This window comes from Triticum aestivum, chromosome 7A (genome assembly GCF_018294505.1).
Source record: "Triticum aestivum cultivar Chinese Spring chromosome 7A, IWGSC CS RefSeq v2.1, whole genome shotgun sequence".
In the NCBI taxonomy this organism is placed as follows: Eukaryota; Viridiplantae; Streptophyta; class Magnoliopsida; order Poales; family Poaceae; genus Triticum; species Triticum aestivum.
In genome coordinates, this window is record NC_057812.1 from 289,854,950 (window position 1) to 289,927,038 (window position 72,089).

At 45.2% G+C, this 72,089-nt stretch overlaps 2 protein-coding genes across 2 annotated transcripts; both read left to right on the plus strand.

Annotated features, from left to right (window-relative positions):
• The first annotated feature begins 27,385 nt into the window (after positions 1–27,385).
• LOC123151469 (F-box protein At5g49610) lies at positions 27,386–29,354 on the plus strand. Its single transcript, XM_044571172.1, has 2 exons — positions 27,386–28,900; positions 28,996–29,354. Exons 1-2 carry the CDS (start codon positions 27,834–27,836, stop codon positions 29,111–29,113), a joined length of 1,185 nt encoding a protein of 394 aa, XP_044427107.1. The 5' UTR covers positions 27,386–27,833; the 3' UTR covers positions 29,114–29,354.
• Positions 29,355–32,760: 3,406 nt separating this feature from the next.
• Positions 32,761–37,198, plus strand: LOC123152511 (proteasome subunit alpha type-7-A). Its single transcript, XM_044572039.1, has 3 exons — positions 32,761–33,064; positions 33,174–33,588; positions 36,823–37,198. The coding sequence occupies exons 1-3, from the start codon at positions 32,892–32,894 to the stop codon at positions 36,982–36,984; spliced, it is 750 nt and encodes a 249-aa protein (XP_044427974.1). The 5' UTR covers positions 32,761–32,891; the 3' UTR covers positions 36,985–37,198.
• Positions 37,199–72,089: the final 34,891 nt, after the last annotated feature.

The following is a 72,089-nucleotide window of genomic DNA, read 5'->3' on the forward strand; positions in this document are numbered from 1 at the left end:
AATTTGCCCTTGATCCAGAATAGTACATGAAGCTTGTTTCTTTTGTCGTTTGACTTTCGTTGTTTCGTTTGATTTGATTCTTTTTGCAAACCGGAGTTCTTAAGTTGAACCTTCTGGTTAGATATCTTATTTGAGTTTTACCCGTGCATTAGATGAATACTTATTGTATGCTTGTTTGTTTGTCTGCAATGGAATACCCGGAGTGCGCCGCGTGTTACTTCGAATCTCTAGGTTTCGCGGATCATCAGCAAGGCAAGTAACACTTTGATCATACCTCCTACTACCCAGTTTTATTGCATTAGACCAATCCTCAAACATTGCATGATTAGGATCTAATAAAATTGTGGGATGGGAAGTAGTTGAGGTAGTACCTATTACCTGTTATATTATCAAACCTTTGAGAGTTACTTCTACGTTTGCCTATTATGCCATGCTATGCTAGTAGACGTGGATTGGGTGAGTGATATCTGTAACGCCCTCGATGCGGCTATAGCTCCCACGTGTCGAGGCACGACTTAGAGGCATAACCGCATTGAAAGCAATGTCGCAAGTTAGGCAATCTTCGCAACATCCCATGTAATATAGATAATAAAAGGGGAGATACATAGTTGGCTTACACTCGCCACGTCAAACAAAGTACATAAATAGCATTACATCAACCAAACACTCATGGCCCGACTACGGCGCCAAAATGAAAGATAAACCCAACATGCGACACGGTGTCGATCACCCCAACTGGGCACCACTACTGATCATCAGGGAAAGACACGTAATATCGGCATGAGTCCTCGTCGAACTGCCACTTGAGCCCAAGTGTGTCATCTGGAATGGAATCATCAGGCCATGCATCTGGTTTGGAAGTAATCTGTGAGCCACAGGGACTCAGCAATCTCGCACCCTCGCGATCAAGACTATATAAGCTTATAGGTACAGGCAAGGTAATATATGTGGAGCTGCAGCAAGCGACTAGCATATATGGTGGCTAACCTGTTCGCAAAAGAGAGCGACAAAAGGAGGCAAAGCGCGAACGAGAAACTAGAGAGCAACCTGCGGCAAGCATTACTCCAACACCGTGTTCACTTCCCGGACTCCGCCGAGAAGAGACCATCACGGTAACTCACACAGTTGATTCATTTTAATTAAGTTAAGGTTCAAGTTATCTACAACCAGACATTAACAAATTCCCATCTGCCCATAACCGCGGGCACAGCTTTCGAAAGTTCGAATCTCTGCAGGGGAGTCCCAACTTAGCCCATGATAAGCTCTCACGGTCAACGAAGGAATAGACCTCCTCCCGAGACATTCCGATCAGACTCGGTATCCCGGTTCTACAAGACACTTCGACAAGTTAAAACCAATGCAGCAACACCGCCCGAATGTGCCGACAAATCCCGATAGGAGCTGCACATATCTCGTTCTCAGGGCACACTCAGATTGTCTAAAGTTCCGGTAGGCCAGCCCAGAGTTGCCCCTGGTGGCCACCGGCGGCTGACGAGATGGACCAACACTCAGAGGAGCACTGGCCCGGGGGGGTTAAAATAAGATGACCCTCGGGCTCCGGAAACCCAAGGGAAAAAGAGGCTAGGTGGCAAATGGTAAAACCAAGGTTGGGCATTGCTGGAAAAGCTTTAATCAAGGCGAACTATCAAGGGGTTCCCATTATCACCCAACCGCGTAAGGAACGCAAAAATCCGGGAACATAACACCGATATGATGGAAACTAGGGCGGCAAGAGTGGAACAAAACACTAGGCGAGAGGCCGAGCCTTCCACCCTTTACCAAGTATATAGATGTGTTAAGATAACAAGGCAATATAATGATATCCCAACAAGTAAATAATGTCCCAACAAGGAACGGTCTCCAATCTTCACCTGCAACTAGCAACGCTATAAGAAGGGCTGAGCAAAGCGGTAACATAGCCAATCAATGGTTTGCTAGGACATGGTGGGTTAGAGGTTTGACATGGCAATTTGGGAGGCATGATAAGCAAGTGGTAGGCATCGTAGCATAGGCATAGCAAAAGAGCGAGCATCTAGCAAAGCAAAGATAGTAGTGATTTCGAGGGTATGATCATCTTGCCTGCAAAGTTGTCAGAGTTGACTGGATCCTCGAAAGCAAACTCAACGGGCTCCTCGTTAGCGAACTCGTCTCCTGGCTCTACCCAAACAAGACAAACAAGCAACAAGGGCACAATCAACCACGTGCAAACTCAAACAACATGATGCAAACATGGTATGCTATGCGGGATGCAATATGGGATGCATATGCAAGATTTGACAAGGAATGAAAGAACCTGGCCTCAACTTGGAAAACCAAGTGTGCCACTGGAAATATGAGATGAAATCGCTAGAAAACGATATAAAGATCACCGGAATCGGAGTTACGGTTTGGAAATGGCAAGCGATTCAAATATGACCACGTTCTGCGATTTACAGCAAGTAGCCAACTAGATGCAACAAGATGAACATGCTACAGCACCCAAACATGGCATCAAAATAAATGGCAGAGATCCATTCATGATGCTTAACAAAAGAGGAACACTGAGGTACGGCCAATTCATCCATTAACAGGTTCAAACAAGCATGGCAAAAATGCATTTGGCAAACAGATTTCAGACTTACTGAAATTAACACTTGTCTGGAATTTCAGAACAGATAGCACACTTTGGAGCATGAAAACCATATGCTACAAGAGCTGAACATGGCAAAGTAAAGCATGGCATGGAGCTACTCAAAGAGCTTAACAAAAGTCCCTTAGTGACCTTGAGCCAAAAGGGATCAGAAAATACAATTGCAAGCATGTGAACATGGCAAAAACATAAACAGTTCTCCGACTTAGTGAAAACTGGAGCATGCAAAATCAGATATCAAGTAGGCATGTTTACGAGCTCGATGCACTCACTACAGAGCAAGTCATGACAATCTAAGCATACACCCATCAAGAATACACAAAATACAAGCTAGACATGGCAAGAACAATAACATAGCATGCACGGATCAACTAAAACATCCTCGGCAAAATCGCTAACAAGTAGACAATCTGCCCAGATTCACGAAATAGCAAAAGTAGAGCTCGATTAACTCAAGCTAGGGTGCTCCATAATTGCAACAAAGACATGGATGGATAGAGCACTACAAGATTAACAAAACATCCTTACTGATCATCCTCAAAAGAGGCACGGATCACTAGGAAACAACATGAACATATGGCATATTGAGATAAACAGCTCAAGGACTTAGTGGAAATGCTAAGTCCCTGAAATCAGCATTAACGAATGCTCCACTTTGCAAGCTTGTGCTAGTCACCACATAAATCACAAAAATACATGTGTTGCACCTCTGAATAGATGGAAAAACATATGATAAAACACATGTAGAGCTCAGGGCATATCATGCACACAATAATCATGGCAAAAATGACAAATATCTAATTGGAGCAGCAGATCTGACAATTATCTCAAATAGCACTCTTTCAACAGCATTTCGGGCATCAAGATGAACTCAAATGAAAATGATGCAATGGGATGAAATTATGTGCTCTATGAGACGAACACTTTGATATGCTATATGCCCAAAACGGAGCTACGGGTGCAAAGTTACGATGCGATGAACAAGGGCATATGGATCTGGGAATCGGGGACTTAGAAGAAAATTCCACCTCACGGATTAGGGTTGACCCGGGCACGCAAAACGAGGCGGTGGTGGATCTCGCCGGAGATGACGATGATGGCGGCCGGCGAGGTAGGGCTCGCCGGATCCGGCCCTCCCGCGGCCGGATCTAGCCGGAGGCGAGGCGCGGGCGCTGGGAGGAGGCGGCGGCCGACGAGGACTGTGGCGGCGGGCGGCGGAGCAGGCCGGCGGAGGAGGAGCCACCGAGCGGCGCGGGCGACGGGCTCGCGGGGGCCCGACTCGGGCCTCCCGGGCCGGAGCGGTGGCGGCGGGGGCGTGCCACGTGTCACGCGCCGATTGGCGCGGGCGCGGCGGCGGGATTTGTCCGGCGCGGACCGGACGTGTCCGGCGCGTGGATGGAGCGGGGCTAGGGTTTGGGGGAGAGTGGAACCGCGAATTTTTTGGAGGGGTCTATATATAGACATAGAGGGAGCTAGGAGTGTCCAAATGAGGTGCGGTTTTCGGCCACGTGATCGTGATCGAACGCTCTAGATGATGGAGAGGGTTTTGGTGGGTTTTGGGCCAAAATGGAAGGGTGTTGGGCTGCAACACACACGAGGCCTTCTCGGTCCCTCGGTTAACCGTTGGAGCATCAAACGAAGTCCAAATGGTACGAAACTTGATAGGCGGTCTACCGGTAGTAAACCAAGGCCGCTTGGCAAGTCTCGGTCCAGTCCGGAAATGTTTAAACCCCACACACGAAAGAAAGGCAGAAATGACCATCGGAGGAGAACGGAGCGCCAGAATGCAAAACGGACAACGGGGAAAATGCTTGAATGCATGAGACGAACACGAATGCAAATGCAATGCACATGATGACATGATATGAGATGCATGACAACGACAACAACACACAAAGACAAGAACCTGAACCCGAGAAAATAAAATAACTTAAGGCCGGAAATGGCAAGAGTTGGAGTACATATTGGGTAAATCATATCCGGGGTGTTACAACATTCCACCACTACGAAAGGATCTCGTCCCGAGATCTAGGACTGAAAGAACGCCGGGTACTCAGAACGGAGGTGATCCTCGCGTTCCCAGGTAGCTTCACGGTCGGAATGGTGTGACCACTTGACTTTGAGGAATTTGATTGACTTGTTGCGAGTCTTGCATTCAGTCTCTTCAAGAATAGCAACAGGGTTCTCACGATAAGAGAGATCTTCTTGGAGCTCAATGTCCTCGAAGTTGACGGTGCGGTCAGGAGTCTTGAAGCACTTTCGGAGCTGAGAGACATGGAACACGTCATGCACATTTGCAAAGTTTGAAGGAAGCTCGAGTTGGTAGGTGAGATCGCCTCTCTTGCTGACGATCTTGAAAGGTCCCACGTATCTAGGGGCAAGCTTCCCTTTGATACCGAAGCAACGAGTACCTTTCATTGGAGAGACGCGGAGGTAAACATAATCTCCGATCTCGAAAGCCAAATCACGGTGCTTACTATCATAGTAGCTCTTCTGGCGCGATTGGGCTACTTTGAGGTTATCTCGAATGACTTTGCACATTTCCTCTGCCTCTGTGATTAAGTCATTTCCCAGAAGTTGACGTTCACCGGTTTCAGACCAGTTGAGAGGGGTACGGCACTTCCTGCCATACAGAATTTTAAATGGGGCCTTGCCCGAACTTGCTTGAAAACTGTTGTTGTAGGAGAATTCAGCATAAGGAAGACAATCCTCCCACTTCATGCCGAAGGAGATCACACAAGCCCTGAGCATATCTTCAAGAATCTGATTGACACACTCGACTTGACCGCTAGTTTGCGGATGGAAAGTTGTGCTGAAGCGGATGTTGGTGCCCATGGCCTTCTGGAAAGATTCCCAAAACTTGGAGGTAAAGATGCTGCCACGGTCTGAAGAGATCACTTGTGGAATATCGTGCAGAGAGACAATTCGAGAGGTATAGAGCTCCACCAATTGAGTTGCAGTGATTGACTCTTTGATAGGCAGAAAGTGAGCCACTTTAGTGAGTTTGTCAATGACAATGAATATAGCATCATTGCCACGTTTGGACTTTGGAAACCTAGTCACGAAGTCCATCTCAATGTGGTCAAACTTCCATTCTGGAATGGCAAGAGGTTGGAGGAGACCAGCTGGCCTTTGGTATTCTGCCTTCACTCTTCTGCAGACATCACATTCATTCACGAACTGAGCAATCTCGCGCTTCATTCGAGTCCACCAATAAGCCTCCTTGAGGTCCTGGTACATCTTCGTGCTCCCAGGGTGGATGGAGAGGAGAGAATTGTGAGCCTTGTTCATGATCACTTTACGAAGGTCACCTTTGGGCACAACAATATGATCCTTGAAGAAGAGAGTATCCTTGTCATCAAGGCGGTAGCACTTGTACTTGGGTTGACTCTTGGCAATCCCAATCTTCACCTTTTTCACCATAGCATCAAGAAGCTGGGCTTGGCGAATCTGGTCTTCCAAGGTAGGAGAGACTTGAAGGTTGGCGAGGAAACCTTGAGGAACAACTTGCAGATTAAGTTTGCAGAAAGCTTCACAAAGCTCAGGTTGATAAGGCTTGAGAATCAGGCTGTTGCAATAAGCCTTCCTGCTCAATGCGTCAGCAATCACATTGGCCTTTCTTGGAGTATACTCGATACTCGGATTATACTCTTGAATCATTTCGACCCATCGAGTCTGCATGAGGTTGAGATTAGGCTGCGTGAAGATGTACTGGAGACTCTTGTGGTCAGTGAAGATTTCCACTTTTCTTCCCAATAAGAGATGTCTCCAAGTCAAAAGAGCATGCACAACTGCCGCCAACTCGAGATCATGAGTGGGGTAGTTCTTCTCGTTGGGCTTCAACTGGCGGGAGGTATAAGCCACAACTTTCTTCTCTTGCATCAACACTGCGCCAAGACCTTGGAGAGAGGCATCGCAAAAGACCTCGTACGGCTTGGATTCATCAGGCGGAGTCAGAGCTGGAGCGGTGACCAATTTCTCTTTCAAAGTGTTGAAAGCAATGTCACACTCCGGAGACCAAACGTACTTGACGTGCTTCTGGAGAAGATTTGAGAGAGGCTTCATGATCTTAGAAAAGTTTTCAACGAATCTTCGACAGTAGCTTGCGAGACCAAGGAAGCTACGGAGTTGCTTTATGTTCTGATGTGGTTCCCAATTCACAATTGCAGACACCTTCTCAGGATTCACCGCAATGCCCTTGGCAGAGATGATATGACCAAGATAAAGAACCTCATCGAGCCAAAATTCGCACTTGGAGAACTTGGCGTAGAACTTGTGTTCCCTGAGCTTATCGAGTACCAAACGCAAGTGCTTGGCATGATCTTCCTTGTTCTTCGAAAAGACCAGAATGTCATCGAGATAGAACAAAACGAAGTCATTGGTGTAGGCGTTGAAGATGAAGTTCATCATGCGAGAGAAAGTCGGAGGAGCGTTGACGAGGCCAAAAGACATGACAGTGTATTCATATGAACCAAAGCTTGTCCTGAAAGCCGTCTTGGGAATATCTTGCTCGCGAATTCGAATCTGATGATAACCCATACGGAGATCAAGCTTGGAGAATACTTGGGCACCTTTGAGTTGTTCGAATAGCTTGTTGATGTTGGGAAGTGGGTATTTGTTCTTGATGGTCTTCTTGTTCAATGGACGGTAGTCAACACAAAGTCAGTTCGTTCCATCCTTCTTCTTCACAAAAAGAACACCACAACCCCACGGAGAAGAACTAGGTCGGATGAGACCCATTCTCTCTTGAACATCGAGTTGCTTCTTGAGCTCCTTCAACTCTTCAGGTCCGAGCTTGTAAGGACGCTTGCACACAGGTTCCGTGCCAGGCTCAAGATCGATGACGAATCAACTGGCCGGTGCGGAGGCATTCCTGGAAGCTCTTCTGGAAAGACGTCTTGATATTCGCAAACGACTGGAATTTGGGAGATAGCATCCAGTTCACCCTTCTCATTGAGAGAAAACAGACGGATTGTATTATCCCGAGCGGCAAAGACAATTACATCCTCAGACGAATGAGTCAATTGAATCTGCCTGGCTGCACAATCAAGCTGAGCCTTGTGCTTAGAAAGCCAATCCATCCCGAGAATAAGATCAATATCCGAGTTACAAAGGATCATTGGAGAAGCCAGAAACTTGAAATCACCCATCGAGATAGAAATATCCGGAACCTCGTAGTTAGCGAGCAAACAACTACTCGGAGAGACAACTGCTAACGGTTTATGCATAACTTGACAATACCACCCATGTTTAGATGCAAAAGGTCTCGAGATGAAACAATGCGATGCACCAGTGTCAAAAAGAACTTCAGGAACATCGTTAACAGGAAGGTTACCCATGATGACATCTGACGAGTCCTCTGCCTGAGCTGCATTCACCATGTTAACCTTGGCGTACTTGGGGTTATGCTTGACCACAGCTGTACTTGCCGATCTCACAGGAGGAGGAGGAGGGAGACGCCTCTGATTGAAGCATTTGTTGGCATAGTGACCCTTTTGTTGGCACTTGTTGCACATGACCTCTGAAAGCGGACGGTGATACGGAGCACTCGATCTTGGAGCTTGAGACGAAGTCTTGTTCTGAAAGCCAGGGTTGGGTGGGTGGGAAGATCCACTACCACCTTTGCTCTTCTGCTGATACGGCTGACGGAACGGAGGAGGAGGAAGCCAATACTTTTGCTGCTTGGTCACTTGAGTAGAGGAAGAAGGAGTAGCATCTCTGACTCGCTTCTTGGAAGCATCGCACCTCAGTTGAGCGGCATCTTGCGTCAATGCCATGTTGTAGAACTCATCGTACCTCAAGGGCTCAAAGAGAACAAGTGCTAGCTGAATTTCTTCCCTGAGACCACCCCTGAACTGGTATATCATGCTCTTCTCGTTGGGGACGTCCTGCTTAGCAAAGCGGGCGAGCTTCTGAAACAACTTGTTGTAGTCATAGACAGACAAAGAGCCTTGCTTCAGGTTGCGGAATTCCTCACGCTTGCTCTCAACCACGCTCTGAGGAATATGATGAGCTTTGAAGTCTTGACGGAATTCATCCCAGGTAATCACACGGCCTCCTCTGGAATCCTTGTACTGCTGGAACCATTCTGCAGCTTGATCTTTGAGTTGGAAGGAAGCGAACTTGATGAAGTCCTCAGGCCTGACATTACTGCACTCGAAATGCTTGCACAAGTCCACAAGCCAATCATCAGCATCAGTTGCCTCAACACAATTGCTGAAAGTCTTTGGCCCATTAGCAAGGAACTGGTTGAGTGTAGCAAAGTGATTCTGATTGTTGCCTTGGTTGCCTTGGTTCACTTGATTGCGCTCTTGAAGAATTTGCATGATCAACTATGTGTTTGCATTGGTTGCGGCCATCACAGCTTGCCATGCCTCCGGAGGAGGAGGAGGAGGTGGCGGATCCTGATTCTGATTCTGATTGGTGCTCTTAGCGGGAGCCATCCTGAAGAGGGTGACAACCGTTAGCACCTTGACAGATAAAATGAAGCTGAATCAAACGGGTTGAAATTGCAACATAAAGTCTTCACATCCGAACATAAGAACGAATGCATTCCACTTGAAATGGTCATATATCCATAAATTGAGAAGCCACTTAGAATTTAGGTAGAGAAATAAATCAACAAGGTACGGATCAAGAACGAATACTCGGTAAGAAATCCCAATCTCAAACCAATATCCATGGAAGAAGAGCTAGAGCTACAAGAATTCCCACCTATGAAACTCCCGAACCTTTCCGGTTATGCAATCAGATGTTGGGGATACAGGGGAAGCATAATATCTCACCCAAATCTAGCAAATCCTACATCCAGTTGTATCCATCCTTCAACACATAACCGAGAAAAAAACTTCGGAAACCATCTACCTCAACCTTCGAAAAGCATCCGTTATACAAGTTATGGCGATACTCCCGAACTCCCGCCCCAGTACTGGGTGGCGTCGAGGTTATCTCACCAACGAACTGCATAAAAGAGATTTTTGATGTCGGCGTACTAAACTAAGGTATTCCAGAACTGCAACGATAAAATTGTGACGACAACACCTCAGAGCTTAACTCCCCGGGACACTGCCACAACCCCTAAAGACAGGAGGCACCAAGAACAATGTTCTTGTCGCAAAACCATCGGAATGATTCCAAGATACCTGCGTGATCCTAAAAAAATGTTTAGTGAAATTTGAGAAGAGAAGAGTCAAAACTCTACGTCAGGATGCCTTACCAGAGCGATGAGGAGACTGGGAAGTAAAAAAGAATTCCTAAACTCTCCGATATATAATTCCTAAATGACTCAAAACATTTTTCTAGACTCAACTCGGCTGCTAAAAACGATCAAGCAATGGGGCTCCTAAGGTCGGGGAAGGATCTGATACCAACTTGTAACGCCCTCGATGCGGCTATAGCTCCCACATGTCGAGGCACGACTTAGAGGCATAACCGCATTGAAAGTAATGTCGCAAGTTAGGCAATCTTCGCAACATCCCATGTAATATAGATAATAAAAGGGGAGATACATAGTTGGCTTACACTCGCCACGTCAAACAAAGTACATAAATAGCATTACATCAACCAAACACTCATGGCCCGACTACGGCGCCAAAATGAAAGATAAACCCAACATGCGACACGGTCCCGATCACCCCAACTGGGCACCACTACTGATCATCAGGGAAAGACACGTAATATCGGCGTGAGTCCTCGCCGAACTCCCACTTGAGCCCAAGCGCGTCATCTGGAACGGAATCATCAGGTCCTGCATCTGGTTTGGAAGTAATCTGTGAGCCACAGGGACTCGGAAATCTCGCACCCTCGCGATCGAGACTATATAAGCTTATAGGTACAGGCAAGGTAATATATGTGGAGCTGCAGCAAGCGACTAGCATATATGGTGGCTAACCTGTTCGCAAAAGAGAGCGACAAAAGGAGGCAAAGCGCGAACGAGAAGCTAGAGAGCAACCTGCGGCAAGCATTACTCCAACACCGTGTTCACTTCCCGGACTCCGCCGAGAAGAGACCATCACGGTAACTCACACAGTTGATTCATTTTAATTAAGTTAAGGTTCAAGTTATCTACAACCAGACATTAACAAATTCCCATCTGCCCATAACCGCGGGCACAGCTTTCGAAAGTTCAAATCTCTGCAGGGGAGTCCCAACTTAGCCCATGATAAGCTCTCACGGTCAACGAAGGAATAGACCTCCTCCTGAGACATTCCGATCAGACTCGGTATCCCGGTTCTACAAGACACTTCGACAAGTTAAAACCAATCCAGCAACACCGCCCGAATGTGCCGACAAATCCCGATAGGAGCTGCACATATCTCGTTCTCAGGGCACACTCAGATTGTCTAAAGTTCCGGTAGGCCAGCCCAGAGTTGCCCCTGGTGGCCACCGGCGGCTGACGAGATGGACCAACACTCAGAGGAGCACTGGCCCGGGGGGGTTAAAATAAGATGACCCTCGGGCTCCGAAAACCCAAGGGAAAAAGAGGCTAGGTGGCAAATGGTAAAACCAAGGTTGGGCATTGCTGGAAAAGCTTTAATCAAGGCGAACTATCAAGGGGTTCCCATTATCACCCAACCGCGTAAGGAACGCAAAAATCCGGGAACATAACACCGATATGATGGAAACTAGGGCGGCAAGAGTGGAACAAAACACTAGGCGAGAGGCCGAGCCTTCCATCCTTTACCAAGTATATAGATGCATTAAGATAACAAGGCAATATAATGATATCCCAACAAGTAAATAATGTCCCAACAAGGAACGGTCTCCAATCTTCACCTACAACTAGCAACGCTATAAGAGGGGCTGAGCAAAGCGGTAACATAGCCAATCAACGGTTTGCTAGGACATGGTGGGTTAGAGGTTTGACATGGCAATTTGGGAGGCATGATAAGCAAGTGGTACGCATCGTAGCATAGGCATAGCAAAAGAGCGAGCATCTAGCAAAGCAAAGATAGTAGTGATTTCGAGGGTATGATAATCTTGCCTGCAAAGTTGTCAGAGTTGACTGGATCCTCGAAAGCAAACTCAATGGGCTCCTCATTAGCGAACTCATCTCCCGTCTCTACCCAAACAAAACAAACAAGCAACAAGGGCACAATCAACCACGTGCAAACTCAAACAACATGATGCAAAGATGGTATGCTATGCGGGATGCAATATGGGATGCATATGCAAGATTTGACAAGGAATGAAAGAACCTGGCCTCAACTTGGAAAACCAAGTGTGCCACTGGAAATATGAGATGAAATCGCTAGAAAACGATAAAAAGATCACCGGAATCGGAGTTACGGTTTGAAAATGGCAAGCGATTCAAATATGACCACGTTCTGCGATTTACAGCAAGTAGCCAAGTAGATGCAACAAGATGAACATGCTACAGCACCCAAACATGGCATCAAAATACATGGCAGGGATCCATTCATGATGCTTAACAAAAGAGGAACACTGAGCTACGGCCAATTCATCCATTAACACGTTCAAACAAGCATGGCAAAAATGCATTTGGCAAACAGATTTCAGACTTAGTGAAATTAACACTTGTCTGAAATTTTAGAACAGATAGCACACTTTGGAGCATGAAAACTATATGCTACAGGAGCTGAACATGGCAAAGTAAAGCATGGCATGGAGCTGCTCAAAGATCTTAACAAAAGTCCCTTAGTGACCTTGAGCCAAAAGGGATCAGAAAATACAATTGCAAGCATGTGAACATGGCAAAAACATAAACAGTTCTCCGACTTAGTGAAAACTGGAGCATGCAAAATCAGATATCAAGTAGGCATGTTTACGAGCTCGATGCACTCACTACAGAGCAAGTCATGACAATCTAAGCATACACCCATCAAGAATACACAAAATACAAGCTAGACATGGCAAGAACAATAACATAGCATGCACGGATCAACTACAACATCCTCGGCAAAATCGCTAACAAGTAGACAATCTGCCCAGATTCACGAAATAGCAAAAGTAGAGCTCGATTGACTCAAGATAGGGTGCTCCATAATTGCAACAAAGACATGGATGGATAGAGCACTACAAGATTAACAAAACATCCTTACTGATCATCCTCAAAAGAGGCACGGATCACTAGGAAACAACATGAACATATGGCATATTGAGATAAACAGCTCAAGGACTTAGTGGAAATGCTAAGTCCCTGAAATCAGCATTAACAAATGCTCCACTTTGCAAGCTTGTGCTAGTCACCACACACATCACAAAAATACATGTGTTGCACCTTTGAATAGATGGCAAAACATATGACAAAACACATGTAGAGCTCAGGGCATATCATGCACAAAATAATCATGGCAAAAATGACAAATATCTAATTGGAGCACCAGATCTGACAATTATCTCAAATAGCACTCTTCCAACAGCATTTCGGGCATCAAGATGAACTCAAATGAAAATGATGCAATGAGATGAAATGATGTGCTCTCTGAGACGAACATTTTGATATGCTATATGCCCAAAATGGAGCTACGGGTGCAAAGTTACAATGCAATGAACAAGGGCATATGGATCTGGGAATCGGGGACTTAGAAGAAAATTCCACCTCACGGATTAGGGTTGACCCGGGCACGCAAAACGAGGCGGTGGCGGATCTCGCCGGAGATGACGACGACGGCGGCCCGCGAGGTCGGGGCGCCGGATCCGGCCCTCCCACGGCCGGATCTGGCCGGAGGCGAGGCGCGGGCGCCGGGAGGAGGCGGCGGCGGCGAGGACTGTGGCGGCGGGGGGCGGAGCAGGCCGGCGGAGGAGGAGCCACCGGGCGGCGCGGGCGACGGGCTCGTGGGGGCCCGACTCGGGCCTCCCGGGCCAGAGCGGCGGCGGCGGGGGCGTGCCACATGTCACGCAACGATTGGCGCGGGCGCGGCGGCGGGATTTGTCCGGCGCGGACTGGACGTGTCCGGCGCGCGGATGGAGCGGGGCTAGGGTTTGGGGGAGAGTGGAACCGCGAATTTTTTGGAGGGTCTATATATAGACATAGAGGGAGCTAGGAGTGTCCAAATGAGGTGCGGTTTTCGGCCACGCGATCGTGATCGAACGCTCTAGATGATGGAGAGGGTTTTGGTGGGTTTTGGGCCCAAATGGAAGGGTGTTGGGCTGCAACACACACGAGGCCTTCTCGGTCCCTCGGTTAACTGTTGGAGCATCAAACGAAGTCCAAATGGTACGAAACTTGACAGGCGGTCTACCGGTAGGAAACCAAGGCCACTTGGCAAGTCTCGGCCCAGTCCGGAAATGTTTAAACCCCACACACGAAAGAAAGGCAGAAATGACCACCGGAGGAGAACAGAGCGCCGGAATGTAAAACGGACAACGGGAAAAATGCTCGAATGCATGAGACGAACACGAATGCAAATGCAGTGCACATGATGACATGATATGAGATGCATGAAAACGACAACAACACACGGAGACAAGAACCCGAACCCGAGAAAATAAAATAACTTAAGGCCGGAAATGGCAAGAGTTGGAGTACATATTGGGTAAATCATATCCGGGGTGTTACAATATCCATGACAGATGTGAGTTTGTTGATTAAGGGTTTATCTAAGGTGGCAACTTAAACACGCATCTGGGTGGATTGAGGTACCTGGGTATTCCAGGATTGCCTGTTTTTCTTTATGGACCGCCACCCAGGCCCAAAGGGATCATGAGATTTTTCATACTAGATTCTTCCGTGTGCAGCCACAAGCTATTATGGGCTCTAGCATAGTTGATTAAGTCGTGCGAACTCTTACAGGGTAGACTAGCAGATGTAGGAGAAAGTAGGTGTAACGGTCTATCCATCGTAAGGTGCTAGCGCTTCTGAAAGACTATGTCTCGGTCATCCGTCTTCTCAAACACCATTTAGTGCGAGAAACCAAACGGAGACGATCGAGTCTTGTGGGGAAAAGTGCGCAAACCTCTGCAGAGTGTATAAACTAATCATGGTTAGCCGTGTCCCCGGTTATGGACATCTTGAGTATCTAGTACTTGGATTATCATGTGAATCTCAACATGTTACTCTAAATTAATTTTGTTGGGTTTGTTTAATGATCATGCTTAATTGGGATTGAGAATGTTGTCAACCATTCTCAATGTTTAACAACCACCATGATAGTTAAATAAAATTTATTCCTTTGAAGTAGGGAAAAATTGGCTTTACGCAAAATTGTAACCATAGAGCTTTCCACCAGCCAAATATGCATATAGTTTAGCTGTTTCATTCCATTATTCCCTATGTGTTACTTTGCCAGCATATTCCATGTGCTGGCCCATTTCGGGCTGCAACGTTAATGTTGCAGACTTTTCAGACGACGATTAAGGAGTTTTAGGTCGTGGTTCTATACTCAGTGATGCCGTTGGAGTTGATGGACTCACTTATCTTCCAAGCCTTCCACTGTTATCGTTATTAGATGGCCTTAAGCCATATTTATCATAATAAGTTCTCTATGGAGACACGATGTAATAAGTGTGTGAGTGCTACTCTATTATAAATCCTCCAAGTACTGTGTGGTGTCAGCATTACTGATGCAGGGATGACACCTGAGCACAGAGATCAGACTGTTTGAGGTTTGGTCGCTACAAACCCCACCTAAGCACGAGCGGGGTAGGCAACAAGGAGTCAAGCCAATTTTTGGGAAATAGACCGTGAACCAGGTAGATCACTATTTGATCCATGGGTGGGATAGCCGGTCGTGGTCTCAGCAGGACGGTTGCAGTAGTGACATGTGGAATAGCTCGTTGTGATAGGTGAAACAAATAGATTTGTACATACAAATATCCTCGAGGGCAAGGTGAGCCAGTGTAAACTCTAACTTTACATCATCTTACAACAAAAGTATAGCACTAAAAACAACATAACAAACAGAAATACAACATCACTTATGACATACTCCCTCCATTTCTTTTTAGTCTCCATATAAGATTTGGTCAAAGTCAAATTTTGTTAACTTTGACTAAGTTTATAGAAAAAAATATCAAGATTCACATCATGAAATCAATATTGTTTGGTGCATCATGAAATTAACAGGCCCGGGCCTTGCGGCTGCTGGCGATGCTTCCATGTGCGCTGCCGAGGCGTACTATGGACCTGTTGCGGCCTCGTCCACGCCCTGGCCGCTGGATCCTCGTGTTCCTAGCAGCCCTGCATGTGATCAGATCAGGAAGGAGTCACAGGAAATTCACACAATTGCATGGAAGCGGGAGTTTGTAGGCACCATGATTCCTAATCCCTCTTCTAGGGGCACCGACGGGAGGGATGCTTCACAATACAGGAACCATCAGGCGACCGGAGTAACTCATGTTAAACTTTGTGATCCACCAGATTGTGATCCATCACCAGATGGGCGCTCCCTAAAGATGAAGAGACCATCGGCGATGGAGACGCCCAGGATACTAGGGGTATCTACCATGAACCCGGAGCTTGGTGGGGGCGATAACGGGGCTCCCTTTGTGGATGCTGCCCGCCCAAAGCCGGCTGATGGGGAATTCGTGGTCATGGCAGAAACAGAAGGCAAGGAAATCAGTGGGATGGAACAAAGACATTTGGAGGCAACCGGCCCAGGGGCCGCCGGTAACCTGACGGGGCCGAGTGTGGCGCCCCGTTAGGAGCAATGATAGGACTGAGTTGGAACTGTCGAGGCATAGGGGCGCCTCGACAGTTCGTGACCTCACCGCCCTTGTGTAGAGTCATCGTCCGCAATTCGTTTTCTTGTGTGAAACTAGACAATGCTCAGAAAAGTCCACCACCTCTGGCATCGCCTAGGCATGCGTGGTTTTTGCAGCGTGAGTAGTGATGGACAAAGTGGTGGATTATCACTGTTTTGGAATGATCAGTTGTCAGTGGAGATTATAGATAAGAATGAAAGAATTATTGATGCTAATATCCACGCCTCCCTGTCTAACCCTGTGTGGTGTTTAACATGTGTGTATGGGGAACCTCGAACAGAAAATCGCCACCGTATGTGGTCCTTGATGTCAGAGCTGCGAGCTACCAGTGACCTCCCATGGATGCTCATGGGGGGCTTCAACGAAACCCTTTGGAAATGTGAACATATGCCAGCCACCCCTCGCCCAGCTAGTCAGATTGCCGCTTTTCGAGAGGTTGTGCAGGACTGTGAGCTTCATGACCTTGGGTTCTCTGGTGTTCCTTTCACTTATGATAACAAGAGAAGAGGAAGAGCAAACGTGAAGGTCAGATTGGACCGGGCTCTAGCTGATGATAGATGGAGAGATATATTCTCGGACGCGACTGTGGTACACCTTGTGTCCCCTTGCTCGGACCATCTTCCACTCTTAATCCACCTGCAAAAGGAGGATTTCTTGCTAAAATGTAGGCGCACTAGCCAGTATGAAATTTTCTGGGAACGAGCCGGTGAACTTCCAGAATTAATACGGAGGGCATGGGAGGCAACACAGACCACCGACAACCTTGCTTCGGTCACTGTAGGGTTGAGCCAAGTGATGGAAAATCTGCAAGGCTGGAGCAGGCATAAGTTTGGGAATATATTGCGAGAGCTCGACAGCACACGTAAAAAAATTTACCAGTTGCTGCAGACAAATGGAGATCAGCAAGAGATTAGAAGACTCTTTGATTGTATGACGAACTGCTCTATAGAGAAGAGCTCCTATGGCTACAGCGATCACGAATTAATTGGCTCAAAGAGGGTGACCGAAATACGAAGGTCTTCCACAATAACTCTGTATGGCGGGCATGGAAAAACAAGATTAAGAAGCTAAAAATGATGAGGGAGTATGGCAGTCTAACCCATCAGTTATGGAGTTGATGGCGTCCTCTTTCTTCAAGGAGTTGTTCACTAGAGACCCATCATTGAATGCAGATGAAATTATCAGCTTACTGGAGAAGAAAGTAACGGATGAGATGAATGATTCACTTTGTAAAGATTTTTCTGAGCAAGAAATTTCTGATGCGCTGTTTCAAATAGGTCCCCTAAAGGCTCCAGGGCCGGACGGGTGCCCGGCGCAGTTCTATCAAAGGAATTGGGCAGTTTTGAAGGACGCGGTTGTTGCGGCGGTCAGGCTATTCTTTGCTACAGGACATATGCCATCCGAGACTAACTCCACGTCAATTGTGTTAATCCCAAAGTCAGACCAACCAGAGACACTCAGAGAATTTCAGCCTATCAGCTTATGTTCCGTGCTCTACAAAATAGTGGCCAAATGCTTAGTGAACAGACTTCGACCACTTCTTGGTGACATTATATCCCTGAACCAAAGTGCCTTTGTCCCCGGGCGTATGATTACTGATAATGCGTTGGTGGCGTTTGAATGCTTCCATGCAATTGAGCACTGCAAAAAAGAACATGAATCTTTCTGTGCGTATAAGTTGGATCTGTCCAAGGCGTATGATAGGGTTGATTGGGACTTCCTTAGAAGAACGATGCAGAGTTTAGGTTTCGCTCCCCTATGGGTGGAATGGATAATGTCCTGTGTGACCTCGGTGAGCTACTCGGTAAAATTCAATGGAACCCTTCTTGATTCGTTCTCCCGGTCCAGAGGTCTTCACCAAGGTGATCCACTATCTCCTTTTTTGTTCTTATTTGTCGCTGATGGCCTTTCTGCTCTCATGCATCTTGAAGCAATCTAGGGCACTATCACACCACTCAAAGTATGCCGTCGAGCTCCGGGGATCTCCCACCTGTTGTTTGTTGGCGACACCATGATGTTCTCCAAGGCTGGAAGTGAACAGGCAAAAAGGGTAAAACATGTTCTAGAGGTTTATTCTAAAGGGACTGGCCAAGTGATCAACCCTCACAAAGGTTCCATGTTGTTCAGTCCTACTTGTCCAAGAACAGTCCAGCAAAGCATTAAGGGTACACTCCAAGTTACTCAAACGACATTTGAAGCGAAATATCGTGGCCTCCTGACGCCGGAGGGAAGAATGAGTAAAGGGAAACTCAAAAGTTTGCAAGAGAGATTAGCAAAGAGCTTGATGGAGTGGGGCGATAATCATATGTCCATGGGTGGTAAGGAAATAAAAATTAAAGCAGTTGCCCAAGCTCTCCCAGTTTATATCATGAGTGTTTTCAAGGTACCAGCTGGCCTCTATGAAGAACTTACGAGGATGATTCGCCGCTACTGGTGGGGTGCAGAAAAAGGCAAGCAAAAAAACTCATTGGGTAAGTTGGGACAGTATGTTGCGACCCAAGGGAAGAGGGGGGATGGGATTTAAAGATCTAAGGTTGTTCAATCAAGCCTTGCTAGCACGTCAAGCATGGCGTTTAATACAATTCCCGGAGAGCCTGTGTGCACAGGTCCTACGGGCCAAGTACTATTCGTTCGGCTCCATCACGGATACAGTCTTCACAGGTAATGGATCGTGGACGTGGTCTGCCGTTGAATATGGGCTCGAGCTAGTTAAGCAGGGATGTATTTGGCGTGTTGGCAACGGAGCAGAGATACACATCGGGCGCGATCCTTGGATCCCAAGGGGGCCTTCGTTTAGGCTGATCACACCAAAACGTCGATGAATGGGTGGCAGATCTCCTCAATGGTGATGGCTCTTGGAATAGAGCACTTCTCAGGCAACATTTTCTTCCAGCGGATGTCACGGAAATTCTGAAAATTAAGCCCTCTCGCCAGTTGGAAGCGGACTCTATTGCTTAACCAGATAAGCAAGGTCAGTTCTCGGTGCGGTCTGCTTACAATATGGCTCACAATCGGATCATGGCTCAACAAGGAATTGGAGAGTCAAGTGCTAGAACAGATGGATCAAGACCTGCGTGGAAGCTGCTATGGAAATGTGGGGCTCCATCGAAGGTTCGCGTCTTCGCCTGGAAAGCTGCTCGAGAGGCACTGGCTACTAGGGCAAACAAGAAGCGTCGACACATGGAGCTGGATGGTATTTGTACGATCTGCGGGCAAAAGGAAGAAACGGCTCATCATGCTCTAGTCTGATGCCCTCATGCTTAGAACTTGTGGGACGCAATGCGAAGGGTCTGGGATTTACCAGCTGTTGAATCTCTCAGAAATAAATAGCCGGACTGGTTGTTAATGCTGCTACAGGAGCTGAATGCACACAACACATGCTTGTACTCATGTTGCTATGGCGCGTGTGGTATGTACACAATGAGCTTACCCATGAGAAGCCAATGATCCCCGTTGAAGTGTCTAAACGTTTTTTGTGCAGCTATGCGGAATCACTACTCATGATCAGTCAGTATCCGCACACAGATATCATCAAGGGGAAGCTACCAAATATATTGGAAGGGGCAATACTGCATAGCACCAGCAGCGAGTCAAGACGTCCGACCACGGCATCATGGGAACCTCCGCCAGAAAATCATGTCAAGCTAAACTTTGATGGATCGTATGTCGCTGCCGACGGTTCTGCAGGAGCGGGCATGGTCCTGCATGACCATACTGGCTAGGTGATCTATGCCGCTTGTAGATGGCTCCTAAACTGCCATGGGCTGCTCGAGGCTGAGCTCATTGCATGTGAGGAGGGACTCAAGTTGGCGTTACATTAGTCCCAGAAGCCGCTACTAGTGGAGACGGACTGTGCTGAAATTTTGTCTCTGATCAATGCTCGCCCACCTGATCGATCGAGAAACATGTACCAAGTGGCTGAAATCTCGGACCCACTGAAGGAGAGGCAAGCTCAAGGCAAGCTCAAATCAAGAATATTAGTCAGACGCAGAACAAGGTTGCACATGCTATGGCATCCATTGGACGAGCACAAGAACGAACGGCATGTTGGTTAGCAAATGTTCCTTCGGAGATTAGCATTATCATTGTGAATGATTGTAAAAACATTATCAATTAATGGTCACCTCACGGTCAATTGCATGGATAGACAGAAACCTCCTGCGGTCATCCAGTTTGGTCTGGGTCTTCCTGGCTGCTCCTTCTTCGCTTTTGATGGTGACCTGCCTGTTCGGGAGGTGGCTCCTACGCTGTCCAATGCGGCTATTGTCTCTGTCAAAGACCAAAAGATCTCCCCCCAAACTCTGCTGGAAGGGCTTCACATCTGGGATGTGGCTAGTTGGGACTGGCAAGTTGTGCAACTGTCAGAGTTTGACTTCTCTGTGGTGTTCCCCTCCAAAGATTGCCTACGAATGATTGCTTCCTACACCAGCTTCACCTTACCTCTTAATCAACTGGTGGTTTCTGTCAAAGCGGCTGCATCCAACGGTACTGCTGTTGGTCCTTTGTCTCAAGTGTGGGTGTTGATTGAAGATCTACCTGCTAGTCTGCGCTCGTCTGTTTTCCTCATGTCCTTTGGGGTTTTGATTGGGAAACCCATTGAGGTGGATGAGGAGTCTTTGAACAAGGTTGGTCCTGCTCGGTTGAAGGTCTGGTGTGTTGATCCTGATCGGGTGCATGGCTTCATTGATGTCTATCCCTCTCCCAATGGCATCAAGTTGCGGGTGCGGGTGGAGGGGGCGACGGCGGCTGCTCCACCTTCCCCCCTCCTCCTGCTAACCCTTCGGATAAACATGACAAGGAAGGGGATGGTTCTTTTGGTGGCCCCAATCAGAGTTTTGGGTCTAATCTCCGCTTCACTCAATCTGAATGGGATAGCCTGGCAGACTCAGAACGTGAGATGTTTCATTCTCAAGCGCCTGCTAGTGATGCTCCTCGTGAAGATGTAGTGATTCCCCCTTCAGTCCAGATGGCCCCCTTTGCTGCTGCTGATCTGCCTAAAGCTCCGCCCTGCTCGGATACTCCTGTGTCTGCTGCATGCTCCAACCTCCCGGCTCGCCCTATCTCCCCCACTCGTTCGGGTATTGAAGATCTCCCTAGCTCTCCTGCTCGTGATATGATGGAATCACAACACCCCTCGAATAAGAAATCCTCAGTTCGCAAGTACTCGGCTAAGAGCCGGACCTCCTCGGGCTCGAAGCAATCTATGACGGGGATCTGTCGGCGTCTTGATCATGATCTGGGCTCCATGTCCCGCTCGGGCCCCCACGCTGGCTCTCCTGCTGCGCGGTCGCCTGCTATCCGCTCCCTGGTGTCCACGGCCCGCAAAGGTAGGCGGGTTTCACATTCTGGTGGCTCGATTCTGGAAAGGGTGGAGAAGCGGGCTGCGGCGAAGTACCTCCCTCCCCCAGGTACCTCCCCATCCCCATCGGTCGCTGTTTCTCCGGTTCGGGTGGTTTTACCTTCGATGTCTGATGATCATCTTTTAAACATTATGTCGGATGTGGGTTTGGTGGTTGATACTTCTGTTGGCTCTCCCAGTTCGCTCCTTGCTATTATTCGGGCTAATGAATTGGCCCAAGCTACCATTGCGAAAGCCAAAGAGGCTGTTGCCTCACGGGTGGCGGATGCTGGTTGTGTTGTGGAGGAGGCTTCGGGTGCTGGTAGTGGCCAGCCCTCATCCTCATCCTGCCTTGCTAAGAGGGGTACTAATAAACGATCTAAAACCTGTGTGGCCCCCAGCAGGTCGAGCCTCCGTATCAAGAACCTTTCGTATAAATGAGGGCCTTATTCTGGAATATTAGAGGGTTCGGTGCTAGGGGGCGCCGTGACCAACTGAAAGATTTGGTTCGTTCTAACTCTATTGACTTTGTGGGGCTGGTTGAAACGTTTAAGGATTCCTTTACCCCCAGTGAGCTTTCTGCTATCGTGGGTATGGATAGATTTCAGTGGCAATCTTTACCGGCTTCGGGCCACTCTGGTGGGATTCTGATCGGTTCTAATAAGGATATTTTTGACTTTGTTGCTTTTGATCATGGTTTTTATTGGGCTAGTGTTGTTCTCTCGCATAGATCTATGAATGCCCTCTATGAATTTATAGTTGTTTATGGGCCCGCGGATCACTCCTTTTCGCACCTTTTCCTTGATGAACTTTCGATCAAGCTTGAGTCCTGTTCTCTCTCGACGGTGATTGGGGGAGACTTTAATCTTCTGCGATGCCCTCTTGACAAGAATAATGATAATTTTTCCTGGTCTTTAGCCAATGCTTTTAATGACTTTATTAGTGTCAATGCCATTCGGGAGCTTCCTCGGGGGGGAGCCCGCTTTACTTGGTCTAATCATCAGGCGAACCCTATCAGATCCGTGCTTGATCGTGTCTTCCTATGTCCCAGTTGGAATGCCTTGTTTCCTAGGTCCTCTCTTGTAGCTAAATGTATTGTGGGGTCAGACCACACCCCCTTGATTCTGGATGATGGTTCCATTCGCAATAGACCTCCGACTAGATTTCAGTTTGATGCTTCTTGGCTGTCTGTTGATGGCTTTGTTGACATGGTTGCGGCGAAAATCTCCCAATCCCTCTCTCACAACCCCCGCTCTTTTGGCCCTCTGGATGATTGGCAGTCATGTGCCTATGCTTTATGAAAATTTCTTAGAGGTTGGTCGCGTAACCGTGCGGCGGAGGATCGCCGCTCCAAAGCCTTCCTTGAAAATCAGATCCTGGAGCTGGATCATACTGCGGACTCTATTGGGCTCTCGGATGATGGTTGGGCTGTTCGCTATAATCTGGAGGCCGCTCTTCTGCAGCTGCATCATCAGGCTGAGATTTACTAGCGTCAGAGGGGCACCCTCAATTGGACTCTCAAAGGAGACGCTCCTACTGCTTATTTCTTTGCGATTGCAAACGGTAGGCGTAGGCGTTGTGAGATTAATAGCCTATTGATTAATGGTATGCGCTCTACAGACCAATCTGTGATTATGGCTCACGTGGTGGACTTCTTTTCGTCTCTGTTAGGGGCTAAACCTCCATCGGGCCTGTCCATCTCCCCCACCTCTGGAGTTCTGGTCTTAAAATTTCTCCTGAGGAGAATACTTCCTTGATGATTCCGCTCTCCGATCAGGAAATCTGGGATGTGGTTAATTCTGCCAATACTAATGCTGCTTCCGGGCCTGATGGCTTCTCCATCCCTTTCTTTCGGAAATTTTGGCCCTAGTTGAAACAGTTGGTGTGTAACGTTATTCAGGGTTTTTGTCTTGGTACTGTCGACATCTCTCGCCTGAACTATGCTGTTATATCCCTGATCCCTAAGGTTAAGGGTGCTGATGTCATTTCCCAATTCCGGCCTATAGCGTTGATTAACAACTTTGCCAAGTTCCCTTCCAAAGGATTTGCGAACCGGCTGTCTCCGCTAGCTCACAGAGTTATTAGTCCCTTCCAATCTGCTTTTATCAAAGGGCGCTTTATTTTAGATGGCATTCTCTCCCTTCATGAGATAGTTCATGACCTCCATGTGCGGAAATCCAAAGCTATCATTCTCAAACTAGACTTCGAAAAAGCGTATGACTCGGTTAGCTGGTCTTTTCTCAAGCAGATTCTTCTTGCCAAAGGTTTCGACGGTGCCTATGTTCACTGTATCATGCAGTTGGTCTCGGGTGGCCACACTGCAGTTGCCGTAAATGGCGCTATTAGCAACTTCTTTGCGAATGGGAGGGGCCTCCGCCAAGGGGATCCGGCCTCCCCTGTTCTTTTCAACTTTGTGGCTGACGCTTTCTCCTGTATGCTCTCCAAAGCGGCTCGATGTGGACACATTATTCCTGTGGTCTCTCACCTACTTCCGGAAGGGGTCTCTCATTTGCAATATGCGGATGACACAATCATCTTGGTAGAGTTGGACAAAGCCTGTATTGCCAATCTGAAATTTATTCTGTTGTGCTTTGAAGCTGTTTCTGGTCTTAAGATCAATTTCGCCAAGAGTGAGGTTATGGTGACGGGGGTCGACCAGGCGGAGGCCTTGCGGGTGGCCAGACTCCTCAACTGCTCCTTAGGTTCCTTTCCTTTCAAATATTTAGGTCTTCCTATCTCTCCTGGTCTGCTTCACGCGAAAGACTTCGCTCCGGTGGTTGCTAAAGTGGGGAATAGGGTGCTTCCTTGGAGGGGTAGGTATAATACCAATGCTGGCAAAGTGGCTCTAATTAATTCTTGCTTATCCTCTCTCCCGTTGTTCCTTATGGGCTTTTACCGTCTCACGGATGGTGTGCATGCTGGCTTCGACAAACATAGGGGTGGCTTTTATTGGAATTCTGCAGATAACAAAAGGAAGTATAGGTTGGTTAAGTGGCAGCTTATGTGCAAGCCTAAAAACCTTGGGGGGTTAGACATTATTAATACTCGGGTGATGAATATTTGTCTGCTCATTAAGTGGTGGTGGAAAATTATGATGGTTGGGGCCGATGTGCTGTGGTTTTCGATTCTTAAGGCTAAATATTTTCCTAACTCCAACCCTATGTTTGCCCCTGCGCGGCGTGGTTCGCAGTTTTGGAAAGCCCTTGTTAAAGTTCGGCCGATTTTTTTGGAGCACGTTAAGTTTTGTGTGGGTAATGGGTCTGCTGTTCGTTTTTGGTTAGATTGGTGGTCCGGGGATGCTCCCCTGGCTGTTAGCTTTCCGGTTCTGTTCTCTTATTGCCCCAATCCGCAAATCTCCATCGCGGAGGTGGCTGCTAATAATTGGGACTTGGCTTTTCGTCGGGCCCTGTCTCCTGAAGAGTTGGAAGAATGGCAAAGTCTTTCTGCCCTCTTCCATGTGCTCTCGGAGGAGGCTGACTCTGTGGTTTGGCCACTTACGGCCTCTGGGCTATTCTCGGTCAAATCGTTGTATTCTAGACTCATTGGTGGTACTACTTCGGCTCGCTTCTCTTGTATTTGGAAATCTAAGGTCCCTCCTAAGATTAAGATTTTCCTCTGGCAAGCCTTCCGAGGTCGCCTTCCTTCTGCTGATCAGATCAAAAAACGCAATGGGCCGGGCTCAGAATTCTGTAACTTGTGTGGGGCTTTGGAAAACTCTAATCACATCTTTTTCAACTGTGTTCTTGCCAAATTAGTTTGGTCTTGCGTAAGATCATGGCTTCGGGTCTCCTGGGATCCCTCCTCTTTCGCAGACACTAGAACCCTAGCCAAATCTCTGGTAGGGGTCACCAAGAGGGTATTCTGGGTTGGCTTGGGAGCCTTATGTTGGGCTCTTTGGACCATTAGAAACAAATTTACTATTGAACTTACCTTCCCATCTAAGCCTGCTGACGTTCTTTTCAAATCATGTATATTCTTGCAGCAGTGGAGATTATTGACTAAGGAGCCAGATCGGGACGCCCTGGACCTGCTCATCGCCAAAATTCGGGCTTCAGCCTCTCAGATCTCCGGGACGAATCATGGCGTATAAGCCTGGTGCTGTAGTTTGCGGGATTAGGTCTCCTTCTCTCCCCGGCCTGCGTGCCGTGTTTGGCAGCTGCCTGTTTCGTTAGGAATTTGGGCCTATTTAACTTCTCTTTGTGTTTCTGAGACTGTGTGAACCTTGGGTATTCGTGACGCTGCCATGTGGCTTTATTTATAAAGTCGGGCTTTGGCCTTTTCTCTAAAAAAATAATAATAAAATGCTATCCTCGCAAAAAAAACTTTATGAAGTTTGACTTTGATCAAATCTTATATGTAGACTAAAAAGAAATGAAGAGAGTATTATGTTACACTAAAAGTAAAGAGTGCATGATATATCCGGATGAAATTCTCTCACGATCAACCATATCATAAGAACTCCCCTAAATAAATTTCTCTTTGGATAGAAGGCTTCGGGAGATTTCTTGCATTATTGACATTTGGTACACCTTGCCTACGTCTAATGGTTATCCTTAAAGTATCGACATCATTATTTGGACTTGGCGATCAAGTTCTCTTCGAGAAATATGGTCCCATATCTTAGATCAATCAAAGTAAGAGGATAATTAGTTAGAAAGTTAGGACTAAAAAGAACATGCACATGAGAGAGGGGACATGAAGATGTGATTCAAACCATGAATTCAAATTATGATTGTCTCTCGACAGTAGGTGTCTAACGACGCATCTTGGTTGAACGGCGAACAGGGGAGAGATTGCGAGTTTTCTAAAGCCGAACAAGAACGAAGAGAGGTTTGCCGCCGCCGTGTATATCATAGCGATCATACGAAATAACGGATGCCGAAGAGGCAATGTACGGGGCGATTTACTGCTTGTGGGCTTTTAATTGCCTCCTCACTTTGTATTCTAGCTTAGTGGGTTCGGCCATGCTTTTTTATGAGAGTGGATTTTCTATTCTTGGGTGTACTACGACCGAGTTTGCAGAAAATATATGACAAAACATGATCAAACAAATTCCAAAAAATCTAAAAATTTGAGACATCAAACTTTATCAAATGTTGGAGCATCTTGGAAAATTTGAGCCCAAAAATAACATCTGAGCATCTCTCACTAAAAAAACAAAATCAATGTTCAAAGTTTCGTTCAATTTTTGAGCAGTGATTTCGTCTTTTTAGTGAGAGCTTGTCTAATGTTATTTTTGGCTGAAATTTTGCAAGAAGCTCTAACATTTGATAAGTTGATAAGGTTTGATGTCTCAAAATTTCAGGTTTTTTGGATTTTGTTTGATCACATTTAATTTATTTATTTTTGACAAACTCAGATGTAGTACACTCGAGATAGCCACCACATTCCGTTTTTTCATTGGGTACATACCAAAGAAAAACAGTACACAAGTATCATCATTGGGTTCAATTGAAAGCTAACAACTCTACGCTGGTTTCGCCCCTGTGAGGCGGACATTGGAGCTCAAAGGTCTTCGCAGATGGGAGGACGGCGAGGAGGCGCCGGCGCTTCGCCCGTCCACCAATAACCACTTTTGCTAGGTCCGGTTATAGATGCTCTAATCAGCTAGCTTGGCGCATGAGCAGCCAGTGTACAAATCTTGCCGTGGTAGGATAATTCAACGTAAAACAGCTGCCATGGCAGTGTACAAAGTTCTGCCAGGACACCTAAAGTCCTATACTAGACAGCGCAAGTTTTATTCAACAGTTCCGTTGGTCACGTTGCCTTGAATTCGATGGACAGCCTCTTTTCTTAGGCCTGCGCCAAGGTCTACCGCAGTAGCCGTGTGGCTGGCTGCTCCTTTCATACTTGCATTCTTTTGTCTTGGGGATAGATAGATAGACTAGGCCCGGTTGACTGGGCAGCAGCCTTGATCCTCATCCAACGGCCCAACAGTCTTGCCCTCGGCCGCAGCCTTCTGATCGTAGGGTTTCTTCTATTTTCGAGGGAGATCGTTGGGAGGGTTTCTTGGTTCTCAAGTGGTCTTGTACACAAATTTCTTGGTTCTCAAGCTTACCTCCTCCTCCCGCCCTAATCCTCGCAGTTATTTCGCCGTTGTTTAATTGACGCAGCCAATGTAGCCGGTCTCTTCTGGCCTGAACTCAGATTCGTATTGCCCAGCGAGCTCCCGGGTCACGGGGACGGGCCGATCGGACGACCATGTCAAGCGAACCGGAGCAAGGCAATGGTGCTGGCGATGACGAACATAGCGGCGGCCTGCCTGAGGACCAGATGTTCGAGATGCTCACCCGCGTCTCCCTCGACGACCTCTCCGCATGCCGCCAGGTGTCTGCCCAGTGGCGCCGGCTCACGTACGAGCCGGCCTTCTCGGCGCTTCACTGCCGCCGCCGCGCCGACGCCGTCGTCTCGGGATACTTCGTGCAGGGCATGGCGCGCAACCGCTACTCCGCCACCTTCGTCTCCATGCACCCCTCCCAGGCCGACGCTGATCCGTCCGTCTCCCTCGACTTCCTGCCCTCCGCGCACGTCCGCGTTGAGGCTGTCTCCGCGCACCGCGGCCTCGCGTGCTGCGTCGACGCCGACGCCGACGCCGCCGCGCGCATGGGCGGCAAGACGTCGTCGGCGCGATGCTACTACGCGTGCAAGCCCGCCACGAGGCAGTGGAGGGCGCTGCCCAACCCGAGGCTGCGCTTCCCCACGGCGGTCACCGCGATGGTGGCGCGCCCCGCCGGCGCCGGCGCCGCGGCGGACTTCAAGATCCTCCGGCTCTCGGTCCCGACGCTGCGTGACCACCTGCGTTGCGAGATCTTCGACTCGCGAAGGCGCGCGTGGCGGCGCTCGGCCGACGTGATGGTGTGGCCGGAGTCGCTCGTGGCCGCCGGCCCGGCGGTGAGGGCCCACGGCGCCATGCATTGGCTACGGTGGCCGGACAGGGTCAGCGCCGCCGAGGACATCTTCGCGTTCGACATGAAGAGCGAGGCGTGGAGGCTCATTGTTCTCCCGCCGGAGGTGGAAGACAGAACGAACAGGTGGGCGGGCAAGAAGAAGCTGGTGACGGTGGAGGGGAAGCTGTGCCTGGTAGTGACCGTGGATGAGGAGGCGGAGGTGTGGGTGATCGCCGACTACGGCAGGCAGCAGGAGAGATGGGAGAAGAAGATGGCAGTGAACTTGAAGAATCTCGGGATGCAGGAAGGGAGAGCCCTTATACTCAGGGATCTCTGCTCATCCGAGGTCGCATTCTTCAACAGTGTATACAGAGTGATCTGGTGATGAAATCGCTCGCTTAATTCTCCTTCAAATCTTCGTTACAATCTTCATTATTCGCAAGCGAAGTGTTACTAATTTTGCATATGTTTTGCAGGTACGATTTTTGGAGGGGCGAGATAGCAGAAGTCCCCGTGCATCACAAATGCATACAAGAAGTTTTCAAGTATGAGTCCGATTTGGTCCCTTGGGACATCGATGAAAACAAAATCTAGACTGATTGACACTGCAAAATTTGCGTTTTGGAAGACCCGGTCTCTAGAATTGTCAATCTTGCAGTGGCATCTACTCTCCGTATCCTGGTCGAGCCTCTCTTTTTCGTGAGAGAAGGAAACAACAAATCTTGATGATGTGGACAAATTCAATTACCTCCGTCTTTGATTATCACCAATTAGCTCCATCATTTATTAACACCGCTTCAGGCCAATAAATTTTGCTAAATTTTGTTGGAATTCAGATGCAATCTAAGCTTAGAAATATGTACAATGCTTGAAGGGTAGAAGTTTTTAAGAGAAATGGTCTGTTTCGATGGACAGGTATGAGATAAACGAGTTGTTCCGTTCGTTAAAGTCGTGATCATTGAAGCTCGGTTCGATAAGCTCGTTAAAGCTAACACTCATTAAGTTGAGTGCTCACGTGTACCGGTAAAGCTGGAAACAACACAAAAGCATTGTATCACATATTCAAAATTTTAACATGTACTCCTTCTTCCTTCTGTTTCAAAATAAATGACTCAACTTTGTATTAATTTTAGTACAAAGTTATTATAAAATTGGGTCATCTATTTTAAAACGGAGGAAGTAGCGAATAGTTAAACATGTAGCAGAGTACAACTGCAGCAGCCTTTCCCAAAATTGAAACTTTCAAATAAGTAGCACAATAAAAAAAGTTTGAACATGGATGACTAAATGGTTTGAACATCAATGATTAGTCAACCATGTATTTGAACATGGATGACCTCAAGTTAAGTGTATAGAGAGCATTCTTTTTTGCTTTCAGAAAAGCCTAAAGTCATACTTCCTCCATTCCAAAATATAGTGCATATAGGTTTTATCAAAAGTCACACTATGCAAACTTTGATCATATTTTATAAAAATATAGATACATCTAGAATACCAAATACATATCGTACATCATGAGTTATATTTTGGTAATGTACATGTGTGTATTATAGATATAGATAGTTTTCTCTATAAACTTAGTCAAAGTTTGATAAGCTTGAATTTTAAAAAAAAATCTATGTGCACTACATTGTGGAACGAAAGGAGTACATTAACTGTATCACAGTCTTTGCGAACACACCCTTACACAAAAAAATACATCAAATTCCTTGTGTGCCAAAATCTTACTCCTATATCCATTGGTTACGCGCCGTGAGCAAAAGTTCAATGTTGCCTCCTGGCCTCCGCCTCGGCGGAGCAAACATATTTAAACTCAGAAGCTTGTAGAAACAACGTCTGACAAGTCATTGATGTAAACCAGCAGACGCCAAATGCTGCAATCTTCATAGCAAATAGTCGCCCCGGAGAAGAAGACATCGTGAAGATCATGTAGATACTCCACACACCATGAACACCGCCAGACGGATCCACCGGAGACCAAAACTGACCGGATTCAGGAAGTTTCGTCGAAGACACATCTCTGCATGCCACCCACCGGCGCTAACCGCTAGAAAGAACGAGGATAGAACAAGGAGGGCATTATTTCTAAACCAGGGCAACGCCACCGTCTTGTAGCCCCGACCAAGACACAGAGACCCCTCGCCAAATCGATGCATCAGGACACCATCCACAAGTAGGACCTCCCTGCCAAAGCGGCATGGGATTTGCCCAACAACACACTCTGGCGACGGCGAGAGGGGAAGGAAGTGGTTGTAGATGATCTAGGTTTTGTTGGCGGTAGTTCTTGTCCCGCACTTAATGATGGTTTTGATTTAACTAGCAATAATTATATTGGATTGAGCATTCGAGCCTTGATAATTAGTAATGGGCTAGATGGCAGGACCCTTGGGATTAACAACGAGCCAAATGAGTTGCTCGTGAAACATGCAAGCTCGCTCATTAAGCTCGTCTAGAAAATTGATTGTCGACTTGGTTCATGAACTAACGAGCATGATCCTTAACGAGCTGAACTTTTGAGTGCTCGTTAAGCTCACGAGCAACAACCTTTTCATCCCGCTCCATTGCATGTGAAAGGGCATTTATTCCCTTGTTCTTTTTGGTATTTATAAAAACATAATTGATATTTCAACCACATGCTTGAGTTCTATAAACATTGTCGTCACATGGTGGAATGATGCATGCATTGTTAGACACCCTTAATTTGAAAAAAAGGAAAAAGAAGCGTTTGCCGATAATTTTACTTTTATATTGAAGTCCGCCGTCGATGTCTCGAAGATGGAGGCTACTACCCGAAGGTGAGGAAGAAGAAGAGAAAATTGGCGGCAGATTCAGTCGTGGTGGCACTGCCGTCTCTCCTCCCAAAGGGGAGTGAGCTAAGGGCGGATGTGCTAGAAGGACCAGGACCACCATGGATGGGCTGGCAATGAGATGAAGCTCTTCTACTCCTCCATCCGGAGGCATGGCCTATCAGTGGAGCCCGATATTTACGATAAGTCCTTGATGTATTTGTCCTTTGCTTTGTGCTTATGGTAATTGTAGCCCCTGGGACTAAGTGCGGCATCAGCCTGGAATCGGGCTTAGTTCTTCTTTAATGGTGTCCTTCGCCTATTTAGCCACTGATGTTATTAAATATGTCCTCATCTTCTTTGCAGGCGCTGGCATGCCAGAACAACAAGGTGGCCTCTGAGAAATCAGAGTTGCGTGAACAACTTGAGGTCCCACGGCGGGCCAATGGGAATTTGGAGCGTGCGTGTGTATCAAGAAGTATGTGACTTATTTGTGAGACTATGCATTGTATGATCACTGTCATTAATGGTCCCTAGCCGCTTCGGTAATAAGGACGAGACCCTTGAGATGGAGCTCCGGAATCGCAATGAGTTCTACAAGAAGTCTGAGGAGGACGTTGTGTAGCATCAAAACTCGCTGTTCGACACGTCCGCCCAACTCAGACATGCGCAAGAGCACCACGTGCATATGGAGGCTGTCGCGAGACGTACGCATATGCGGGCTTCATTCTTGTATAGTTTGCAGACCTTGTGTGTCCTTATTCTTTTTATTTTTGTCGCAGTTCCTCTCCCGGAGATTGCCATGAAGGAAGTTGAGGACCTGCTTTGGGCGTTGGCGATGCTGGCATAGAAGATGCGGGTTGCCCTTGCACTGCGGCTGGGAACCTTTGGTATAAGGACCCAACGCTTCTTCGGGACCTGGACGGAGTTCTCACGCGCCTTCAGGTTGATTTTAATTTGGGCAGACTAGTAGTTTCAGGTGAGAAGTGTAGTCTTCATCCTCGGGGACTTGAAAGTTGAAACTGAATTAGAGTCCGGACTGGATCATACGAGTTCACATGCTCGGAATCCATATTGTATCCCTTCTTTTAGAACCTCTTTGATTCACATGATTCTCAAAATACAACAAGAAAGTACATATGATTGGAATGCCATTTTCATCTCAATCCTAGATGATTTGGGATTGTTTGGTTGCATCATATAATGGAAAAATAAAGGAGTTCTTTCAAAAAGTTTTGAGTGGATGCTAGAAACCCAATAGGAAGTGGTTAAGGAAAATCTTAAAAAAAAATCCTATATAACTTAGAAAAAATTCCTATATAATTTGATTCAATCATATGAATCAAACACAAACGTAGGATTTTTTTAAAGGATTCTAATCCTCTAAATTTCTATGAAAATAATCAAAGGAGCCCTTGGAGGAATTAGTCTTGCCTATGTAGTTTACCTTCTTCTCTCGCAAGAAAGGACAGAACAGAACAGAGTCTCAGTGGCCGTGCCGGACTGCGAAAGTAAACAAACATATACTCACCGGAACTCCCCAAAGCGAAAGCCTCTGTCACCGGCGACGACGCGCACCAGCACCGATGGCCCGCTACGACCGAGCGATCACCGTCTTCTCCCCCGACGGCCACCTCTTCCAGGTTGAGTACGCCCTCGAGGCCGTCCGCAAGGGCAACGCCGCCGTCGGCGTCCGAGGCGTCGACACCGTCGTCCTCGGTGTCGAGAAGAAGTCCACCCCCAAGCTCCAGGACTCCAGGTAGGCGACCTAAAACCCGTCCGTTCCCCCTCCCCGCGCATACGCCGCCGGATCGACCGGATCTCGTGGTTTTCTAACCGGGAATCCCCCCGTCCCTCGAATTTCCCAGGTCCGTGCGCAAGATCGCGAGCCTGGACACCCACATCGCGCTGGCCTGCGCGGGTCTGAAGGCGGACGCGCGCGTGCTCATCAACCGGGCGCGCGTCGAGTGCCAGAGCCACCGCCTCACCGTCGAGGACCCCGTCACTGTCGAGTACATCACGCGCTACATCGCCGGCCTGCAGCAGAAGTACACGCAGAGCGGAGGGGTGCGCCCGTTCGGGCTCTCCACGCTCATAGTTGGCTTCGACCCCTATACCGAGAAGCCCGCGCTGTACCAGACCGACCCCTCCGGCACCTTCTCCGCCTGGAAGGCCAACGCCACCGGCCGCAACTCCAACTCCATGCGCGAATTCCTTGAGAAGAATTACAAGGAGACGTCCGGCAAGGAGACCATCAAGCTTACCATCCGAGCCCTCCTTGAGGTAACTACCTCACAACATATTATCCTATCCGACCAGGAGCTAGAATCATACTGCCATTTTATTGTATTTTTGTTAAATGTGCGAGAAGCAGAATACCAATAGTTGTGTCAATCAAAAAAATGGTAATGGCTCATCTGAGGACAGATGCTCCAAGAGATGCCAGATGGATTATGGAGAGTAATTAGCATAGGAGAAGGACACACTGTCAAAAAAAAAGAACCTAACCATATGAGAAGGACACATTTTCATTCTTTTGAATGATATGTCAATTGACTGATTAATTGCCGCACCATGCGGTGCTGACAATGGAACTTAGCTGCCCTTACTCAAGGTGTTAGTGGAATGCGCATGTCTAGAGTTTCTGTGTGTTCTTTTGTTTTATCAACAAACGAAGTGCTTGGTGTTAGTCATGTTTTACTGGTTATAGAACTCACTTTTAATACAAACTTAGGTCAGTTTCCTGATGCTTGTTGCATTCAAAATATTATATTAGTAACTGCTCATGTGAAGATAGACGTTCTAACACATGACAAATGGGGGAGGATTTTTTTTTTCAATTCTTACAAGTGATTATATGCCAATTGACTGACCTAACTGGAAAGCTCATGTCTAGAGTTTATATGCATTCTCTTTGCTCAGCCAGCAAAGTGCTTGTTGTTAGTCATGGTTTACTTGTTATAAAACTCACTTTAGTACAAAGCTAGATCAAGTTCCTATGTCTGTTTTTATCGACTGCATTCAAATTGCAATGAAACTAAAATTGAGTGAGATAGGAGTGATTCATGTATGTGCTTGCCACTTTAGAGTGATACTTGTTCATCTGTACTAACGAGAGTACATGTTCATAGGCGTCATCTGTTGTTTTGCTCCTGCAGTCTCAGCAATAAATTCATTTGCAATGCCAATTTCATCTACACTTGTATGTTATTGCAAGTACTCCCTCTGAGTGACCTAAAACGTCTTATAAAAGTTTAAAGAGGGGCTATTTGAGTATAATTTTCTTTCAAAAGTCGGTTCTCTCATGTCAATAGTCTAAGAACATCTACAACCGGACGCCCCATATCCACCCCAAACGCCCGGTCGGCCTGCCCGGTTACTGCCTGGACAGAAAGAAGCCACACCAGCCTCCTCAAACGCAGCCCAAACGTCCGGACTGTCCGGCAACCCCCATACCCAGCCCATATGTGGGGCAGATATGGAAAGGCCTGGACGCGTCTGGACACCGCCGCCACGTCGGACTGGTCCACTATGGCCCACGCAGTCCCCACCCTTGTCCCCACAAATACCCCAGCCGGACGACTGAACCCTAGTCAAACCTCACTCTCTTGACCACTCTTCTCCACTGCCATCTCCTCCCCTTCCTCTCTCTGCCCCATCCCCTCCTCTCCGCCATGGCCTGGAACGGATCCGGCAGCGATTCCGACGAGATCGACTAGGCGGCGCTCTCCATGGACTCCTCGAGCTCGTCTGCGCCGGACGACGAGGAGCTAGCACTCCGCATTGCCCTCCGCCACTCGCGGATGGACCGGGCTGGGAGCTCCTCCTCGTTGGTGTTGCCGGCGGCCCGGGTGGGCAGCTGCAGCAACGCTCTAGCCTGCGGCCGCACGACGCGGTCCATGCCTTCCCCGGTTAGGCCGCGTGGCGATCAGTGGCGCCGGCACCGCCAGCAGCTGCTCCTTCCGGGTGGTCTGAGGGTCGCGCGTATCACTACAGAGGGCAGCGCAGGCCACTTCCATCCGCTCTGGCTGCGGGTCCTGCAGATCTACGCCAGAGCCGCTACCGTCCGCTAGCGACGACGACGAGACCCTCCCCGATGCCATGCGCTGCTCGTACACCTCGGCAAAGACGGACGCCCGTCGACGGCGTTGCAAAAATGTGGTGGTGTTCTGCATCGGGCTCAAGGAGTCCGAGAGGTTGGTGAGTCAGAGGCTGGCGGCTTTTGCCGCCGCATGGCTCGTGAGGGAGCAGCCCCACGCCGCCCGTCGCATGGCGTTGATCATCTTCTCCTCGTCCTCCTCGGCAGTGGCACGACTGACGACGATGCTCCACCCGCCGCCAACGCCTACGCCTATCTACGTCGGACTGCTATGTTTATATGTTCTATGATGATCTACGTAGTTTGCATGCTTTTGTATGGATTTGGGGACGGACAAATGGGGGTGTGGTTGTGGACTGGGGCAAATGTGGGCTGCTTGGTCACTGTCCGCGGATGTGCCCGGATACGTCCGCGGGCGTATAGGGCCGCAAATTAGGCAACCGCGGCTCTAGATGCTCTAATACTTGTGTACGTAAAATTTTGAAAACTTGGCTGTGCTTTGCCAATTTTATTATTGCTTTTGTATAGCATACAGAGCATGTAACTGCGTTGACTCTGTATTGTTGCTTTTGTACTTGTGTATCATTGCACATTGTGTAACTGGCATACTTTGTGACTCATTTAGTGAAAGAAAGCCACTCCCTCTGTCCTATAATATAAGGTGTTGTTACGACTAACGTACTCATATATTGGTTATCATAACATCTTATATTGTGGTACTGAGGGAGTATTACTTCTTGGCTGGCAGAGGTTTCCCAGAAGTACTGTAGCGCATATAAGATGTAGTATAAATGTGTGGTCTTTGTAGTATCTTTGGAGGCAAATGCATATCTGCCATCCCAAATATATGTCCCGGAGAGCTGGCATTTTCCATCTCAGATAATGGACAGAGATAATATGTCTGGGTCGGCCATGCCTGTTGCTGTGTTGCCCGAGACCTGTGACCAAAAATCCATGTAAATCCTCAGTGGGAAGGCAAACATTACATGAGAGTACAGTGTTTAACCTGGATTAGCCCTAGGCTTTTGCTGGCTCTGCCTAGCATGTTAAGTTAACATTACAATTGACACAATTAATCTCATGTTTAAATGCATATCCTCTTGTATCGTCAGGCTAAATCTTTGGTTTGTCTTCTATTGATAATTGTCTCTGACACTCCCCCCCCCCCCCCCCCCCCCCTCTTCTCTGTAGGTTGTCGAGAGTGGCATATCCTCTTGTATTTTCAGCTTAAATCTGCCTTGAATAATATCTCAAGTTTTTCCCATCTAAGATAACATCTCAAATTAACATTATAATTTGATCACAATTAATTGTATGTTGAAATGCATATCCTCTTGTATCTTCAGCCTAAATATTTGGTTTGTCTTCCATTTATATTGTCGAAATGACACTGATTTGATCTCCCCCCTTCTCTGTAGGTTGTCGAGAGTGGTGGCAAGAACATTGAGATTGCTGTGATGACGCACAAAGATGGTCTTCGCCAGCTTGAGGAAGAGGAGATCGATGAGTATGTTGCTGAGATTGAAGCAGAGAAGGCCGCTGCTGAGGCTGCAAAGAAGGGTGGCCCGAAAGACACATAATGTACTAATGATTTAGCACAGTCGTGGCACATGGCTCCTCTAGCTCTGTTTATGTTCACAGCTTGTCTATTTGGTTTAACTGTTTCCGAAGGACTTGTTTGGCCGAGGGTTGTTTATTTTACTGCTGACGGAGGTGCTTGGACTAATGGGCTTATCCCCGTCATGTTGTGCGAACTGTATAAGCTTAGCTAATGGGGGTGTTACCGGAAGCTTAGCTAATGGGCGTTACCGGGCCGTGGATGATAAGTGGGCTGAGATAACCTACAACTTTTGTAGTAGTAGTACCAGGCCGTAGCCGTTTCCCAAGAAGAATTGCACATTGGAGCCTTGGAGCGGGAGCCCCTGTTCGGCGCAGCGAACAAACAAAAAATCGACATAAAAACACAAAAAATTGGGGAGCTGCTTTAGGAATCGAGCTCGCATCGCGCGAAGTCAAGCCTTCTTCATGCTTAGCTGAACAACCGTGATTTTAATAGCGCTAACAATATGTGAACTATAGCCGTGCTATTTATTTATAATTTAGATTTTTTCTTTAAAAATCGTTAATTTAAAATCATTCATTGATTTTGAGACAAAAGTTCACAACTTAAAAAATGTTCATCGATTTTGAGAAATAGTTCATCATTTTTGAAGAAAAGTTCACAAACATAAAAAAGTTCACCAATTTTGGAAAAAGTTTAAAAAGTTCATTGTTTTCGGAAAAGAGTTCTTCATTTTCGTAAAAAATCATCGGTTTTGAAAAAAGTTCATCGATTTTGAAAAAGTTCACAAATTTGAAGGAACAATTCATCAATCTTGAAAAAAATTCATCAAATTTGGAAAAAAAATCATTGAATTTGGAAAATATTCATTGAATTTGAATTTTTTATTAAATTTGAAACAAGTTCATTGAATTAGAAAAAAGTTCATAATTTTTTTTAATGTGGATGGATTTGAACAAAAACATCAAACAAGGAAGAAGAAAAACAAAAACAGAAAACAGAAAAAAACAACAAACCAAAATAGAAAAAGAAAAGAAAAGATGATAACTAAAACAAGTGATGGACATAAGTGCAGCAAGGTCTTGTGACGGGGTGGTTACCTCGCTTTGAATACGCGAGCGAAAGAGCTAAACCGGCCGCGCCCAACTAAAGCGCCTGCAGGCGCTGGTTTGCAGAAAACCGAAGAAACCGACGCTTGCAGCGTCAAATAGGTTTTGCCCATTGGAGCTAGCGGAAGGATTGGATTCTAAAAAAACGGCTGAAGGATTGGAACCTTTCCTAAAAAGATAAAAGCTGAAAGATTGGAGCAGTAAAGGCTGGCGTGTGCGGAACTTTTTTTATCTTTCCCTTATAGTTTCATCATACCGGCACCAATTGTGAAGTACTTTTTTTTCTTAAAGAAGATCCATGCTACAGGTGCAAGGAAAAAGAAAGATTGCTGCAACGGGCGTATGTACGAGGTAATGAGAGTAACTCCAACGGGCCGCCTCACTTCGTCCACGTGTGTCCGTTTGGATTAAAACGGACATAAAAATCGGTTCAACACGTCGATTCAAACAAACACGCATTCGTCTTTTTGTCCGCCGTGCGATCCATTTTCTGCTCAAATTTAAGCCGTTTTTGCGTAGGCGCAGACACAAAACGAACGCGCATGACACACACCTTTATCCTCACCTGGCCCGCTAGTTGGTGGCATATTAACCATTTCATCTTCCTCCGAACGATAGCCAGCACGGTGGCCAGCCGTCTGAACTCACATACCCCCCCTCCCGCAGCACGCCACCTTCCAACGCCGCCACCACCACTGCCGCTCCCCACCGCCGCAGCAGCACCCCTGACCTCGCCGCCACCGCCCCTCGACCCGCGCTCTCACCTGCCTGCACCACCCAAGCACGGGGACCTCGCTCGCCGGACACCGTCATGCCCGCTGGACGTCGACAGGCCTGCTACCAGGTCTAGGCGAGGCGCGAGGCTCTTCACCGGCCAAGATTGTATGCATCGGGAGTGGGAGAACTGCCCTTCTGCTTGGCAGGGGAAGTATAGGGCCATGTCAAAGTTTGCACTGTCATACTCGAGGCCGTGGCTTCACAAGATCTCTGAATTTGGCACTCTTTCTTCGGCATAGCCCACTAGTAGAAAAAGGGCCATTTGTCCCGGTTCTAGAGGGTCTTTAGTCCCGATTCTGAAACCGAGACTAAAGGGTCGGTACTAAAGGCCCTCCACGTGGCTGCTGTCTGGAGGTCCACCTTTAGTCCCGGCACCAACCGGGACTAAAGGAAATGTTACGATTTTTTTGAATTTTTTTCTTGATTTTAAAATTATTTTACAATTTAATCTCTAATCACCCCCTCATCACTGCTCAATTTAACCTCTAATCTCTAATCACCCCTCAGCATTCCAAATCATCTAACTTTCCGGCCGGTCACCCATCCTCTCACTACTCCAGCCTGAGCACGCTTAACTTCAGGATTCTATTCCCCCTCATTTCCAAGTCTGCACTTGTTGTTTCCCTGACAATAGTAAGATGTCAATCCTATTAACCCTTGGGAGTTTAGCTTGAGCATGAAGTCACACGTTTCACTGTTTGAGTTGGAAACTATTATTCTAAAAAACAATAATTATTTAGTAACACTACTATTTCTTGAGTAAGTAGTTTGACCATAGTTTGACCACAATTTGACCACAGTTTGACCAGATTTGACCAAAATTCAAAAAAAATGAAATAATTATTTAGTAACACTAATATTCTTGAATAACTATGTTGTAACACTAATACTTTTTGAATAGTAGATAGTAGTTTGACCAGATTTAACCAAAATTCAAAAAAACTGAAATTTAAGCATATCTTTTTTTCTTTTGGAATTTGAGGATTCTAAAATTTTGCAAACAGGCCGTAGGTGGTCAAAATCGGATGCAGATTTTCGTGCTGAACATTTTGATATATTATATATTTTTTCCGACATCGTATGCAAAAGTTATAGCCATTATACTTTTTCATGACACTTTTTTGCAAAATATGTCCAAATTTAAGTTTTTTAATTTTCCTAACTAGTAGATGTAGTAATATAACTACATCTCGAAGGATTTTATTTTTTGAAGCTTTTACCATTTTCTTTTGTTTTTTTCAAAACTGAAATGGTGATACAGGGGGGTAGGGGTGGGTGTAGAGTTTGAGAAACGGGCCCTTTAGTCCCGGTTTGAGACACGAACCGGGACTAAAGGGTGCGATGCCCTTTTGTCCCGGCTCGTGTCTCAAACCGGGACTAAAGAGCCCGTTTGAACCGGGACTAATGCCTTTAGCAGTTCGTAATGAAACCGGGACTAATGTGTATATTGTGCTGTGACCAAAGCCCTGTTTTCTACTAGTGACCGGGTCTCACAATGATATCAACGTGCTGTAACGCTCTTCGGTGTTTGCTAGGCTTGCAGAAAGCAGCTGCCCGGAGGTCAATGTTGAGATCAATGACCACCACTACAACAAAGGATACTACCTAGCTGACGGCATGTATCCTTAGTGGACTACTCTTGTGAAGACAATCTCCAACCCTGCAGGAGAGAAGAGATTTGCCCAAGAGGAAGAGAGTGCTAGGAAGGATGTGGAGCATGCCTTTGATGTTCTTCAATCTCGATGAGGCATCGTTCGGTATCCTCCTAGAACTTGGAGTACCAAAAAATTGTGGGAGGTGATGACTACTTCGTGATCATGCATAATATGATCGTAGAGGATGAGTGTCGGAAACATATCTATGACAAAGGGTTTCAATTTCAGAATGAAAATGTTGTGCCTAAGCATGAAGGAATGGCAACGAATGCACAGTTCACCAAATTTTATCATTAAATGCATGATTGGCAAACTCACATTCAGTTGCAAGATGATTTGATTGAGCATATGTGGGCTCACGTTGGCAACCAATATATTTATCGGCTATCTTATTTTAAAATGTATATGAGACAATTTAAATTTGATTTGTCTTCTAAACTATGAGATATTTTTTTGGTTGTGAAAGTATGATATATTTGTATTTTAGTTTATGTGAACTAGGGCCAAAATTGTGTATGTTTGTAAAAAAAAGGTTAAAAAATAGATGCAGGCCGGCCGTGAGAACGAATGCGTCCATGCGTTGGGCGCACGATCAACCCAAATGCAAAAGAGACGAACGAGTCGATTCAAATGGACAAAAAATGGACAAAACGTACGTCTGTTTGGATCGACGTATTGAAGTTGCTATGAGAAGGCTACGTAGCAACCACCTAGTTGTCGTTTGTTTAACAAACTAGAATTGTGTGTTTTTTCCAAAGAAGCAACACAGAAAGCATGATCCGGCACCGGCAGACACCCACCCATCGAAGGCCTTTGCTATTGCTAGTTAGTCGAGGCAGCTTTGCCATTCCAAGAAACTCCAAAGAGATGAGATGGATAAGAAGCAAGGCCACCGGCCCAACGTCAGCAGCTATAGCTAACCAACCAACCATCACCCACTCCCATGCACGTCATGTCACCCGGGCCCCGCGCCGCAAGGAGAAGACGACAGGAAACGGAAAGGAAAACAAACACCAGCCACAGGCAGCCTACCTAATTCAGCTCGTCCAGTTGCGCCTGTCGTTATTACCCATCTCAGCTCCCACTGATTGAATACATGATAACCATTATACCGTCGCCATCGCCGACGACATCAAGCACGAAATTGGCCGATCCCATCACAAACCGCCAAGCTTCTACACGTCATTTATTTCCGTCCTCATACGGTATCGGATTATCAAACTAATTAAGCACGGAATATTCTCGCGCACGTACCTGAGTAAGCGTGAGATCAACTGTCATTTTTGTACGCAGTTTGCTCAAGGAAGGAAGGAAGCAAGCGCCTTTACGGCGGTGACGGGGCAGGGATAAGCATTGCCGGTAGGCGGTAGTAGTAGTAGCGCACAGCCGGAGAAGATAAGGAGGTGATCCAGTGACGGGGTCGGATGAGGTGTATCAGGTTGGTAGCTGGTGTGGTTGCCATCGTTGTAAAGCCGCTGTATGTCTGCCTCGGCGTCCCCACTGGATACGAATGGGATCGATGCACACACACTCTGGTGGAGCCAGACATGTCCATTTCTGTGTTTACAGTAGACACATACATCAGTTGCCTATCAGTATAGTGTTTGTTTCTTTTTTTTTTCCTGAGAATACTCAAAGGATCTACCTATAAGGGCACAAGCAATGGAAGCACCCGTAGGGTATTGCCCCATCCTCTCCACCTAGATAAAATACGCTGAGCAGTAGTATTATGAAATAAACACTCAATGCAGTAGCTGCCTCATTATGGTCCACGGTTTCTTTCTCTTCCTATTTCTTTTCATCGCATGGATTGAAAGCATGCCTACTCCATACCAGTACATGCTCAACTTTCTTTGGTCAGGGAGGAGCCGGCCTCCTCTGCAGGCATCTGTGTTAATCTTCAGGCAACACGTCGAACTGTTTTGGACCATCCGTGCCTAGGTGGATAGCTGGAGCAGCTATCCACGGTGGCGCGTTGGCCTTGCCCTAACTCTATCTTGTTCGCACACAAATACGTCACCGTGTATCTCTAACACCAAGGGTGATGCATCGTAGCTCACGTCGAAGGAGACCCGTCCGAAAGCGCGATATGCAAGCAATCCGACGGGCATTTTTGTGGACCCGAAACCGCACACGCCTGGGAGAGACCCCATCAAGGCGCACAACGGCTATGAGCTGTCCTAGATCGACCTGATTGCCCCTAGGGCCTCGAGGTTCGCCGTCCCGCAACAAAAAGAACGAACGAAGAATGAGAACAAGAAAACAAGGGAGAAGATAAAAATAAAGGTAAAAGATGATACATTGATTTGTCGATTATGTGTTGTTTAATCAGCCGTCATCTCTCATCTATTTATGAGGCAGCTGGTCTTCCCGTACAAGAAAATGACTCCAAATCTCCTTCAAATCCTTCCAAAATTAGCCGAACTCGGATTAGGTATGTCTGAGACAGCAAATCGATTTTGTGTTTCTCAGTCCAAATACTACCTCTGATGAAGATGTGCCCAAAAGAAAGTTTAACCGTTTCGACAAGATGAACAAGTTTCCTGTTGAACATTTTTTGATTTGAGGTCATCTTAAGGGCCGAATTGCTCGCGCAACCCATCAGACATCGTGTCTGGTGCCTCGCGCCACTTTTTGCCTCGTGGTAGAGCTGCATCCCGATGGTTCTAATTTTTGCATACGAACTCGGATTTAGACGATTTTTATATCAAAATCGTCCATTTCAACGAGACGAAGAACTTTGATGTTGAAACTTTTTTCATCCAAGGCCATCTTATATGGGTTTTGTGCCATGCCAAAATCTGGTGTCAGCATATACCCACCTGTTTTTGGCAAAGCTTGCAGGCCGAAAATAACTCGCAAGACTTTGGTTTAAGGACGATGTCAACACTGCATCGTCCATTTATATGTGCTTAGGGCGATAGTTATATATCGTCAATGTCTTTGGTTAGGGCGATAGTTATATATCGGCCACTTTGATTAGCAACAAAATACAACTAATCGAATGTATGCTGATGAGGTAAAACCCTTGCATGTTGTAAGAAGTTATATTGCGTCCATTTCCCCCCAAAAAAGTTATATTGCGTCCATGGATCAAAATAATTCCATGGAGGGTAACTAGTCATACCTGAGGATGAATTCCATGTCATCGGCATCAATGACATAGTTGGAGAATGTGGATAATGTGTGCACCGAAGACGTTGAAACCTTCGGCTTGGTCATTCATAATTTTCACATTTTTCCTTCTTTACCTCGGTGGCACTTCTTGCAATGGAACCTTGCACATCACTCTTGTTTTGATTACTTCCTTTGGGAACCCATGCCATGTTTCTCTCTTCAAGCTCTTGTGCACTATATTTTTGTAATTTCTTCTTTTACCAATACGATAAGCCGAGTGAGCGCCCTGACTATGATTTTGTTTGAACTTATGACAATTCTTGTTTTACCTTGTGCACTTTCAACTCCTTTCTTCAGATTTGGCAGTTTGATTCTCGACAATTGATTGCTTCATCTCATTGCCCTTAGTAGCCAATGTCAACACTTTAATTGGCTCTTTATCCTTTAAGATCAAATCTAAATTGGCACTCTTGCGACCATATTTTTTAACTCGATATACTTGTTCGATCACCTCTCTCTTCTTTCTTGAGCTCCGGACTGATTCTTTCTTATTAAAATGGTTTTGAACATATGACTGCTCACTGAACATTGATCTTCTTGGAGCTGAATAATAATGGTGAGATGGTCTAAAATATGATGGAGAATGTGCCATTGTATCATACCTTTCCCATGATGAATATCGATCTACATGAGCATAGAGAGGCATCCAAGACATTGGCATTGGCGGCCCAAAATAAGGATGTGAACACGTTGCATTAAAATTCTTGCTTTGCCCATACCAATCCTCGGATTTGCACCTAGGGGGTGATCTTGATGCTTTTGCATTACTCGGTCGATTAGCACCACTCTCTTCACTTTTCTTTTGATATTTATCTAATAACTGTGCAGAAGTGACCTTGGCTTTCTTGTGCTTGTTCTTATTGCGGCATTTATCTCCTTTGGTTTTGCTTGCATTGATCTTTGGATTGCTTTGTTGCCCCCCAGTCCTTGGCGTCTTCATTGTATCTTCGATAGAACTCAAGCCTTCAAGAATATTTTCATTGTGCTCTTAAACAACTTCTTTACTTGAAAACTTGATCCCATCACCTATAATTTTTACCTTCTCATCTTTAAAGTAATCATCTTGAAGAAGTCGATTCAATTTTTTTCCATTAGGACCAATCGCAATAGACTGGTCATCTCTTGGTGTTTCAACAAATTTTAATCGTCTTTTATCAATGGCCCATTTAACTATTTGACGAAACATGTTGCAATCCTCAAAATTATGCTTGGATGAATCATGCAACTTGCAATACATTCATCATTGGATTGATGGCTTCACATGGTGATCAAGAACTCTAATGTAATTATTTTTCAGCAACAAATCAAATATTTGATCACACATGCTTGAATTGAAGGCAAACTTTTTATTCTCTAGCCGATCTTGTTGTGAGAACGACTTTGGAGTTAAGCAAACGAGTGGTTCAGATTTTGCATTACACCATTTGGCTATGCATTGTGTTTTGCACTCTATCTCCGATGACATTGAAAAGGAAATTATACTATCATCAGTTTTCTCAACAGAGTATAATATTGGCTTAAATTTTTTGAAATCAAAGTAGTTAGAACATACTTGTCTCAATTGAGATCATGCGTAAGCCAAGTATGAAGCAAGCAAAGATACCCAATTAGATATGAACTTTAAATAAAGCAATGTGAAAAGTTTTGGCTGCAGTAATAAGTCACTATCGGTCTCTTTAAATGGTACAATATGTTGATCGATATGCTTAGTAACAATTTTATTGCTACCAAGTAAATTGCCCTTCATCATTGGTCTTTCAAAATTACTTATAAGATTTTTCCTAATATATGCATCAACAATAAAGTTGTGACCAAATATGAAAATAGGTAAATCACTTGCTAGACATACCTCTTCATACACGCTAGGAGAGCATGATGGTTGTATCACTTGGATAATACTTTGCTCCAGTTTTGAATGACTCTCCAATGCCTTGGCATCCTCTTTTTCTTCAATAGATTCGGTACACATACTATTTGATTCGGCTTTTTTGATAACCGAATTTTCTTCGTTACCTGAATCAATACTTTTATCTTCTTGTATTTGCAAGGCTTCTCGCTCTTGTCTAATTTTAGCCCACATCTCAGCTTGGCGAGCTTTAAACTTTTTCATCTAAATTTCCATCCACTCCTCATGATATAGCCCCCCAAAACTTTGAACTTTTTCGGCAATGAGGTGCCGGAACTTTGCAATTGTTTATGGGGTGCACTGGATGGTACAACACTGGGCGAATGCATCATTTGCACAACTCTAGCTTTTTCAGCAGCAAAATCATGAGGCTTCCCGCCCTCTTTTAGTTCCCGTCGAATGGAATTGCACAAATCCCAAGAGAATGTAAGCTTGTTCTCAATTACACAGTCTGGATATGGTTGCCCCCTGATGCTTTTAGACTCTTTCGGTAATGAGATGTTGCCGAAATTTTGTAGTTGTGTATGGGGGGGGGGGACATGATATGCCACATTACTAGCTGAAGGCATTTGTGCTCCTGCAGAGGTTTCACTTATTCGGCCATGACCATGAAGGTGCGGAGCCGAATTATGGACATCAACAATTGCATATGGTGCCAAAAAATTAGTAGCATGAGGTGTAGAATACGATGTTTGAGGGTAATTGGCCGAATAACTACTAGTAGTATGGCCAATTCCCCTATACACCAACACGTTTGGATTAACATACTGCAAGTTATTTGCTGATGAATAAAAAGTTGAAACACTTTGTTGCATACTATTGGAAGTTCCTACGTAGGGTGTCTCAACTTGATTAACCCAACTCATCATGTTGTTCATCGGCATAGAGATTTGTGGGGTTGCCGATGCATGGGAGTTGGGATACATTTGTTGTATGTGGCTAAACTTATATGAACTTGAAGCATGAAGATTATTCTGAATCGACTATTGATAACCCACAAGTATAGGGGATCACAACAGTCTTCGAGGATAGAATATTCAACCCAATTTATAGATTTGACACAAGGGGAGCCAAAGAATATTTGAAGGTATTAGCAGCTGAGTTGTCAATTCAACCACACATGGAGATTAATTATCTGCAGCAAAGTGATCAGTAGCAAACTAGTTTGATAGTTTTGATAATAGTGACAGCAGCAATGGTAACAGTAACAATGATAGCAGCAGTTTGTAGCAAGTGTAATAGTGATGATAGCAGTAGTAACGCAGCAAGATCAATAGGGATAAATTCGTAGGCATTGGATCGGTGACTTGTTGGATGATATTCATCATGTGACAGCTATAACCTAGGGCGATACGACACTAGCTCCAGTTCATCGATATAATGTAGGCATGTATTCCGTAAATAGTCATACGTGCTTTATTAAAAGAACTTGCATGACACCTTTTGTCCTACCCTCCCGTGACAGCGGGGTCCATATTGGAAACTAACGGATATTAAGGCCTCCTTTTCATAGAGAACCGGAACAAAGCATTAATACATAGTGAATACATGAACTCCTCAAACTACAGTCATCACCGAGAGTGGGCCCGGTTGTTGTCACTCTGGGGTTGTCGGATCGTAACCGTAGCATAGGTGACTATAACTTGCAAGATCGGATCTAAAACATGGATATAATGATGAATTCATAAACGGTTCAGATCTGATATCATGGCACCCGGGCCCAAAGTGATAAGCATTAAGCATGGCAAAGTCATAGCAACATCAATCTAAGAACATAGTGGATACTAGGGATCAAGCCCTAACAAAACTAACTCGATTACATGATGAATCTCATCCAACTCCTCACCGACCAGCGAGCCTACGAAGGAATTACTCACTCCCGATGGGGAGCATCATGGAATTGGCGATGGAGAAGGGTTGGTGATGACAAAGAACGAAGATCCCCCTCTCCGGAGCCCCAAACGGACTCCAGATCTGCCCTCCCGAGGAAGAACAGGGCTGGCGGTGGCTCCGTCTCGTGGATCGCGATAATTCTTTCTCCCTTATTTTTTCTGAAATAATGTGAATTTATAGTATCAGGGGGGTCGTCAGCGGGGCCACCAGGTGGGTACAACCCACCTGGGTGCGCCAGGAGAGGGGGGCACGCCTGGTGGGTTGTGCCCACCCAGGGCCCCCTCTCCGATGGGTCTTGGCTCCAGAAATTCTTATTATTGGTATAAAAATCCTCGCAAAGGTTCGTTCCATTACGAGAACTTTTATTTCTGCACAAAAATAACACCATGGTTCCCAAGCAGTAAAAGTAAAGGTTTTGACTCCATTGGGAGTTTTTGTTTGATTATTTAAGAGATGAACTCTTTTTGTATTTTGCAGTTTGGGACTGGGCATCCCTATTACCGCCCATTTTCTTGTGCGATGGCGAGTGAATAAACACTCGACCTGAGAATAACCCGCTTAGCACGGAAGATATCATCCACCTCCTGTTGTTCCATGAACGATCCAGGCACACAAAATGGATAATTTTTTAGAAGTTTTTAGAGGTGGCACATGCAAATTTACTTAGGACGGCAGGGTAATACCGTATATAGGTAGGTATGGTGGACTCATCTGGAATTACTTTGGGTTCAAGGTTTTTGATGTACAAGCAGAATCCCCACTTAGTACAGGCGAAGGCTAGCAATTAAGATTGAGAAGCGGCCAGATAGAGAGCAACAACGATCATAACCATGCATTGTGCGTAAGTAACATTGGACACTAGCATGAGTAGGATATGAACACCATGAAAATAAACATTATAGAGGCTATGTTGGTTTTGATTCAACTACATGTATGAACATGTACCAAGTAAAGCCACTTGAACATTCAAAGGAGGATACCATATCATCATACTACATCACAATCATTTTAACACTATGTTGATATCCAAGATAGATCATTATTAACTCCCAGCTACTTATGCATGGCATGAGAAACTATAATCTCTAATTGTCATTGCAAACATGTTTAATCATAATGGGTTGAAGCCTGGATACTTGGTTAAACATATTTACACAAATAGAACAAGTTGAGTTCATACCAGTTTCTCTTTGCCACAACTAGTTCATCGAATGTCGTCATTATTGCCTTTCACTTGCACGACCGAATGATATGAAAATAATAATAGTGCAAGAGTGTCGTTGACTAAGCTGGAATCTGCAAACATTTTATTCAATAGGAGAAGACAAGGTAAAATGAGCTCCTTATTAGTTCAACAATTATTCATACGAGAGCCACTCAACATTTTGATCGTGGTCTTTGATACGTCCATTTTGCATCATGATTTTATATCGATATTTATCGCATTATGGGTTGTTATTACACATTATGTCACAATACTTATGCCCATTATCTCTTATTTTACAAGGTTTACATGAATAGGGAGAAAGCCGACAGCTGGAATTCTGGGCTGGAAAAGGAGAAAATGTTAGAGACCTATTCTGCACAGCTCCAAAAGTCCTGAAACTTCACGGGAGCACGTTTCAGAATATATAAAAAATATTGGGCAAAAGAAGTACCATAGGGGGGCCACCCATCGTCCACGAGGGTGGGGGGCGCGCCCCCTGCCTCGTGGGCCCCCTGGCAGCCCTCAGATGCCCATCTTATGCTATATGAGGTCTTTCGTGGAGGAAAAAATCATAAGCTAGCTCACCGAACGAAACTCCGACGCCACGAGGTGGAACCTTGGCGGAACCAATCTAGGGCTCTGGCGGAGCTGTTCTGCCGGGGAAACTTCCCTCCGGGAGGGGGAAATCATCACCATCATCATCACCATCGATCCTCTCATCGGGAGGGGTTCAATCTCCATCAACATCTTCACCAGCACCATCTCATCTCAAACCCTAGTTCATCTCTTGTATCCAATCTTTGTCCCAAAGCCTCAGATTGGTACCTGTGGGTTGCTAGTAGTGTTGATTACTCCTTGTAGTTGATGCTAGTTGGTTTATTCGGTGGAAGATCATATGTTCAGATCCTTTATGCATATTAATACCCCTCTGATTATGAACATGAATATGATTTGTGAGTAGTTACGTTTGTTCCTGAGGACATGGGAGAAGTCTTGCTATAAGTAGTCATGTGAATTTGGTATTCGTTCGATATTTTGATGAGATGTATGTTGTCTCTCCTCTAGTGGTGTCATGTGAACGTAGACTACATGACACTTCACCATTGTTTGGGCCTAGAGGAAGGCATTGGGAAGTAATAAGTAGATGATGGGTTGCTAGAGTGACAGAAGTTTAAACCCTAGTTTATGAGTTGCTTCATAAGGGGCTGATTTGGATCCATCTGTTTCATGTTATGGTTAGGTTTACCTTAATACTTATTTTGTAGTTGCGGATGCTTGCAATAGGGGTTAATCATAAGTGGGATACTTGTCCAAGGAAGGGCAGTACTCAAGCACTGGTCCACCCACATATCAAATTATCAAAGTACCGGACGCGAATCATATGAACGTGATGAAAACTAGCTTGACGATAATTCACATGTGTCCTCGTGAGCGCTTTCCTTTATATAAGAGTTTGTCCAGACTTGTCCTTTGCTACAAAAAGGATTGGGCCATCTTGCTGCACCTTATTTACTTTTATTACTTGTTACTCGTTACAAATTACTTTATCACAAAACTATCTGTTACCGATAATTTCAGTGCTTGTAGAGAATACCTTGTTGAAAACCACTTATCATTTCCTTCTGCTCATCGTTGGGTTCGACACTCTTACTTATCGAAAAGGATAGATCCCCTACACTTGTGGGTCATCAAGACTCTTTTCTTGCACCGTTGCCGGGGAGTGAAGCGCCTTTGGTAGGTGGAATTTGGTAAGGAAAAATTTATATAGTGTGCTGAAATTTACTGTCACTTGTTACTATGGAACATAATCCTTTGAGGGGCTTGTTCCTGGTATCTTCACCCCGACCAGTAGATCAAAGAGTTGCTCCTCAACCTACTGAACCTACTGAAAATGTTTACTTTGAAATCCCTTCGGGTATGATAGAGAAACTGCTAGCTAATCCTTTCACAGGTGATGGAACATTACATCCCGATTTGCACCTAATCTATGTGGATGAAGTTTGTGGATTATTTAAGCCTGCAAGTAAGCCCGAGGATGTTATCAAGAAGAAGGTATTCCCTTTATCTTTGAAGGGAAAGGCATTGACATGTTTTAGGCTATGTGATGATATGGAATCATGGAACTACAACCAATTGAAATTGGAATTTCATCAGAAGTTTTATCCTATGCATCTTGTTCATCATGGTCGTAATTATATATATAATTTTTGGCCTCGGAAGGAGAAATTATGGCTCAAGCTTGGGGGAGGCTTAAGTCAATGTTATATTCATGCCCCAATCATGAGCTCTGAAGAGAAATTATTATTCAAAAAATTTATGCTCGACTTTCTCTCGATAATCGCTCCATGCTCGATACTTCTTGTACTGGTTCTTTTATGATGAAGACTATTGAATTCAAATGGGATTTATTGGAAAGAATTAAACGCAACTCTGAAGATTGGAATCCCGACGAAGGTAAGGAGTCAGGTATAACACCTAAGTTTGATTGTGTTAAATCTTTTATGGATACCGATGTTTTCCGTGAATTTAGCACTAAATATGGACTTGACTCTGAGATAGTAGCTTCTTTCTATGAATGCTTTGCTACTCATGTTGATCTCCCTAAGGAGAAGTGGTTTAAATATAATGCTCCCATTGAAGTAAAAGTAGTTGCACCCATTAAAGTTGAAGAAAAAACTATCACTTATAATGATCCTGTTGTTCCTACTACTTATATTGAGAAACCACATTTCCTTGTTAGAATAAAGGATCATGCTAAAGCTTCAACCGTGGTTCGTAAGAGTAATACTAGAACACCTACTCCCTCTGAGAAAATTAAAGTTGAACCTAGTGTTGCTATGGTTAAAGATCTCTTGGCCGATAATATTGATGGGCATGTTATTTACTTCTGTGATGAAGCTGCTAGAATTGCTAGACCTGATACTAAAAATAAACATAGACCTGTTGTAGGCATGCCTGTTATTTCTGTTAAAATATGAGATCATTGCTATCATGACTTATGTGATATGGGTGCTAGTGCAAGTGCAATACCTCATTCCTTATACAAAGAAATCATGCATGATATTGCACCTGCTGAGTTAGAAGAAATTGATGTTACAATCAAGCTTGCCAATAGAGACACTATTTCACCAGTTGGATTGTTAGAGATGTAGAAGTCTTGTGTGGGAAAGTTAAATATCCTGCTGATTCTCTTGTTCTTGGTTCCCCACAAGATAACTTTTGTCCCATTATATTTGGTAGACCCTTCTTGAATACTGTTAATGCTAAGATAGACTGCAATAAGGATATTGTTTCTATTGGTTTAGGGGATATGTCTCATGCGTTTAATTTTGCTAAATTTCGTAGACAACCCCATGATAAATAATTTCCTAGTAAAGATGAAATTATTGGTCTTGCTTCTATTGCCGTGCCTCCTAATGATCCTTTGAAACAATATTTGCTCGACCATGAAATTGATATGTTTATGAATGAAAGAAGGGAAATAGATGAAGTATTCTTTAAACAGGGACCTATTTTGAAACACAACTTGCCCATTGAAATTCTAGGGGATCCTCCTCCACCCAAGGGTGATCCCGTGTTTGAGCTTAAACCTTTACCTGATACTCTTAAATATGCTTATCTTGATGAGAAAGAGATATATATCCTGTTATTATTAGTGCTAACCTTTCAGAGCATGAAGAAAATAAATTATTGAAAACTCTGAAGAAGCACCGGGCTGCTATCGGATATACTCTTGATGATCTTAAGGGCATTAGTCCCACTCTATGCCAGCACAAAATAAAATTGGAGAAAGATGTGAAACTGGTTGTTGATCACCAACGACGGTTAAATCCTAAGATGAAAGAAGTGGTAAGAAAAGAAATACTAAAGCTTCTGGAGGCATGTATAATTTATCCCGTTGCTGATAGTCAGTGGGTAAGTCCTGTCCATTGTGTCCCTAAGAACGGAGGTATTACTGTTGTTCCTAATGATAAAGATGAACTGATCCCACAAAGAATTGTTACAGGTTATAGAATGGTAATTGATTTTCGCAAATTAAATAAAGCTACTAAAAGGATCATTACTCTTTATCTTCTGTTGATCAAATGCTAGAAAGATTATCCAAACATACACAATTTTGCTTTCTAGATGGTTATTCTGGTTTCTCTCAAATACCTGTGTCAAAAGAGGATTAAGAAAAGATAACTTTTACTTGCCCTTTCGGTACCTTGGGTTATAGACGTATGCCTTTTGGTTCATGTAATGCACCTGCTACCTTTCAAAGATGTATGACTGCTATATTCTCTGACTTTTGTGAAAGGATTGTTGAGGTTTTCATGCATGATTTCTTCGTTTACGGCACTTCTTTTGATGATTGCTTAAGCAACCTTGATCAAGTTTTGCAGAGATGTGAAGAAACTAATCTTGTCTTGAATTAGGAGAAGTGCCACTTTATGGTTAATGAAGGTATTGTCTTGGGGCATAAAGTTTCTGAAAGAGGTATTGAAGTTGATAAAGCTAAAGTTGATGCTATTGAAAAGATGCCGTGTCCTAAGGACATTAAAGGTATAAGAAGCTTCCTTGGTCATGCCAGTTTTTATAGGAGGTTCATTAAGGACTTCTCAAAAATTTCTTGGCCTCTCAATAATCTCTTACAAAAATATGTTTCTTTTTTTGATGATGATTGTGTAGAAGCATTTGAAAGAAAGCTTTGATTTCTGCACCTATTGTTCAGCCTCCTCATTGGAATTTACCCTTTGAAATTATGTGTGATGCTAGTGATTATGCTATAGGGGCAGTTCTAGGACAAAGAGTTGATAAGAAATTAAATGTTATTCAATATGCTAGTAAAACTCTAGACAGTGCTCAAAGAAATTATGCTACTACTGATAAAGAATTTTTAGCAGTTGTATTTGCTTGTGATAAGTTCAGACCATATATTGTTGATTCTAAAGTAACCGTTCACACTGATCATGCTGCTATTAAATATCTTATGGAAAAGAAAGATGATAAACCTAGACTTATTAGATGGGTTCTCTTGCTTCAAGAATTTGATTTGCATATTATTGATAGAAAGGGAGCTGAGAACCCCGTTGCAGACAACTTGTCTAGGCTAGAGAATGTTCTTGATGACCCACTACCTATTGATGATAGCTTTCCTGATGAACAATTAGCTATCATAAATGCTTCTCGTACTACTCCATGGTATGCTGATTATACTAATTATATTGTTGCTAAGTTTATACTACCTAGTTTCACATACTAGCAAAAGAAAAAGTTATTTTATGATTTAAGGCATTACTTTTGGGATGACCCACATCTTTATAAAGAAGGAGTAGATGGTGTTATTAGACGTTGTGTACCTGAGCATGAACAGGAACAGATCCTACGCAAGTGTCACTCCGAGGCTTATGGAGGACACCATGCTGGAGACAGAACTGCACATAAGGTATTGCAATCCAGTTTTTATTGGCCTACTCTCTTCAAAGATGCCTGTAAGTTTGTATTGTATTGTGATGAATGTCAAAGAATTGGTAACATTAGTAGACGTCAAGAAATGCCTGTGAATTATTCACTTGTTATTGAGCCATTTGATGTTTGGGGCTTTGATTATATGGGATCGTTTCCTTCCTCTAATGGGTATACTCATATTTTACTTACTGTTCATTATGTTACTAAGTGGGTAGAAGCTATTCCAACTAGTAGTGCTAATCATAACACCTCTATTAAGATGCTTAAAGAAGTTATTTTTCCGAGGTTTGGAGTCCCTAGATATTTAATGACTGATGGTGGTTCACATTTTATTCATGGTGCCTTTCGTAAAATGCTTACTAAGTATGTTGTTAATCATAGAATTGCATCTCCATATCATCCATAGTCTAGTGGTCAAGTAGAACTGAGCAATAGAGAGCTTAAATTAATTTTGCAAAAGACTGTTAATAGATCTAGAAAGAATTGGTCCAGGAAACTTGATGATGCATTATGGGCCTATAGAACTGCATATAAAATCCTATGGGTATGTCTCCGTATAAAATGGTTTATGGTAAAGCATGTCACTTACCTCTTGAACTAGAACATAAGGCATATTGGGCCATTAAAGAGCTCAATTATGATTTCAAACTTGCCGGTGAGAAGAGGCTTTTTGACATTTGCTCACTTGATGAATGGAGAACCCAGGCTTATCAGAATGCCAAACTGTTTAAAGAAAAAGTTAAAAGATGGCATGATAAAGGATACAAAAACATGAGTTTAATATAGGTGATTATGTAGTATTATACAACTCTCGGTTAAGGTTTTTTGCAGGAAAACTCCTCTCTAAATTGGAAGGTCCTTATGTCATCGAGGAGGTCTATCGTTCCGGTGCCATAAAAATCAACAACTTCGAAGGCACAAATCCGAGGGTGGTGAACGGTCAAAGAATCAAACATTATATCCCAGGTAATCCCATAAATGTTGAAACCAATGTTATTGAAACCGTAACCCCGGAGGAATACATAAGGGACACTTTCCAGAATGTTTCAGACTCCGAAAAGGAATAGGTATGAGGTACGGTAAGTAAACCAACTCCAAAACAGTTCTAATGGCAATTTTCCTCCGTTTTGGAATATTTAAGAAAATAGGAAAATAAGAAGTAGTCCGGGAAGGACACGAGGGTGGAGGGCGCGCCCTACCCCCTGGGCGTGCCCTGCCTCGTGGGCACCTCGTGTGCTCTCCGGACTCCGTTTTCTTGCACAATACTTCTTTTGGTCGGTAAAAATTCATTATATAATCTCTCGAAGGTTTTGACCATCATACCACGCAAAAATCCTCTATTTTTGTTTCGAGCTGTTTCTGCTGTAGATTTAGAGCAAGATATCTTCTCAAGAGTCAGTCGGGGAGAGTCGGGTGTCTCATCCGACACCGGGGCCAAAAGCAAACAGCAATGCTGACCACTTTGGGCCATCAACTGAGGAAGAGATGGAGGCTGACTTGAAAAGGATAGATGCCATGGAGGAGGATGAAGAAGTTACTTCTCATTTCTGAGCTGGATTCACGATGGGGGAACTACAGAGCTCGGCTATTCCAAACTCGGTCATCCCTTCTAATGTTAGATTTCTTTCTTATGAAAATATGAAAAAGAGTGTTACTTGTTCTCCCGCAGCTATGCAACATCCTTGGGTGAAAGAAGCTTTAGCCGTCACGGGCAAGCTCCGCAAGGAAATAATGGACCTCAAGCAGAAAGTCAATAAGCTCGAGGAAGAGAATCGCATCCTGAGGGGCATCATCGCCAAGAATATCACATCACCACCCCCGAAGAAGGAAACATAAACACATGGGTATGGGCAATCCCCTTGGCAACTACCAAGCTTGGGGGAGTGCCCCGGAATCATATCACCATCACACTTTTATCTTTACCGTTTTTCTTAAATTTGATCATTTTGGTAATATCTTGATCTAGTAGAATAAAGTTTTATTATGATCTAGTTTTGATTTTTTTTCTTTATGATCCTTCTATGTAATCGAGTCTGTGAGCTATATATAATAAAGATTAGTGTTGAGTCAAGGGCTTGATTATCGTGTTATGATACTAAGGGTATAAAAATAAAATAAAAGAGAAAGAATAAAAAGAAATAAAGAGATCATATGGATCTTATGGAGAGTAATGACTTCACATATAAATAGTATGATGAATAAAAGTTGTTGAGAGTTGACAAACATAGTCTTGGTCATCGTTGCAATTAATAGGAAGTAATAAAGAAAGAGAGGTTTTCACATATAAATATACTATCTTGGACATCTTTTATGATTGTGAGCACTCATTAAAATATGACATGTTAAAGAGTTGACGTTGGACAAGGAAGAAAACGTAATGGGTTATGTTTTCTTACATCTGAAATAAATTATATTGTCATGGATCACCCAACATGTTGAGCTTGCCTTACCCCCTCATGCTAGCCAAATTCTTTGCACCAAGTAGAGATACTACTTGTGCTTCCAAACATCCTTAAACCTAGTTTTGCCATGAGAGTCCACCATATCTACCTATGGATTGAGTAAGATCCTTCAAGTAAGTTGTCATCGTTGCAAGCAATAAAAATTGCTCTCTAAATATGTATGATTTATTAGTGTGGAGAAAATAAGCTTTATACGATCTTGTGATGTGGAAGAAATAAAAACGACGGACTGCATAATAAAGGTCCATATCACAAGTGGCATTATAAAGTGACATTCTTTTGCATTAAGATTTCATGCATCCAACCATAAAAGCACATGACAACCTCTGCTTCCCACTATGAAGGGCCTATCTTTTATTCTTGTCTTATACTTCATGCAAGAATCAGGGTGATCTTCACCTTTTCTTTTTACATTTAATCCTTTGGCAAGCACAATGTGTTGGAAAGATCCTGATATATATGGCTAATTGGATGTGAGTTTTCATGAACTATTATTGTTGACATTACTCTTGAGGTAAAAGGTTGGGAGGCAAAACTATAAGCCCCTATCTTTCTCTGGGTCCGACTGTAACTTCATACCCATAAATATTGCGTGAGTGTTAGCAATTGTGAAAGACTAAATGATAGTGGAGTATGTGGAATTGCTGAAAACCTCTTTGAAAGTGCGTTATATCGACTAGAGGGGGGGTGAATAGGCGATTTTTATGGAAGTCTTCAGAACATGGGAGTTTTGAAGACAAACGATAAAATTAAACCTATTACCATGCAGCGGAAGCTAGACTACACTAGGCAAACCATAGTCAAGTATTCAATGAAGTGAAAGCACAAAGACTAATAGCAGCTAGGTAGTAAGGATCAGGTAGGAAGTTATTGTGAAGCCAAACAGAACACATAGTCACTCAGTGAAGACAAATGATAGTGCAAACATACAATGACTTCACAATGAGTAACAGTAAGTAAAGTGAAGTGAAGATGAAACCAGTGACTCGTTGAAGACAATGATTTGTTGGACCAGTTCTAGTTGCTGTGACAATTGTACGTCTGGTTGGAGCGGCTAGGTATTTAAACCTTAGGACACACAGTCCCGGACACCCTGTCCTGAACACACAGCTCAGGACACCCAGTCCTCATCGTATTCTCCTTGAGCTAAGGAAACATAGACCTCGCCCAATCACTCTGGTAAGTCTTCAAGGTAGACTCCCAAACCTTCACGGACTTCGTTCACTGGCAATCCACAATGTCTCTTGGATGCTCAGAACGCGACGCCTAACCGGCTGGAGGATGCACAGTCCTCAAGTGTAATAAGTCTTCGGATCACACAGACAAGAAGACTTAAGTGATGCCCAATTCTCTCTGGCTCTGGTGGTTAGGGCTTTATCCTCGCAAGGAATTCTCTCTCAAAGGCTTCGAGGTGGGTTGCTCTCAAACGACAAAAGCCGTGCTTTCAATCTGAGCAGCCAACCGTTTATGGTTGTAGGGGGTGGGCTATTTATAGCCACTTCGCAACCCGACCTGATTTGTCCGAAATGACCCTGGGTCACTAAGGAACTGACACATGTTGCAATGGTCAGATTTCAAACTCACACAGCAACTTTACTTGGGCTACAAGCAAAGCTGACTTGTCCGACTCTAGACAAGATTCGCTCTCATAGTCTTCACTCGAAGACATAGGTTTTTGGTTTCGGCATCACTTTAGTCATTCTGACTGGTTCTCTTGGACCCCACTTAACAGTACGGTGGTTCCTATGACTCAACACAAAAGAAAAAGAACTACGAAAGATCTAAGTCTTCGAGCTCCATAGGCTTCATATAGTGTCTTCTCTTGTCATAGTCTTCAATGTGAATATCTTCATATACCACCTTTGACTTTAATGTCTTCATGCATTTTTAGGGGTCATCTCTGGTAGTAAAACCGAATCAATGAGGGACTTCTACCTGTGTTATCCTGCAATTCTCAAAACACATTAGTCCCTCAACTAGGTTTGTCGTCAGTACTCCAAAACCAACTAGGGGTGGCACTAGATGCACTTACAATCTCCCCCCTTTTGGTGATTGATGACAAACTAGTTGAAGTTTTCAACGGGGAATATAATCTGTGAAATTGTAAAGGATAAGGAATTGTCTTCATAAGTTGCAAGGGCTCCCCCTGAAGATGTGCATATAAGTTAATTTGCTTTTGGAATGCAAATGCACATGGTAGGTTGTACTTGTGGAGATCCACTTCAACTTATGATGACAATCCACTATGCATGTGAAAGTATATGAAGATAATGCCATGCATAATGGAAAATGGACGTCTGCAGAATGAGCTAAGTGCGGAATTTATCGTTGCACATGCGGAATTTATCTTCGCAAAACAAGGTGGCAAATAAGTAGCAGACGACCATCTAGTTTAAGTGTTACAACTCATAAGAACCAAATGTAGCAAAAACGAGAGTTGTAAGCACGAAGCAAAATATAAAGCACCCGCCCATATGGACCCGCTTGAAGACTATCAATCTCATATGCTTCTCCCCCTTTTGTCAGTAATGACCAAAAAGGTTTGAAGACATAGAGCCTCTACTCGTTCCCATGAGGAGTAGGTGAAGTAGCAGGGTTGTTGGTGTTGTTTGGCGGTGCAGAAGAGCTTGGAGGTGCTGAAGGAGGTGGTGGTGAAGTAGCATCGTCTTCTTCCTCAATAATTCTGTCAGTCACTGTGGCAGCTGAGGAAGAGAACTCAGAGTCTTCAAGGGATGGAGTTCCTAGCAGCACAACCCTTCGAGGAGGTGTGGAGTCAAACTTGAATCTCTCAGAGAAGCCATCCTCTTGAAGATCAGCTTCAGAACACATCATCGTGAGCCCTTTCCATGTGCGGCGACAGGTTTCATGGGCAATGAAAGCATTCTTGGTGGCAAGATTTCGAGTGCGATTAACATCTACCAAGGGGCTTTTCATCTGACGCTTCAGCCAGTCATGATGCCTATCCTGTTTCTGATGTAGAGCCACAAGAAGCTCTCGGTCGTTGAGAACACGAGTGCGCTTCTTGGGTCTTGGAGCAGTGGCACTGTCAGTGGCTTCAGTGGAAGCAGGGTGTGGTGCACGTGTAGTGCCAGCCAAAGGATACACCCGAGAAACTGCTTCATCGCCTTCAACGTTCTGAGTAAAACTCTGATGGTCTGCATTCTGAAGACTTAGAGGTTGCTTGGCAGGCTCAGAATATATGGCTTCAGTAGACATGTCCACGTCAGGCAAGAAGATCCGATGGTTGCGGGCTGGGGGCTGATACGAGATGGCGGAGTGTAGCTTGATTAGCCGCATGACCCAAGGGGCGTATAACTTCAAACCAAACAGATCAATGCCTGATGCAGCAAGTTGGCGTATGAAGAAGTCCTGTGCATTGAAGCATTTGCCATGAAGTATATAGAAGACCAAAGTCTTCATTGCACCCTGAAGCTTGGCATTTGGAGAGTGCCCTTTGATAGGCCAGAGAGTTCGCCGGATGATGTGATAGATGGTTCTGGGCAGGTACTCAAGGTCTTCAACGAAGAACTCTGTGGGATACACAACATCTTGGGGCAATGGCTTCATCATGCTGAGCATTTGACTCATATCAGGTTCTGGCCGCTGAAAGATGCTCCCAATAGCTTCAGCATGCAGCTGACATCCTTGCTCAAAGAGATCGCCAGGAGTGGGCAACGAGTGAGCTCAAGGATGTCAAATGCATTGGCTTCGTGATGGACGTTGCCAGTCATCCACTCCAGGACCCAAGTCTTCGGATCTCTGTTGTACCCTTTGATGTGAAGTGTGGCATAGAATTGTAGCAGCAACTCTTCATTCCAATGCTCTTCATCAGTAACAAACTGCAGCAGACCCACTTGCTTGAAGCAATCCAACGCTTCTTCTAGACAGGGCAGACCAGCTATAGCTTCAACGTCAAGGCGCTTGTGTGGGAAGATGCGACCTTGGTTGTAAAGAATGCAAGAGTAATAGCTTTGCTGAGGATAGCTCCAGAACCGATCAGATGATATCCTTTCCCTTGAGTAGGGGTTCCTGGAGCTATTGAAGAAGGTGTTGTCTGCCCTGAAGCCATTGATGTTGAAGGAGCCAGGTGCTGATGCAGGACCTGGAAACCTTGGCAGTCTTGGGATTGGCTTCTGGACCTGAGGCCTGTGCTCAACATGATAGTTGAATTGGGGACCGGCAGCAGACTCAGGAACAGAAGTGGCGGGATCAGTGGCTTCGCTGTCTTCTGAAGCTTTTGCTGGGGAGGGCTCCACATTAGCTTCATTGGTGGTTGTGGTAGCCTCACGATTTTCATCCTCCACTTGACTAGCTGGAGGGTCGGTCACAGGCACGTTCTCCTGGAGAACTGCTTCTTGGTGGAACAGGGGAGTGGGATCTTGTGGTACTTCTTCTTCTGCGGTTGATGCAGCCGGAATGTCTTCAGCAGAGACTTGAGGCCTTGGACCTTTGCGAAGCCTGCGGAACGCAGACGACGCCTGTGGAGTTGGAGTGGGCTGGGCCTCATAGTCTTCTTCCTCTTGTGGGCGACCCCCCCATGAAGCATCATGTGCAATTGGCGTCAGTGGACGACCAATGCTGATGAGTTTGCTGTTTTCAAACTAAGGAAGGACTGCATCATCTTCTACATTGTCATGATGACCAATGTCTTCAGCAGCGATGGGATCAGCTGCTGGAATGTCTTCAGCTTCAGGAGCCTCTGTGGAAGCAGGCTCATGAACTGTCAGTTGACGTTCTGCGTCAGGATGAACCATAGAAATGGGTTCAACTATCAAGGGCTCTGTGGGAGCAGCCCGAGCTTTCTTGGTCTTTCTCTTTTTCTTGGTGGGGGCAGTAGGAGAGGCTTCAGAGTGTTTCCTCTTCCTGGCTTCAGCCTCAGCAGTTCTTGTCTTCTTGAGCTCTGAAGCTGTTGACCGGCTTTTTGGCTTCGAGCCAGTCAGTCTAGTTGGGAAGACAATCGGAACTGCTTCTTGCCTTGGTGCATCAGGTTCAGCCGTAGCAGGCTTTCTTCTTCTTCTTTGCGGCCATCCTGGGGTCGATGCCAGGACGCCCAAGTGCCTTGCGCTTCTCAGCCTCATTATAGGCTTGCACACATCTGTCAGCCAGAGTCTTCATGCGCTCACGCGAACCCTGAGCTTCTGCACGCTTCTTCACAAAGGCTTCCTTGAGCTCGTGCATCATTGTCTTGAAGTTCTTCACTTCTTGCACGCTGAGCTTGGCCATATGCTTCTTGAACTGAGCCTTTTCATAGTCAATCTTCTGCTTCAGTTCAACAATGCGCTGGGCAATAGCAAGTTCTGAAGCAATGGCGCCTTGGAAGGCGACACTGAGGCCAATGGGTAGCTGCAGATCTTCAAAGCTGATGTTTGGCGTGTCAAACCACTCGTCAATGAAGTTGTGGATGATGGTGACATCAAAGAGAGGCAGATCATTGAAGATTTCTGCTTCTTCTTTGCTCTTGATGAGTTGCTCAAGAGCGTCATCTGCAAGATCTTCATCACTTGACAGATCAATGTCGTCGTTGCGCAGAATGGCAGCAGCTGTTAGCTCTTTGCCAGTGTGAGACAGAGGCATCTTGGCCTTCTGGGGCTTGGAGACGCGTGATAAGTCTTCAGACTGCACACTGTCTTCAGGAGGTGCAGTTGCCAATGGCTTCGCCCTTGAGATTTTTGGTGAAGGGGCCGGCTTTGAAGCTTTTGGCTTCTTCAACTGCTTTGGCTTCGGCACTGCAGGCGCGTCATCAGACTCAGTGTCAGCTGCAGGCTCATTCACTGCAGTCCCTTGAACCAAGATGTAGGTGATGAGGCCTTCAAGGTTGGCAAAAGGACCGATGACATTGGGTTCTGCATGTCGTGTGCCATCTGCCCTTGGAGATGAGGGACCAGGGTTGAAGTCTAACCCAAAAGTCTTCTTGTTCTGCTTCGCTGAGTTCTGAGCAAACTGGAAGTTGCGCTTGAACAGATTGTCGTCACGACACCATAGCAGTGACGACGAGTGTGCATCAGCAGGCTGTGGTCCACGGACCATGCATGGATAGAAGCCTTGAGCAATGGCTTCATCTCTGGACCTGGGTAGAAGATTCTTGAATAGGATGTCACCCCACGGTCTCTTGATGGCGTTTTTCTCAGCATACTCCTGGGTCACAAATCTGTATTTGAACCATTGTTCTGCCCAATATCTTCGAATCCATTGGATTCGGGTCTTGCGCTGACTGTAATCCTCTTCAGGATCTGTCTTGTACATTTCTGAGAGTTCATATGGCAGATCTCTGGAGGTCTCACCACGACGCTTTCTGCCACCCTTCCTTGCTGCTTTCTCTGAAGCCATAAACTTTAACTTGAAAGGCTTCAAGACGTTCAAAGGCTTCAAAGGTTTTCGTTTGCTGGACCAACAGGAACTGGCTTCGGGAGAATTTATGTGATGCTGTAAGAATTCTGCAAATGAATGCAGACTATGAGAACCAAAGGATTCTCCCACGGACATGTACCTGTGACAGCATTAAGGTGCGAGGGAAGGGGAAGAGGTCATATGCATTCTCAGAAGATTTTGAAGATAAATCAGTTTAGAAGACATTGACCTCATCGTGCGAAGACATTCACTCATAGATAAGAAGTTGGTTCCAGATTTGTACGAATCCACAGATCAGTACAAGTGAGGAATCTAACTACTTTGTGAAGCACAAGTGAATATACTAGGCATGTTATGAGATGCAGTATGAGAGAGATCTAGCTTGTGTGAACAGAAACTGCTTGTGGTAGAAAGTGACAGATCAATAGGATCAACGGTGCTGTAAAAAGGGAGTTTTATTTACCACATTGAGAATTGCTAGACGGAGTGGGAGATGAGGCCGAGCAGTTCACTCTTCCGTGCCCTAACTTGGCGACGGAGGACACCTACGGCGACGGCGGAGAGGACGATGTCCGCGGTCGGCGTGAAGACGGCGTCGGAGAGGTTGCGGCAGCGAAGCGCTTCGTCGCCGGCGTCGTCGAGAGCTAGCAGTTGCGCTAGGGTTCGTGCGAGGGTGGAAGAAGAGATAATGACCGCTGTGAGTGTGTATTTATAGGCACAGGGCGGCACTGTGCTATTACACAGGTGCCCCTGGCGATTCGCATATGACGAACACGTGGCCAGTATGCGGAATTTTGGGGTTTGTTCCACGTCCCACGCACGCCTGGATTGTCGGGTGGTCGTTCCTACTTCTCCGGATTTCATGTGGAGGAATGAGCATTGAAAACAGGACTTAATGGTTGTCTCTGTATCTTCTGCTGACAAGGACGCAGAGAAGACATTCGACAGTTTCAATAGAATGCATATGACTTGGAGAGATAGAGTTTGAGATAGAAAGCATAGAGAGGTTAGGGTCCGATCACATTCACTTAGTTCAAAAGATTCAACACGAAGACATAGCTATAAGTGAATGCTGTAGAGGACAGAACACTAGTATATATATATATATATATATATATATATATAATCAACATAGTGAAGATAATCATGAAAATATGTTGAGATCGAAGCCAAACCAAATGTGAAGACATTGCAAGGTAACGCCATGAGTGAAACACTTCAAAATAGAACGTTTGGTGGTGGCGTTACCCACCGTATAGGAAGTATTAGACCCAGACACGGCGCACAATTATCGTGGCGCTCCGAAGTCAAATTCCACATTAATGTATTCACACTTAGAATGTATGTCTTCATTGATTGAAGATATACTTTACTTCGTGTGTTGCACATCTAAGTCATCAATATGCATAAGGGTTAGGATGTGTGCCTGATCACAGGACATTTGAGGATTCCAGGATATTTAGCTCACACCGTAACTTGCAAAACCTCTTCTCATCCAAGGGCTTGGTGAAGATATCTGCCAATTGCTCTTCAGTGTTGACGTGTATGATATCAATGTCTTCCTTCACAACATGATCTCTGAGAAAGTGATGACGAATTTCAATGTGCTTTGTCTTCGAGTGCTGAACTGGGTTGTTGGCAATCTTGATGGCGCTTTCGTTGTCGCAGTAAAGTGGCACTTGCTTCAGATGAATGCCATAGTCCTTGAGTGTTTGCTTCATCCACAGAAGCTGAGCGCAGCAAGATCCAGCAGCAATGTATTCAGATTCAGCAGTGGAGAGAGATACACAGTTCTGCTTCTTTGAAGACCAACATACAAGTGATCGTCCCAGAAAGTGACATGTGCCTGATGTAGACTTGCGATCAACTTTGTCACCAGCATAATCAGCATCCGAGAATCCAACCAGATCAAACTCTGAGCCCTTTGGATACCATAATCCTAGAGTTGGGGTGTGAGCCAAATATCGAAGAATTCGCTTCACAGCTAAGTGATGCGACTCCTTTGGTGCCGCTTGAAATCGAGCACACATGCAAACACTAAGCATAATATCTGGCCTAGATGCACATAGATAAAGTAAAGAACCAATCATGGAGCGGTATACCTTTTGATCGAACTCTTTACCATTGTCGTCAGGACCCAGATGATGTTTGGCTGGCATTGGTGTTGTGAAGCCTTTGCAGTCTTGCATACCGAACTTCTTCAGGCAATCTTTGAGATACTTCTCTTGAGATATGAAGATGCCATTGCGTTGTTGTCGTATTTGAAGACCGAAGGAAGAACTTCAGCTCCCCCATCATGGACATCTGATATTGCTCTTGCATCATATATCCAAACTCTTCACTGTACTTCTGATTGGTGCAGCCGAAGATAATGTCATCCACATATATTTGGCACACAAACAGTTCACCATCATATGTCTTCGTGAAAAGAGTGGGATCTAGGGAACCAGGTATGAAGCCTTTGCTCTTCAGGAAGTATTTGAGTGTGTCATACCAGGCCCGAGGGGCTTGTTTGAGGCCATACAGTGCCTTGTTGAGCTTGTATACCATGTCAGGATGTTTTGGATTTTCAAAGCCAGGCGGTTGTGCAACATACACTTCTTCTTCAATCTTGCCATTGAGAAAGGCACTCTTCACATCCATTTGATATAGAAGTATGTTATGATGATTTGCATAGGCCAGCAGTATGCGTATGGCTTCAAGTCTAGCCACAGGAGCAAATGTTTCATCGAAGTCAATGCCTTCCACTTGAGTATATCCTTGAGCAACGAGACGAGCTTTGTTTCTGACAACTTGACCATGCTCATCTTGCTTGTTGCGGTATATCCATTTGGTGCCTATTATATTGTGCTTCCGTGGATCAGGACGCTTAACCAGTTCCCATACATTATTCAGCTCAAACTGTTGAAGCTCTTCTTGCATAGCTTGAATCCATTCAGGTTCCATGAAGGCTTCTTCAACTTTCTTGGGTTCTGCTATTGAGACGAATGCGAAGTGCCCACAGAAATTTGCTAGCTGAGTTGCCCTTGAACGAGTGAGTGGACCAGGTGCATTGATGCTATCAATTATTCTTTCAATCTGCACTTCATTGGCAACGCGAGGATGTACAGGGCGAAGACTTTGCTCTTGCTGTTCATTGTCGTTGTTGGAAGGAATGTCTTCAGGCTGAGCATTGTCTTCATGTTGATCAGGTGCTGAAATGATAAGTTCTTCTTCAGGATGAGCTTCAGAAGGTATAATTTCTCCAGTTCCCATTAGCTTGATTGATTCACTGGATGGAACTTCATCTAGCACATTTGGCAGCTGCTCTCTTTGTGAACCGTTGGTCTCATCGAACCGCACATCCACTGTTTCAACCACTTTGTAATGAAAGAGATTGAAGACTCTGTAGGAGTGCGAATCCTTTCCATATCCAAGCATAAAACCCTCATGTGCTTTTGGTGCAAATTTTGAGGTGTGATGTGGGTCCTTGATCCAGCACCTTGCGCCAAATACTCTGAAGTAACTGACATTTGGCTTCTTGCCAGTAAGGAGCTCATAAGATGTCTTGTTCAGTAGCTTGTGAAGATAAACACGATTGATTGTATGGCATGCAGTATCAATGGCTTCGGGCCAGAATTTTCTTGGGGTCTTGTATTCATCTAGCATCGTTCTGGCCATCTCAATTAGTGTTCTGTTCTTGCGTTCGACGACGCCATTCTGCTGTGGCGTGTACGGGGCTGAGAATTCATGTGTGATGCCCAAGGTATCAAGATATGTATCAAGGCCAGTGTTCTTGAATTCAGTGCCATTGTCACTTCTGATGTGCTTTATCTTGGCGCCAAAATTGTTCATAGCTCGATTGGCGAAGCGTCTGAAGACATCCTGCACTTCAGTCTTGTAAAGGATTATGTGCACCCAAGTATATCTAGAATAATCATCAACAATAACGAAGCCATAGAGGCAAGCAGTAGTAGTTAGAGTTGAGTAATGAGTGGGACCGAAAAGATCCATGTGAAGCAGTTCGAAGGGTCGAGTAGTGGTCATGATTGTCTTCGAGGGATGTTTGGCCCTCGTCATCTTCCCTGCTTCACAGGCACCGCATAAGTGGTCTTTCTTGAACTTGACGCCCTCGATGCCTATGACATGCTTCTTCTTCGCAAGGGTGTGGAGGTTCCTCATGCCAGCATGTCCAAGCCTCCGATGCCAGAGCCAGCATTCTGAAGCCTTTGCTAGAAGACATACTGCAAGCTGTGGCCCTGCTGAGAAATCTACCACGTACAAATCATCTTTTCGATACCCTTCAAACACTAGAGACTTGTCAGATTCCATTAGTACAAGGCAACGATATTTTCCAAACATTACGATCATGTTCAAATCGCAAAGCATTGAGACAGACATTAAGTTGAAGCCAAGGGATTCAACAAGCATGACTTTATCCATGTGTTGATCCCTTGAGATTGCAACTCTACCTAGACCCAATACCTTACTTTTACCAGTGTCAGCAAATGTGATGTGGCTCTTGTCGGATGGACGTAAGGTTGAGTCCATAAGAAGACTTCTTTTGCCAGTCATGTGATTTGTACACCCACTGTCAATAATCCATTCTGAAGACGCTGGTGTCGTACCCTACAGTGCAGTTAGGGGGATAGGCTTCACCAAGAGCATTGTGAAGCAAAAACATTTGACGAACCAGTGGGTTATGAAAGCTTAGATCCAGGTTAGGACTAATAGGGAGAGTAGCAAGCGATTCAGGTACGAAGTACATAGTAAGACCATTTGGGCATTTGATCTTGCGCCCTACAAGATGTTTAAGGTCCCCAGCAATAGCGTCAGACGATTTTGGTTTTCTGCTGGAGACCTTTCCCTGCAAAAGAGAGTTAAGCTTTCTTAGCCACCCACATCTTCAAGGGTGGCTTAGAAGCAATAAGTCTAAGTGCAGCATCTGAGAATTTTGGCTTTGAAGCCCTAGCAAACAGTCTTGCAGGCGGACAATAGTACTCATAAGAATAAGCAGAATAGTTCTTGGTCTTATGAACATGGCGGTTTGATGAACCGCTCTCATATTCATATGCCTGAGTATGGTTTCCCTGCAAAACATTTGCGTTAGTGCGACTCAGGTGAGTCCTCTGTCTGTATGAAGCCTTTGGACCGTATGAAGCCTTTGGTCTGAGGTTTGTCTTCTTCACGTGAGGTGTCATGATGACATTCACAGGAAGATTCTCCAGACACCTTTTCGGAACCCAGATCTTCTTCATAGGCGGTCCATTCCTGCAGTTAGTACCAATGTACCTGGCAAACACTTCACCATTCTGATTCTTAAACAGTATATAGTTTGCATCAAAGGATTCATCAATGATAATGGGGTTAGCACAAGTGAAGCCAGATAGATTGGATGGATCTGCTGAAGGTTCCTTTGCAGCAACCCACATGGTTTTGGGGTACTGCTCAGGTTTCCAGTAAGAGCCATCTGCATTCATTTTCCTTACGAACCCAACACCCTCTTTCCTAGGGTTTCGGTTCAGAATCTGCTTTTTGAGGACATCACATAGTGTCTGATGCCCTTGAAGACTTTTGTACATCCCTGTTTCAAGCAATGTCTTCAACCTAGCATTCTCATCAGCAATAGCGGTGGTATCCTCAGCAGAGGGGTTAGTTACCACATCAACAGTTGAAGATATTGCAACAGCAGTAGCAGTAGAACATTCAGCAACAGAAGTAGCATTATCACGCTCAATGCATTTAAGACATGGTGGTTCAAATCCTTCCTGAGCGGGACTGATCTGTTTGGCGCGAAGTGACTCGTTTTCCGTTTGAAGATCTTCATGAACCGCTCTCAATTTCTCAAGATCTTGCTTCCTTTGAAGATAATCATAGGAAAGCTTTTCATGAGTTGTTGAGAGAGTTTCATGACGACTTTCAAGTTCCTGATACTTAACGTGAAGATTTTTTATGTCTTCAATTAAGGATTCAGATCGAGTCATTTCAGCACCTAACAGATCATCGCTTCTGTCTAACAGTTTTTGAATATGTTCCATAGCTTTCTGTTGTTCAGTTGCAATTTTAGCAAGTGTTTTGTAGCTAGGTTTTGAACCACAATCAGAGTCATCGTCACTAGATGTTTGATAGTGAGTAGTGCGTGTGTTTACCTTGGCACCGCGTGCCATGAAGCAGTAGGTAGAAGCGGAGTAGTCCTTGTCATTTGCATCGGTGTCGGTGATGAAGTCATTGTCTTCAGTGTTGAAGATGGACTTGGCAACGTATGCTGTAGCCAGACTTGCGACGCCTGAGTCGGATTCCTCCTCAGACTCCACCTCCGCCTCCTCAGAAGCAGACTCCTCCTCTGAATCCATTTCCTTGCCAACAAACGCACGTGCCTTGCCAGATGAGCTCTTCTTGTGTGATGAAGACTTTGAGGAAGACTTGGAAGAAGACTTTGAGTATTTCTTCTTCTTCTTCTTGTCGTCAGAGTCATATTCCTTGCTCTTCTTCTTCTTTTTGTTCTCATTGTCCCACTGTGGACACTCAGAGATGAAGTGGCCAAGTTTCTTGCACTTGTGACATGTTTTCTTCTTGTAGTCATGAGCAGGAGCTTCATCATTCCTTGAACTTGATCGGGAAGACTTTCTGAAGCCTTTCTTCTTGGTGAATTTTTGGAACTTCTTGACAAGCATAGCAAGTTCCCTTCCAATGTCTTCAGGATCATCAGAACTGCTGTCAGATTCTTCTTCAGATGAGGAGACAGCTTTTGCCTTCAAGGCACGAGTTCGCCCATAGTTTGGACCGTAGATATCTCTTTTCTCCGAAAGCTGAAACTCATGTGTGTTGAGCCTCTCAAGTATGTCAGACGGATCGAGTGTCTTGAAATCAGGACGTTCTTGAATCATCAGGGCCAGGATGTCAAACGAACTATCAAGTGATCTCAGCAGCGTCTTGACGACTTCGTGTTTGGTAATCTCAGTGGCGCCGAGGGCTTGAAGCTCATTTGTGATGTCAGTGAGTCGGTCAAATGTGTGCTGGACATTCTCATTGTCATTTCGCTTGAAGCGGTTGAAGAGGTTGCGAAGGACACTGATTCTCTGATCTCTCTGGGTTGAGATGCCTTCATTGACCTTGGAGAGCCAGTCCCAGACCAGCTTGGATGTCTTCAAAGCACTCACACGGCCATACTGTCCTTTGGTCAGATGACCACAGATGATATTCTTGGCAGTAGAGTCCAGTTGAACGAATTTCTTGACATCAGCAGCAGTGACACCTTCTCCAGCCTTGGGAACGCCGTTCTCGACGACATACCATAGGTCGACGTCAATGGCTTCAAGATGCATGCGCATCTTATTCTTCCAGTAGGGATATTCAGTTCCATCGAAGACGGGGCACGCAGCGGAGACTTTAATTATCCCTGCAGTCGACATAGCTAAAACTCCAGGTGGTTAAACCGAATCACACAGAACAAGGGAGCACCTTGCTCTGATACCAATTGAAAGTGCGTTATATCGACTAGAGGGGGGGTGAATAGGCGATTTTTATGAAAGTCTTCAGAACATGGGAGTTTTGAAGACAAACGATAAAATTAAACCTATTACCATGCAGCGGAAGGTAGACTACACTAGGCAAACCATAGTCAAGTATTCAATGAAGTGAAAGCACAAAGACTAATAGCAGCTAGGTAGTAAGGATCAGGTAGGAAGATATTGTGAAGCCAAACAGAACACGCAGTCACTCAGTGAAGACAAATGATAGTGCAAACATACAATGACTTCACAAGGAGTAACAGTAAGTAAAGTGAAGTGAAGATGAAACCAGTGACTCGTTGAAGACAATGATTTGTTGGACCAGTTCCAGTTGATGTAACAACTGTACGTCTGGTTGGAGCGGCTAGGTATTTAAACCTTAGGACACACAGTCCCGGACACCCAGTCCTGAACACGCAGCTCAGGACACCCAGTCCTCACCGTATTCTCCTTGAGCTAAGGTCACATAGACCTCGCCCAATCACTCTGGTAAGTCTTCAAGGTAGACTCCCAAACCTTCACAGACTTCGTTCACTGGCAATCCACAATGTCTCTTGGATGCTCAGAACGCGACACCTAACCGGCTGGAGGATGCACAGTCCTCAAGTGTGATAAGTCTTCAGATCACACAGACAAGAAGACTTAAGTGATGCCCAATTCTCTCTGGCTCTGGTGGTTAGGGCTTTATCCTCGCAAGGAATTCTCTCTCAAAGGCTTCGAGGTGGGTTGCTCTCAAACGACAAAAGTCATGCTTTCAATCTGAGAAGCCAACCGTTTGTGGTTGTAGGGGGTGGGCTATTTATAGCCACTTGGCAACCCGACCTGATTTGTCCGAAATGACCCTGGGTCACTAAGGAACTGACACGTGTTCCAACGGTCAGATTTCAAACTCACACGGCAACTTTACTTGGGCTACAAGCAAAGCTGACTTGTCCGACTCTAGACAAGATTCGCTCTCATAGTCTTCACTCGAAGACATAGGTTTTTGGTTTAGGCATCACTTTAGTCATTCTGACTGGTTCTCTTGGACCCCACTTAACAGTACGGTGGTTCCTATGACTCAACACAAAAGAAAAAGAACTACGAAAGATCTAAGTCTTCGAGCTCCATAGGCTTCATATAGTGTCTTCTCTTGTCATAGTCTTCAATGTGAATATCTTCATATACCACCTTTGACTTCATTGTCTTCATACATTTTTAGGGGTCATCTCTGGTAGTAAAACCGAATCAATGAGGGACTTCTACCTGTGTTATCCTGCAATTCTCACAAACACATTAGTCCCTCAACTAGGTTTGTCGTCAATACTCCAAAACCAACTAGGGGTGGCACTAGATGCACTTACAATCTCCCCCTTTTTGGTGATTGATGACAAACTAGTTGAAGTTTTCAACGGGGAATATAATCTGTGAAATTGTAAAGGATAAGGAATTGTCTTCATAAGTTGCAAGGGCTCCCCCTGAAGATGTGCATATAAGTTAATTTGCTTTTGGAATGCAAATGCACATGGCAGGTTGTACTTGTGGAGATCCACTTCAACTTATGATGACAATCCACTATGCACGTGAAAGTATATGAAGATAATGCCATGCATAATGGAAAATGGACGTCTGCAGAATGAGCTAAGTGCGGAATTTATCGTCGCACATGC

Bases quoted from the DNA above. Each gene is read 5' to 3' on its own strand.
- LOC123151469 (XM_044571172.1), top strand. From the start codon at position 27,834: ATGTCAAGCGAACCGGAGCAAGGCAATGGTGCTGGCGATGACGAACAT. The intron at 28,901-28,995 runs GTGATGAAATCG...TATGTTTTGCAG, and splicing joins AGTGTATACAGAGTGATCTG to GTACGATTTTTGGAGGGGCG.
- LOC123152511 (XM_044572039.1), top strand. From the start codon at position 32,892: ATGGCCCGCTACGACCGAGCGATCACCGTCTTCTCCCCCGACGGCCAC. The intron at 33,065-33,173 runs GTAGGCGACCTA...CGAATTTCCCAG, and splicing joins CCCAAGCTCCAGGACTCCAG to GTCCGTGCGCAAGATCGCGA. The intron at 33,589-36,822 runs GTAACTACCTCA...CCTTCTCTGTAG, and splicing joins CCATCCGAGCCCTCCTTGAG to GTTGTCGAGAGTGGTGGCAA.